The sequence below is a fragment of the Eschrichtius robustus genome, chromosome 14 (assembly GCF_028021215.1).
Source record: "Eschrichtius robustus isolate mEscRob2 chromosome 14, mEscRob2.pri, whole genome shotgun sequence".
Classification (NCBI taxonomy): domain Eukaryota; kingdom Metazoa; phylum Chordata; class Mammalia; order Artiodactyla; family Eschrichtiidae; genus Eschrichtius; species Eschrichtius robustus.
Window position 1 is genome coordinate 95623995 of NC_090837.1, and position 72089 is coordinate 95696083.

The window sequence follows — 72089 nt, forward strand, 5'->3', positions numbered from 1 at the left end:
CCCATTTCACTGTGACTCAGTCACATGACTGTATGTCAACCAGCAAACACACATTTGCCTTTGGTGCAGTTCCTGGAGTTCACTGTATCCCCTGAGAGGCTGGAAAGTGAAGTGAAGGGGTTAACTAAGGTCAGCAGTCCGGGCTGAGGCTGAGCCAGTTGAGGAAGACTCTAAAATCCCACCTTCCAAAAGCAAATCCCAATTTCTACACATTTCTCCGAGGATGCACTCATCCTGTGTGTCATTTTCAGGGACAAAGCGGCATTTTCCGCGCACTTGAAATGATACGTGTGCGAGCCCGAGTCACCGCCTCAGTGGCCGGCTTCTCTTGCTCTGCCGAAGGGCCCACCACTGTCTACAGCTGGCCTCTCAGCCCACTGTGGCCCCAGACCAGCCCTGCCTTTTCCCAGCCTCCCAGCAGTGGGAGATGCAGCACGGAGCCGCTCCTGGTCATGCCTTACTACGTCACTCCACAGCAGCCCCTCGTTCCTCTGGGCATCCCACCACCCACCCGCTCCACCCCGCCTCGTGCTGAGTCCCACCGTGCTGTGCTCAGTGAGCACGGCTTTCCGCCCCAGTGGCGTCTGCAGCCCAGGGCTTGCCTAGCGGGAGCTCACAGAGAATCCAGGTGTTATTCCTTGAAACCGCAGGAGACCACAAAAGACGCCCTGTGCTGAAGCTGGATGCCGTATTATTCCACGTACAAAATACACCCGGTGTGTAAGACCAACACTTCTGCATGCGGTTTTTTAAAGGCACATTTCTTTACACTACAAACACTGGAAAGACATTTTGCACAGAGAGACCTTCCTGTGTGAACATTTTCTTTCTGCAGCAGTTATATTCATTAGACTTATAAGGAGAAGTTAATAAAAATAATAGACAACTATCAAGTCACATATAAAAATCATCTTTGCAAAGGCCAGTCAGATCTTTGGTGTGATTTTAAATCAGACAAGATTTTACGTGTGGCGTATACTTCAAATAAAAGTATGTCTCTCTGACTGCACACTAGTGGTAGCTACGTTTCTCTGTGCGTAACTCACACTTGTTTCCTTTGCCAACTGCGTAAGGAAGGGTTTGCACCCGTTACTCTTCTTGAATTGACTCAACTCAATGAGCCCTGCCCCTCGATCCTTTGTATTTAAGATCTCCCAGCGTAAGTCCTCTCGCTTTGCAGACAAAAAGGCTTCCTGACTAAGGACTATGATTAGCAAACGCTTTTATTTCACGCCTGAAACCGTAATTTCAGTACATGTAACACTAAGATGGCCAGCCCCCAACAGGGCTAGCTTATTTATACTGAGCAGAATCTGTGGACATTCACGACGTGCAGAACTAACACGGTGTCAGTATGTTAATCCTTGAGAAATCCCACCTTCCCCCTTGTCCGTTCCTGCAGCAGGCGGGGTGCGGGACCCGCATGGCCCAGGCGGGGTGCAGAGGCTGCACACGCAGGAGCGGGGGCCCCCCGAGGCACGAGGCGCTGGGGCCCTGGCAGAACGAAGAGGGTTTCCTCAGGGCACAGCACCCCACCACAGCAAACGGGAAGTGGAGAGGAGGACGCGCGGGCCGACAGGAAACTGGGTTGGGATGTGGCCTTTCCGGGCCCCTCCACTGTGGACTCACTGTCCTCTCCGTTGTTAACAGTATGTATCTTGTGGCAAGATACTCTGAGACTACGTCAGTATCCTGTTTCCCATCACGCTTTCACCCACTGACTTAGCACTGATGATTCTTGCTGTAGTTTTGCCAAATGGTGAAGATGAAAACTTTTTTTGAAAACTAAAATTGATAACCCCAGAGACTGGTGTGCGGGGTTGCAAACTGCCGCCTGAAGGCCAAATTCAGCCTGCACCTGTTCTGGTGAATCAAGGTTTTGTGGAACGCGGGCCCTTCACTTGTGTACTGTCCGCAACTGATTTCATGCTCAACGGCACAGCGGGGTAGGTGCAACAGACACCGTACGTTCCACAAAAGCCGAAACGACCACTGGTCCCTTTACAGAGAAAGTCTGCCAACCCCTGCCTTAGAGAAAAGACTGCATGTATGAAGCAGGTACAGAATGTTTTATATGGAGCTAGAAAAAAATTCGTATAAAGTAAAAACCTGGTCATCAAAATGAAAAAGAAAATTAGCTAAAAGGGTTGAAAAACAAAACTGAGACACTATTACAGAAAGCACAACAAAGGACTAAGAGACAGAAGATGGAAAAAATAAGAGACTTCACAGGATCAACCCAGAAAATCCCAGCTGACTGGGATTACAGTTGATTAATAAAAGTTACAGAGAAAATACTGACAGATTTTTTTAACCCATAGCTGAAGTACACAAATTCTTAGATTAAAATGACCCATAACGAAGGATAAAGACCCACTCCAAGGTACCGAGCATAAATTCCAAAAGCTTCCAGAGAGAAGAGAAAAAGAACAGAGCACATGCAAAGGAAGACCAACCAAAATGGCGTTATATACGTCAAGGACAACCACAGGATAAATGCTCACGACAAAATGCCTTCCAGGTTCTAAGAGAAAATATTCTTCCTGCTACAATTTGTACCCAATGAAACTATCTAACAGACGTTCTCAGAAATTCATGGATCCCAAATGCATCTCTTGTGTCACTTTCTTAGAGACTTATAGGAGAACGCGTGCCACTGAAGAAAGGATATACAGCTGACCCCTGAACAACACTGTTTTGAACTGTGCGCATCCACTTATACTTGGATTTTTTTCAACAGGAAATACGACTGCACTACACAATCTGAGGTCGGTTGAACCAGCACATATTGAGGAAGCTCGGATATGGAGGGCTGACTTTATGTTATACTCAGATTTTCAACTATGTAGAGGGTCCACACAGGCATTGTTCAAGGGTCAACTTTAAATCAAGAGTGAAGACAAGATTCCATAAGGCAGGATTCACACAGGAAACTTCCCAGGATGTAGGCTGTCCAGTAGGGCTAGAGAGAAGTTTAGATGAAAGCAAACAGAGGCAGATCTCAGGGGATGAGCCTGGGGGGGAAGGAGTAGTAGAATTTAGAGATTATTTGATACGTTTAATAAGCATTTGGGGGGGAACACTGAAACACTGACCAACGTATGAAAGACTAGACAGATCTTTAAGGAAAATTTTAGGTACACTGAAAACCATGTAAGTAAAAAAAGAAGGCAATTACTAATCCAAGAAAAATAAAAAGTTGTAAAAGAGAGAAGCGTCACTGGGAACAATATTACAGTCATAGTAACAAACCACAACAACGTATTTTCAGCTGCAGGAATTATCTGGTATGATGCAAGAGGGGAAGTAGCTGGTGTAAAAGAGATATATTTTATGTACTGTAAGTCAACATATGCCAAAATTGACAAATCCAGAAACAGCCACAGATTATCATTTAGAAATAAGAAGACAAATAACAGCTTTACAAAGCTGAACATTATCCCAGACCCGTGAAAAGGGCAAGTGGAGGTGAGGCTGAGTCTTCAGCATCACTTGGTGACGTGTGGTGTGCGCGCACGGCTTTGGGGAGGCGCCATGACGGTGACTACCTCGTTCACCCCTCCCCCAACACCGCCCAGTAAACTTTCCTTCAGAAGTTAGCTCAGATGGGAAGGACTCCCACCCCCATCAATCCCTGCCTCCTGCATGCTCCCACAGCTGCTGATATATCCCTTACAGTAGTTTCCATGGATGTAACAAACAGCTACTGAGGATGGATTATGAGCCTGGCATCGCATGACCTGGACCAGCTGACTGGGACGCAGACAAGTGTGGTAACTGTGAGCCCCTGCCTACGAGTTTCCCCACGGTATTGCCAACATGAATTACCCGGCTCCCATTCCATCCAAATACCATTCAACCGGGGATAAAGAGAGCAGCACTCTTTCTCCAGGGCCGCCTCACTTCTACCACTATTTTCTAGGACATCTAGTTCCTCCACCATCTAACCCAGTGAGTTCAAGGAGTCACCCCACACTATTCTGTGGTTGTTTCCAGTTCAGTCCTGCTGGTGACGCATGGCTTCCGCCACCTGCCTCTTGGGGCATCTTGTCCTCTTCTACCTTCATCTTGAGCTCACGGCTCAAACCACTGCCTCTCCACCCCCCAAATGCCGCTCAGGTGGGGCAGGTGCTCCACATCCCCTCCTTGGCGAGACCACGAAGTAGGATCGCCCCGTGCTCTCAGTGTCTGACACGGATCTCATGTTTCTCCCTCCCCAACATCTGCAGCCCAAGACCTAGGAGGGCAGGAGGGTGAGGATGGCTTCAGAGCAGGGATCCTTTTTACTCTCACGTTTCTTTGGTCGAGAACCTTTTCTTTTATTGCTGTCTTCAAGCTCTTTATTCTACACACAAACAAACACCTCTCAAGAGGAAACTGATCAGATAATTCAATAAGAGAAAAAGAGAGACAGAGGGGGGAGGAGTTTAATCGTGTGTGCCCCTGTGGGAGCAACACGGCATTTCAATGATCACTTCTGAGAACAACTTTAAGTGGGAGATAAAAATATGATAGAAGAAGATAATCAATACAATCTCAAACAAATTTAGAACCAGGGGCTTCCCTGGTGGCGCAGTGGTGGAGAATCCGCCTGCCAATGCAGGGGACAGGGGTTCGAGCCCTGGTCTGGGAAGATCCCACATGCCGCGGAGCAACTGGGCCCGTGAGCCACAACTACTGAGCCTGCACGTCTGGAGCCTGTGCTCCGCAACAAGAGAGGCCGCGATAGTGAGAGGCCCGCGCACCGCGATGAAGAGTGGCCCCCGCTCGCCGCAACTAGAGAAAGCCCTCGCACAGAAACGAAGACCCAACACAGCCAAAAATAAATTAATTAATTAATTAATTAAAAAATAAAAATTTAGAACCAAATCCCTGAAAAACGTGATTAGATGAATGTTACCTCCATTTGAACCCCAGGCACCTGCGGATCCTCCTAAAGCATTTCTGCAGAGGGCGTGTCCTTCCCTCCCTGTCCCCCTGATGCAGAGCTGGGTGTCTGAACTGCACGTGCATCACGCTTCGCTCTTTTAAGGGATAACAACTTCCTCTGATGACTACAGATGCATCTTTCCTGGTGAAGCAGGTCATCTGTCTATTTTACTTTGCTTTATTGAACACTAATGTGGCTGCTAAATGCCATGAATGTAGCACTTTCTAATTTTAATGAATTCCATGAAGTTCATATTTAAATATATTTCTTTATTTGGGGTTCTCACCAATAAAGAAAAAATCCTACGTATACAACACACGCACGCACGCACACGCGCACACACACACCCTCAAGAGAAAACCGATCTGTTTTCAGTCTGATCCGTTTTCTTAAAGTGTAAGTGCAGAAGAGAAGCAAATACCTTTTTTCTTTTTATCTTACACGAATTTCCACTGTGATGTGCTATTTTCACGTTTTTAAAATTTAACTTAATCTTCTAACCTTAACTTTAAAATGACTCAGAAATCATGACTTCTAGTGTGAAATAAGAGGACATCGAACAGACTACTGCTTTATTTTAACTTCCAACAAACACCAAGAACAAACCCAGTTAGTCCAAAATAAACAAACAGCAACAGTAATTTGCCACCTACTGCTAATGCTCAGTATTTGGTCCCAAACCAGTGGTTTATCTTTGCCACCCGCAGGTAGAGCGCCAGGCTGACGATAAAGTACTCTCCCGTCTCCTCGATCCACACCAGCTCCAAGTGCACCCTTCCCTCCGCGTCTGCGTAGTCCACACGGTACGTCTCCCCCAAGAAAGTAGGGCCGTCAGAGGGCCCGGGAGAGGGTCTCATGCACACCGGGGAACTGAAACACCAGAAGGGTTTCCCATATTCTTCCAAAAGAGTTAAGTCCATTATAGAGCAACTCTACAAAATAAACACAGATGTTCGTAAGTGTGAGCATAAAACGGCCAATTAGACCTGACTTAGTAAACGTAGATGGAGCCTCGTCATGAAGGATTAAGTGAAAGAGGAGGGAGAAGAGGAAAGAAAACAAAATTACAGGAAGAGGGAACAGCATGTGACGAGCATGTGACAGTCCTCGGCACGGGGCAGGGGGTGGGGGGGATGCGGGGAGGTGGGGAGGGCGGCCAGGTCAGCTCCAGCCATCACTGAACTGCTGCGCCCGCGTGCAGCAACCGGTACCAGCAAACGCAGAGACTGCCTTTCTAATGGTCAGAGCTGGGATAAAGCTTTGTTTCCTGTACAATTACAACGCTTCCCTTCCCGCTCCCCAGTGGGAACTGAATATCTGCTTCTCGATTACCAAGGAACACAAAACAAATTATATTACTTTTACATTATGCTGACCCTTTAAGTCTGCCATGTTGATATTTTGCCTTTCTTGGTCCTCAAGGTCCATTGTAACTTCAACATTTTAGCACGTGTTTTTGTAAGACTCATCTAAATCCATTTTAAAAAGTCAGGTCTGTGCTCTTGAAGACATGAAATAATATTCCTTTGTGTGTGATAAATCTTTACCGAGGTTTAAACATCTGCTCACAAATAAACAGAATAAAACATCTCATTGTAACAAATAGCAAGTGGATCAAGAGAGAATCCTTAATGATACCGAAGTGCTGCTTTTCACGCTCAACAACAACGCTGCTCTTGGCCTCAGTCGTCACCCCTAGTCATTGTCACAAGGCATCCATGCTCGTAGGCAGAATTCAGCCAGCTTAACTGGGGCCCTCTGCATCCACAGCAGATCCATCCTGTGGAAATCCTGTTCATCCCACAACACACAGATGGAGAGGAGCGAGAACCAGGGCACCCACGGGCACAGGGATCACAGGAGAAGCGAGACTGGGTGAGAACCCCCCCTCCTCCCCCCCGCCAATCCTCCCTCCCCTCCGTGTGGCTGGTTTGTGATAGAGGTAAAAATTGATGTAACTGTTCAAGGAAAAATCTGTATGCTGGAACTTATAACTGCAATAAACTTTAAATTGGTGTCCTAAGAGGTAATTAAGAAGTGATTAAGATGTTTTTGAGTAAATGCTACTTGCCTGGTCCAACCTACGGCTCCACTCTTTCTCCACAAAACAAACAGCCAGAAGGACTTTGAGGGAACAGAGGGGTGCAATCAACACTGCTCAGCAACGTGCTGCGTGCCACCTACCCGCCAACTCCACCACGCTCAGTGGAAAACGAAAGGCACTCAATAGGCATTGGATAAATCAATCAACTGATTGCCACTGGCTAAGAGGACGTGCACAAATCTTCAGACACCAGAACAATAAATCTAGGACTTTCAAAGCAGCATCAAACATATACATCAATAGACACATTTGTTATACAGAAACCAGGTACTTTAAGAAAAAAACAAACAAACAAATTACCTTTATACAGCCATCAAAAGTATTAGTTTTCCAAGAAAGGCCAACTTTTCCAATAAGAGGTAGGTGTTCTGTGCTATTTTTAAAACTTATCACACTGAGCTTCATATATTCATTTTCAATGTATCCTGAAAAGATCAAAGATTTTTAAAATTACTATACGCCAACCAATGCAGGACAACAAGTCAAGACCCCTCAGATCTGCTGCTCTATAAAGGAAGCCTCGTGGAGCTAAGTGCTGGGTTCAGGGGTGGAAGGAGACCCTGACACAGCTGACGCAGGCGTCTGGCTGAGGCGAGGGCACTACTATATCCACCTGCATTCCTGAGACAGAGAAATGAGCTTGTCTCAATGGTGAGACGGGGAGAGGCCTGGGGTGCACAGGACAGCACCCTGTCACCGATGGGGAGACTGCTACGAGGCAAGGGTTCCACTGATTTGATTAAACAAACCGCTAGGAAAATGCGAAACCAGAGCTGTGAAACTTAAGAAAACAGAGGCCAGAAACTGCACAGAAAAAGGGCATTAGACGTGAGGGAGGGGAGCGACGTCCAGAGGAAGGAGGGGTGAGAGCCAGTGAAGGTGGAAAGCGGTCAGGGAAGGAGCCCAGCACACGTCTTCGCAGGAGCGTACGAACAAGCAGAAATCCCACCACGTGCTGACCAGGAGCTGAGACCAGAGCCCTGCCCTCCCTGGACCAACGCAGAGCTGCCCGGGAGCAGCCTCGCCACCCAGGGCTGTCACGGCCCAGGTGCACGCACGCCCGGGGGCCTGCAGGACGGCTGAGCCTCGTGCGCCCACTTTAACCCATCCTGCAAAGGGGAGCGTCACCCGTGACGATGTCACAGGCCTTCACTCGCACGCAAGCTTTCTTCAGAGGCGGCACCTGATCAAGGGTGAGATGTGCGTCACGGGCAGAGCAGAGAAAGGAGAGCAGAGAAAGGCACATGCTCTCTGACCCCATGGCTGCTTATCTCACGGGACAAAATAAAACCAAAACCAAGCTGCCCTGGGAGCCAGAGCCCCATTCTAGAAACTCTAGACAGTGTCCTCACGGAAGTGCAGCCAAAAGATCAGGACCAGGACATTAGCTCTGAGCGGGAGTCCCATTAGGCAGCGCAGCTCCAGCCCTGGAGGGCCTGTTAGCCTGTCTGGTCCAAGGACAGAGGCTGCCCAGGTTCCCTCCCCTGCTGCTGAGAGCTCAGCAAGAACCGTGCAGCTTGTCAAGCGAGGCCTCGGAGGAGGCGAAGCAATGACATCCCGAACAGCAGATGTGGCTCTGCTCTGCCCTTTGTCACCACACAGCCACGTGCAGGACTGCTGGCTTGTCCTCAAGACATGGCAGAAAGTGGAGCCCAAGGTACAACAGCCAATAACAGCCCAACGGCAATTGTCTGAGTTGATAAACATGAAATCTCTGTAGGAAGCGAGGACTCTTGCTACTCTGTTACCACCAGACAACCTCCCTGTAGGAAAGCTAGAACACTGTGGTATCTTAAAAGGTCAGAGCTCTTCCCACTGACCCTGTGTAACTGCTTGCTTTCTAAGACAGAACAAGGTGAAGCTCTCTGTACATGTAAGCAATCTGCACACAGAATGCATATGTGAAGGTGAATGCAAATAAAATAGGTCATGTTTTTGAGAATTTACTGTACACCAAGCATATGTTACATACTTTGTGTACAGCAGCTTAAAAGAATACCTTAGAATAGTACTATTAATTAGACACTGCAATTCCCTGAGCTCACAGGTGAGAAAGCTATGCGCCGAGAGGTGAGCAGTGCCTTGCCCAAGGCCACGCGGTGGTCAGCAGCAGAAACGTGACCCAGACCTGTTCTGCGTCTGGAGTCCATGTTACAACAGATTAAAACAGATATGAACGTGGGGACACACGATCACCTATTGGTTTCAATACTAGCTGAGAATGTATAACATAGATCTAGATTCTCATGGAGTTTTGTTTTCATTTTACTGCCAATAGAGAAAAATCTATAAATGCACAGACAGATGCGCTGGGGAACCGTTTATGGCTCCCAAAACTGTTGCTGATTTGTCCATGCTCACTACCTCCCATTCCCAGCCCTCCTGTAACCAGGTGGTGAGTGGCCTGGCTCCTTCTCTGAGACGCGCCCCTGCTCGCCTGGGTCAGAGTGAGCCGTGGGAGCAGGTAGAGAAGGGAAAACGCCTCTGACAGACGCAGGGGCAGAGGCCCAAGTCCTCACGGAGCGGGCACGGGCAGCACTCTGGGGTCGACTACTAGGTGTGACAGGGCGATGTTTTCACAAGAGAAGCCACAGTGCGTCACACGTATACAAACACAGAGTCTAGCGCTTCCAGAGAGACTATGAACTACCATATCCTTATACATTCCTGTGCTGCTTAAACCATTCAGAATAAATTCTGTTGTTGGAGACTCTAACTTTAACCTACCAATACGTAAGGCCATCCCCAAAACGCAGAGAAATACAATGCAAGGCTCACCACTATTGGCTTCCCGTGATATGCGCGCAGAAGCACGGATTTCAGAGTCGTAAGGAACTCGTTCCAAACCTGCCCAGGCATTTGCTAGAGGTATGACCATGGTCAAGGTCCAAGCCAAGCAAAATGAGACACAAATAGAGAGTACTTTATAAAGCTTTGTGATTAATGGAACAAGTAGTAAACATTAACATTACAGGGTGAATTGTTATAAATGCCAGACTAAGGCTGCTAAGCACTTTAACGTATTATCTCAACCATAATACTCCATTTAAAGAGCCAAGCCCACTGCCAAGCAGAAAGATGTACCATGTTCATGGAATGCAAGACTCAATACCGTTAAGACATCTGTTTACCCAAACTGATATACAGACTTAATACAATCCCAATCATAATCCCAGCAGGCATTTAATAAATAATTTACAAATAAATCATAAGATGTGAAAAGCTGATTCACATGGAAATGCTAAAGACCTAAAATAGCCACACAATCTTGAAAAAACGAAAAACAATTGACTTCAAGACTTACTATAGCGCTAAAGCAATCAAGACAGTGTGGTATTACTATAAAGATACACAAATAATAGATCAACAATATAGAACAGATAGGTCCAGAAACAGACCAACACTTTCTTACAAGCAACTGATTTTCGATGAAGACATCAAAATAATTCAATGAGAAAAGAAAGCCTTTTCACAAATGGTGCAATAACAACTTGCTATTCATATGGGAAAATAAAATGAACCTCAACCCTTACCTCATACTTCACACAAAAATTAATTAGGGATGGATCACAGACCTAAATGTAAAAGCTAAAACCATAATCCAGCTGGAAGAAAGAATATCTCCATAACCTGGAGTAGGAAAAGTTTTTAAGACAGAAAAAAGAAAATAATACCATAAAACAAGAAAATAATAAATCAGATATCATCAAAGTGAGAAACTTCTGATCACTAAAAGATACCACTAAGAAAATGAATAAGCAAGCCACAGACTGGGAAAAAATATTTTCAAAACGTGTATCTGACAAAGGACTGTTATCCAGAATATATAAAGAGCTTCTACGATTGAGAAATAAAGAAACAAATACTGATTTAAAAAAAAAAAAAAAAAACACCACAAAAGGATTAAAGACACTTCAAAAAAAGATATGCAAATGAATAATAAGTACGTGAAAAAGTGCTCAGCACTACTGGCCACTAGGGAGAAACTACTACTACCATACACCAGATGAGCTAAAATTTAAAAGACTAATAACATCAATGGTTGCCCAGGATACGGAGCAACCAGAACACTCATACACAAATTATCGATAGAGTGTAAAATGGTACAACAACTCTAAAAAAAGAAGTTTGGCAATTTCTAATACATAAAAATGTCTTATACATTAAAAAAAAAAAAAAAGACTAGCAACTTTTAATCCATAATTAAACCTGTCCTAATTCGACTTCCCAGTCCTAGGTATTTAGCCAAGAGAAATGAAAACATATGCTCACAAAAAAGACTTGTACAAGAAATCTATAGCAGCTTTATTCATAACAGCCCAAAACAAAAAACAACCCAAATTCCCTCTCTATCAACAGGAAAACTGGTGAGCAAATTCTGGTATACTCATTCAATGGAATACCGCTCATCAATAGCAGGAATGACTATCAACCTTGCATCAGTATAGATGCATCCCAAGTACATTATGCTGAATGAAAGAATCTGGACACAAAAGAGTACATACGGTATGATCCCATTTATATGAAGTCCTAGAACTAGCAAAACTAATCTAATGTGGAAAAAATAAGAAAAATGTGTATGGGAGTTTTTGGACTATTCTTGTAATTTTTTGTAAGTTGGAAAGTATATCAGAAAGTTACAGAAAAAGCAGCGCTCAATAAAGGTTAGTTGTTAGCTGTATCAACCTTCCTCCGAAGGCCCCTCTGCTTTTTTTGCACTGGCCCCTCTTTTCCTATCCAACCTATAACTCTGTGCATGGCCCACCTGCATCCTCAGATCTTCCTCATCCCCCATTGCTTTAGGGAGTTTATCAGTCACCCCTGTGGCTGACAGCACCTTTCTACCTACGTTAATCTCTTTCTTTCCTAAACCCCTGTACACTTTAACATTTAAATATATTGGACTGCTAGATCTGTTTCCTGAAATAATCTGCCATCTTTGGGAATAAAGGTCATGTCTTCTGTGGCATATTAATGGCACTACTAATAACATTTCTCATTTCTCAGCTTTGATTAGAGTTCATTTTTTGCATCATAAATAGAACACAGATAAAGTGGGAAGTAAAGAAAGTGGGGAGGAGAGATTGGTGATTGAATTTTCCTGAAGCAAAGAGAAAGAAGAGGGAAGGGGGTTCAGTTAGATTAGAACTGCCTGAGGCAAGGACAACAGAGCACAGGTTAACTAAACAGATAAGCTGAACGAGACAGAACCCTCGATCACCATCTGGAGACCAACTCAGGGACACAAATAAATGGAACGGTCGTCAGGAGGCAACTCTCAGGTGTCTCTAAGTCTTGGATAGAGAGGTAGGAAGACCCTATAAACCTAAAAATACTTGCCACAGAGCATTAACAATTTACAGCAGAGACCTGATGCTACAAAGTAATAATCAGTAACAAGATGGTATAATCATTAGACTCTAATGACCAAATAGAACTGGCACTAATTCTTAGGGAGAGAAAATCTTTAGTATCCCGCCATTCCCTGCTGGTTGTCTAATGTAAATCTGCCCTGGCATATACATGGCTTTTCTATTTCTCTCAGCTAATTATTTTCAGATACCTCTGTTATTTTCCGAACCCCTGATATACGTAAAATGTAAATAGTTAAATACAACCATAGATCAGGTCCCTGAACACGAGGAGGATCAGAGCTCCCTCTTCCACTTCCGTTTCGTATGTAGGCTGCAAAAGGGAAATGAACTGGAGCTGTACTGGTGGGAGACTGGAAAAACAGAACTTCCAAATCTTTAGGACAATTTCCGTCCTCAGTTCCGGCTTGGACCCAAACAATGTCTGTCTTGGAGGATGTGACGACATCAATAAAATCTCCAATAATCTTCTGAGAAGCGGGGGCAGTCGGGGGGGGGGGGGGTCTCTACATCTTTCATGTTAAGTAGGACTCCCACAGGCTACATTTTCTGGTGGTGTCGTTCCTGATATTGGTGACAATTAACTTGATTTTAAAGAGAATAAATTGTGTATTTAGACTCTTTAAAACTTCACTGTTCATTAATTCAATGGTGTTTGAAAATAGTTTTTTCTATTGCTGTATTCGAAGGTTCAGACTGGTATTTTCACAAGACTTGGTTCAATTTTCCTGCCTTTGGCTCAATTTTCTATCAGTCCAGTCCATCTGAGTATAATTATTTTTCCCTAGACTAGTCCTTCCAAAGACGTTTAAGGGGAAAGTATGCGGATGTTTGTTTTGGGCCCTCCGACGCCTGCTCTGCTTCTCTCACTAAGAACAGTCCGGTATCCTCTGAGGAACACAGCCAGGTCGGTGCCCATGCTTCAGATGCGAGAAACCAGGCTCGGTCATGGAGCCCCATCCATCTGGCCACTAACTGAGTCAGGGGTGGTTCATGACCCGACCAGAGCCAGGGAGATGCTCTGAGACTCTTGGGCAGGCTGTGGGCGGAGCTCGGCAGCAAGACCTCGGCCTTGGATGTGGGATCTAGAGCTCGTTAGAGCTGCCCTGGGAGGAGGAAGCCCAACTCAGAACCCAGCGAAGCAAGAGTCGTGGGAATGGGAGCGAGAAGGAGGGACAGAGGGACAGAAGGCTGCTGGACACATCCAGTCCCACTGACACGCAACAAGCCCACCCGGCAAACGGCACTGGGAAGGAGACCTACCCTTTTTCAACATGAATCCTTCTTGCTAAGCCAGCTTTAGGTTAGGTTTTCTAGGTAGAAAATTAGGTTCTAGGTAGCTTTCAAACAAAAAATAATTTTCCCATCTATACAGAAGTGGTTTTTTCTTTTAAAATAATTTTCGAATCAGAAAACATGAATACATTTATAAGTGGAAGAGGAGTTGATGGAAAACTGGTTTGAAATAATGAAGAGATAAGAGACCAAGGGCTAAATAAAGGTCCCAGAACAGGCAGGAGCAGATATAGTTAGGAATGGAAATCCTTTGGAAAGGAAATCTTTTGGAAAGAGAGTGAGACATCTTTTTCTCTGAAACAGGAAAAAAACAAGCCTACAGACTGTGGTACCGTGAAGATGTGCTGGCAGATGAGGGAGGAAGAGCAGGAAGCGCAGTCATTTTTCTTAGCACAGCGGGTAGCGAGCCTTGAGAACAAGGAAGATGAGTGCGACTGCATTTAAACAGCCTTTCTGTGAAATACAAGGCGGGACTAACAAGAGTTGATTAAAAGACTTCTGAGGAGCAACAAGGGATGAGTTGAAATCTGACAGCCCCAGCGGACATGCATTTGTGATTTCCTGCAAGGAACTGCCGGGCATTCATGAAGTTAGACTCTCAAACAGAGTCAAGAGTCCGGAAATGCAAAAGAAGAGGAAAAGGGCTCACATAAAGGCTCCTCCTCACAGGTCCTGTGTTACCGGCGGGGCTGGCTTCAGGGGCCACAACCTGTGTGGATACAAGGGACCCCTCCTGGTTTAATGTGCTGCTGTCAGCATTTTGAACTTAATAATTTTCTAACGAGGAGCCCCGCGGTTTCATTTTGCACTGGGTCCCACAAATCACATGGCCTCTTCTGCTTCAGGGCAAGGACCACTGACTCCCTGTGAGCACTGACATAAAACGTATGGAGATCAGTGTTCTCCTGCTCTGTGAACAGAATCTGTAATGCTGATTTTTCATAATGAGTCACCAAAAGTACAAAACGGGAAAAAATGTACTAACAACTGCTGATGAAGATGCTCTAAAGAATTATCTGTTCTAATTTTTCTAGATAATCACCACCTAGAAAGTACTGTACTATTTCTAATGCCTTCCTGTTATCATGAATGCTTAGAGAGGATAATCTGACCTAGAAACATAGAAAGTAATTAGTATCAAGGAAGAGAGGGAACAAAAAAGTATCTATTTTTGGAATCACAAAAATAAAAATGGGATAACATGCTATATATGAAAAGTATCTTAAACAAACACTAAAAACTTTAAAAGTAGAATTTCTTAAAGAGAAGTTATTTAGGCTAACCAGTGTCTGCTGCTCAGAAGTTGAACAATCCTACTTTTATCATAGAATAAAAATAAGTTTCTTAGGTGCATAACTTCTTTCAAACCCCTCAATATTTTCTATTGTATCTTACAGAGTAAGGCACTGAATATTTATCATTTAATCAGTACTTTAATGAAAAGCATATTGCAGAATCTCTATAGGAGATAGAACAAATCTAACAACAGATAATGGAAACATAATCTAAACATATTCCTTCACAATGGCAGCACAAAAATGAGTTGAGAAAGGTGAAGGACCTACATAAGAAAACATTTCTCCTAAGGGCAGAGAAGAAAACTTAAAGAAATGGAGAGATAGTCCAAAACCCTAAATAAAAACACATCAATTCCTTCCAAATTAATGTCCACATTCAATACAAATCTGATCAACATCCAAATAAGACATTTAACATCTGGCCAGGTGATTATTAATTATGTCTAAAAGAATAAATGGATGGAAATAACTGAGAAATGCTGGATGAAAGTTCACTAGTAAGAAATGTCACATCGGGGGAGGGACACATTTTCATAACACAGTTCACAAGTAAAGCTTGAACTGCCTTCCTGCCTGGTGGAGATACAGGGAGAAGGGGTGCCAATCCTCAGCAGAGAGAAAGAGCCCGAAGTGGGAAGGGCACGGGAACCTGCAGGCTGCGTGTAATCTTTATGTTAATCAAAAGGAAGTGTGGGTTTAAAAAATGAAGAGAAATAATGTAAAGGAAACAAAGGTGAATATTCGCCTGATCTTGGCAAGTGAGTACTTTCTACGTGAAAAAAATTTTGGAAGAAACAAGAAGGAAAGGACTGATTGCATACCATTAAAAACTTTGGAAGGATCCAAAACAACATATACCAAATTAAAAGGCAAAAGACAAAATGGAGAAAACACCTGCAGCAAATATAACTCATATAAACCTTGTAAACATTTAAAACAATGGAACCAACCAAACACAAACAGATGGAAATTCAATCAGGAGAGAAATGTAAAAACAAGACAACACTAGCACATGCCCACCTCCTGGAAGCACTCCTTACTTCCTCTTATTTCCTCACTTTAGTCCTCGGGGAACCTTACGAGGAAGGTTCTCATGCTACTGCACCATCACACACTTGTGACAGGTACTCCGGAATCTGGATCCTACGAAGACGCCCCTGAAATAGCCTACCGGATAGCTGCTACAGTAGCCATAAACCTCTGCTACAGTCAACAGGCTTTTTTAAATAGTCAACCTAACATTCAACATTTGCAAATTTAAAACAATCAGATGTCATTTGCACCTCTCAAATCATCAAATATTTTTCAAATTAATGCTCATGATAATAATGCTATAATCATGAAAATGGAGACCTAAATGCCCAACAGAAGGACAATGGGTCAATAAATCCTGATAAAACCAAACAACGGGTTGTCACACAACTTTTCAAAATCTAGTTTTTCCTAAGACTACTACTTAGTGACATGGGGGAAAAGCAAGCACTGTTCACACAATGTGGTCCACAAATATAAATATAGCTACAGATTTGAAAATGGACCAAAATATAAACAAGAGTTGTCCTTGGGTGACTTTTATTTGCTTCTTTAGAAGTGTTCATATATTCAGAATTTTCAAATCCCATAATAAGAAAAAGACATTAGCTTTTACATGCATTTTTATAACAACTCAAATAAATGACAGAAGCAGCATACTTTGTTATTTAAAAATTCTTTCCCTTTGCTTCTTTACCATCACTCTCCCTCTCAATACTGATAAAAAGACTACAATCTGCTGTACTATGCAAAACCTTTTTCCTTCAGCTTCTGAAAATTGGTAATAATTAGCCTGATACAAAGATCAAAAAATATGCATTCTTTCATACTTTGCACTGCCGATCATGCTCTTTTTCAAGCTCTATTCACACTTCAAAGACACAACTGGACTGCTTCCTGTCTGCTCTTCCACTGGACTGTACCCATTCTCATCCTGAGACCGTCTATTCTTAGAAAGGCCTGCCTGCCAGGCTGGCCCTTGGCTGGTGCCTGGGGATGGATTTCAGGAGTGTTCCCACCTCACCATCCCTCACTGACAAGAGTGGGTCACCTGCCTGAACAGTTTGTACCAACAATGTGGTTCCTGCTGAACATCTTTCCACCTGGGAGTCTGGAATTTGGGCGAGCCAGGCAGCAGGTGCCCACGTAACCAGCCCCAAAAAGAACCCTGGGTGCTGAGTCTCCAACACACTTCTCAGGTAGGCAGCATTTCGCAGGTGTCCTCACGACTCCTGTGTGACTGCACATCCTGGGAGGGGACCCTTGGATGCCTGCACCTCCTTCCCCTAGACTTCACCCCTTAAGGCTTTTCCCCTCCACTGACTCTGCTCTGTACCCTCTGGCTGTAATAAATCTTAGCCATTAATAAAACTATACCTTGAGACCTGTGAGTCCTCCCAGCGGATCACTGAACCTCCCTCCCAGCAGATCCACTGGGTCTTGGGGACCCAATGCCAACAGTCTACCCACATTTGCAAAAGAACAGAAATCATAATGGGCACAGGAAAACCCACACTGCACTTGAAGAAGCTTACTTCAAGTTTCCATTTACAAATTATTTCGCTTATAAATCCAATTCAGGTAACAAAATATGTCTTCACTTAAACTTCCTTTTAGCTTAATTTTAGTGGCAATACCCAAAGAAGCAGGTAGCAAACATGGACAGGCTCAGGAATCATGAATCTTCCTTTGAAAAAAAAGGTAACACTGTTCCTTTTAAGAAAATTCTTAATGCAGCCATGACTCGTCAAAGTGACAGAACACATGAAAATACAAAGAGAAAACATCCCAGGTCCTTGGGGGAGGAATATGACAAAGTCCCAAGGAGAAGCCGTCAAATAAACCTTTCAGGAAAGAAGGAAGGACCTGGATTCTCTGCATTCGCCATCAGCAGCGCTGAGAGGTAGGACACCGTCTCCCTGGACAGCGTCTGACTGAGGAGAATAATGTCTAGAGCTCGAGCTCTGCATTAGCAAACTGGAGGACCAGGCAGAGCCGCCAGCACGGAGCCTGCTCTGACCCGAAAGGCAGACAAGGTGAACAGTACAGCAGGGCACGGTGTCACCACGTGGGAGCTGAGCCCACCAGAGAAGTGTGGGAATTCACAGCCCAGAGGCGTTGGCTGTGGCCTCACAGCACTGGCCAAGTCAGGGTCCCAGGGTGCTCATCCCCCAAGGGTGAGCTCTGTGTCTCAGGGATCTCACTCCAGCTCCAAGAACTAACTAGGGTCTTCTGGTTTGATTTTGGTAACATGTATTGCAACTACAACAATAAAAATCCAAAGAACCTTGTAGCACAGTACATGAGACAGAGTTAATAAAATAGAACAGAGGGATATTTTATTCAGAGAAAATACTGTGACCAAGAGGTAGAGAGCATCAAATGGCCAGCACTCACTCTGAATGCTTCACTGGGGTTGCTCTGTATGAATATAAACATGGCGTGAATCCTTTGATTATCTGTATTCCCTGCATATGAACTGACTGCACAGTCATTTCTAGAGATCTTTTTAGCCCGTCGTAGGCAAATTATTCTACACAATGCATTCTATACTAAAACTCTAAAGAAATATATACATTTCCTCTAAAGGATGAAGATATGCTCAGATTTATAGACATATCATGGTACAACTAATTAAAATAGCTACTAATTGCTATAAGTCCAATATTTATCAGAATACCTGACAAGAGAACCTGGAACTGCAAAAGATGTGCACGGTATCTTGGGCAGCTGCTGCTTCAATGATCCCATGCTTTCTCAGTCACTGTAGTTTTACTGTGTGTTTAACATTGGGTAAGACCAGTAGCCCTCTTATTATTTTCAAAGTTTAATCAAGACCTGGATGGTGGTCACACAGTTGTTTGCTTTATGATAATTTGTTTTATGCGTTTCTCCTTGTGTCGTTTCACAATACAAAACAAGTTTAACCACACAGGTGGCTTCAGAGTTACGGGTAATGGTCTACTTCTTACACTGTGTGGCAGGTACATGGATTTTTTAACTGTTTAATTGTTTTTCTGTAGCCTAAACACAGAGAAAAGATGACACTACCTCACACTTAAACATTTAAAACAAAACTTTTATCAACCATTCCATATTCATGTGTATTTCTAAATGGATTTTAGAGTCAACTTGGCAAGTTTCATAATAAATTCCCTTTGGGATTTTTCAAAAGAACTGTAATGAATTTGTGGACTGAATTGGTACAGCCTCAAATGTTTTACTTAAAGATGGAATGCTGGAAGCGGTCCTACGAAATGACCAAACTCAGGCTCTGTTCATCAATTACATCATATTTAAAGCTGTACCTTTCCGCTCCTTCGAGACCCCCTCCTAACTGGGTCCGGCCTACTCCCCATTAACCCGTCTGAGCGCCACCACTAGTCGCTTTACGCCGGCCCCGGCCCCCCCTCGGCCTGCCCCTCCTCAGAGCCCTCCGGGAGCCCCTGGAGCCACCCTCCCCGGGGCCTGCGACCTGGCCCAGCAGGCTTCTCTGCACCCGTCACGGAGGGCAGGCGACGCGCGTGAGACGGGCGCATCCGCCGCCAGCACGCCCCCTGCATCCCGCCAGCACCTGTCAGTGCACGCACCAGACACACAGACGGGCCTGGTCCCCTCTCCTTCCTGCCACTCCCCGTAGGCTGCCCCTCAGAGCCAGGCGAGGACGCTCCCAGCTCTAGGGACGTGACGACAGAACACTTATCCTTGACGGGGCACAGTGCTGTCACCCCCTCCTGCAATGACATCGCTGGAATTTACTAAACATACCCCCTGGTACCACAAGAGAGTTTCTCAAAAACCGTAGCAGGCGTTTGAGCCTGTACTCCGGTGAAATGTGACAACTCTGATGGCAACGGCGCCCCCTGCTGACCCTCGTCGCAGAACTACACGCAGAGGAAGCACCTGAGTCTTGTGCGAAGTCTTAGGGTGAAAGCGTTCCTCACTGTGAAAACAACAGATGACGGTGAATTATTCCCATAGAAGTTTCCTATCCTCCTTCACTTTACCTGGCCTCCTGTGTGTCCTAACAACCATCTCAGCTTCTCAGGGGTGTGTCAGCACTCCAGCAGAGAAGGGCCCCGCCTGACACCCGTACGATGGCAACACCTTGAAAAGACAGAGCCACACACACAAGAAGATCCACTCTAGAAGCACATCACTGCAAAGTACAGTGGAGAGGAGGCAGCGGCCAGGCTCGGGGGCAGACGGAGCTCCGCCACGCACCAGCTGCTCGTGATTCAAGAACTGGCCTACGGTCCACCTCGGCCGCCCTGTTAACAACACGGGAGAGATCACAGTGCCCAGCCCACAGGCTTGCCGTGGAGGTTAATATAAATATGAAACATTCAGCAAGCACCTCTGATGAGTGCCCATCCGTGTTCTCTGTCACCATCGTCCCGTCCTCATCATTATCACGGGCACAGCTTAGGCGTTAGGGACACACACAAAGCTTCATCAACATGATGCTGTATTTGCTGAGAACGAGGAGAGGGGGAATCCTCTCCTCTGAAGTCCTAGCACCCGCCTAAGACAGACCTCGACCCAACCCCTCGAGAACAGAGATTGTGTCAGGTAGGAAATGACGGAAGTGAAGGGCCCCTGAGGACGCAGGGCTGGAGCCCTGGAGAGCGAGAGAACAAGTTCTCTGCCAACACCAGCCCCAAGCACACGAGTTTGTGCCCTGGGTATAGACAGGGGGCATGTCAGCAGTCCCCTCGACAGTGTATACCGGGAAAAGGGATAGATTTCATTCTCTATTTTAAATAACAGAATAAAGGTAAATGGGTTAAAGTACAAAGAAGATAATTTGGGCTCAGTGAAAGGCCGAATTTCCACACCTTCACAAAAGCGGGTGGGCTGTTTCCGGACAGAGCAAATTCAAGCCCAGGAGGGGGTCATTCTCTAGATCACCTCACCAGTCCTTCCTAACTCTGAGAGTCCAAGATTCTGGGCATAAAGACCACTGAAGAAAAACAAGAGAACCTGAAAATTAAACAATCTAAGCAGTCAACTCAAAAAAGCTAGAAAAAGATCAAAATAAACCTACAGAAAACAGATGATTTCTAGAAAATCATATAAATACTAAAACTGATTCAATTAAAAGTAGAAAACCTGATTATAACGGAATCAGAAATAGATTTAAAACATAAAAAATAAAGGAAAACTGTACCCTGAGTTTAAATGGAAAAACACTAAAAACCAAATAACTGAAACCAGTACCTTAAAAATAAGCATACAGGGCTTCTCTGGTGGCGCAGTGGTTGAGAACCTGCCTGCCAAGGCAGGGCACACGGGTTCGAGCCCTGGTCTGGGAAGATCCCACATGCCGCGGAGCAACTAGGCCCGTGAGCCACAATTACTGAGCCTGCGCGTCTGGAGCCTGTGCTCCGCAACAAGAGAGGCCGCGATAGTGAGAGGCCCGCGCACCGCGATGAAGAGTGTCCCCCGCTTGCCGCAACTAGAGAAAGCCTTTGCACAGAAACGAAGACCCAACACAGCCAAAAATAAATAAATTAAAAAAAAAATAATAAGCATACATATGACAAGAGAAGCTTATCTTAGGGATTCTAGGATGTTAACCAGTAGAAGATATATTAATGAAATTCACTCTAATAGTGTAAAGGAGAAAAAAAATCGTATCATCAATAGTTGCCCAAATGTATTTGATAACATTTAACAATTATTGCTGATTTTTTTCAAAAAATCCAACAAATCCAGAAATAGAAACTTCCTTAACTTGTAAGAACACATAACAAAAACCTAGAACAAACATACTTAGTGATAACGTATTTTATTAACTTAATTCCCCATTAAGTTGGTAATACCCTCGGTAAGAGGGGAATTTGTCAGTGTCCTTCAAAATTACATTTGCATTTACCCTTTGAACTAGCAACCCTATTTCTAAGCAAGTCTCCCAAAGACAAGCTGCCAAAACATGAAGCAATGTGTGAACAAGGCTATTCCTTTTATATTCGCTATTCCACTGTCTGTAACAGCAAAGACTGGAAACCACAGAAAAAGACATTAACAAACTACTTACCTATGGATGTTTTAAAGAGAATGAAAAAGATCTGTATCTCATTCTCAAGACTAATCTCCAGGGCTTCCCTGGTGGCACAGTGGTTAAGAATCCGTCTGCCAATGCAGGGGACACGGGTTCAAGCCCTGGTCCGGGAAGATCCCACGTGCCGCGGACCAGCTAAGCTCGTGCGCCACAACTACTGAGCCTGCGCTCTAGAGCCCGTGAGCCACAACTACTGAAGCCTGCATGCCACAACTACTGAAACCCACGTGCCTAGAGCCCATGCTCCGCAACAAGAGAAGCCACTGCAATGAGAAGCCCGCGCACCGCAACGAAGAGTAACCCCTGCTCGCCGCAACTAGAGAAAGCCCACGCACAGCAACGAAGACCCAACACAGCCAAAAATAAATAAATAAACAAACAAACAAACATGCCCATTAAAAAAATAAAGACTAATCTCCAGAATAAATTATTAATTGGGAAAAATGAAGGAACTTAAAAGGGAGTACAGTATGCCTCATTTAAAAAAAATGGGAGAAACATGAATATATTGATATATAGCATTATGTATTCAAAAAGAAACATTTAAAGAACAAACCTTAGGCTAATATAAAGGGTTAACTTTGAAGGGAGGAAAAGAAAAGAAGTGAAGGGACAAGGGTAGAAGTAAGTGTCTCTGAACTACATTGTTTTGTAACTTCAACTTTGGACCATATAAATGTTGTATGCAATTTTTAAATGTAAAAATAGAAGCAAAGCAATCCTGAAAAAATAAAAAATCAACTGAAACAAATCATTCTAATTGTATATCAAAGAGGTAGCATAACCACACACAGCAGAATTATTTTAGGTGACTTAACTTTTTCTAACATGACATATCTTAAACACATAAAGAACCACAAGGAAAATCTTAATTAAAATAACATTCAATAGGTTATTAATAATAATTTCAGTACTGTTTTTGAAATTATTATATATTTTGATGTTGTTCGGAACAAAGACTTTCAGCAAAAGAAAAGAAATATAAGTATATAATAAAAAAGGTTAATTAAAAACCCCAAGATCGGGCTTCCCTGGTGGCGCAGTGGTTGAGAATCTGCCTGCTAATGCAGGGGACACGGGTTAGAAGTCTGGTCTGGGAGGATCCCACACGCCGCCGAGCGACTGGGCCCGTGAGCCACAACTACTGAGCCTGCGCGTCTGGAGCCTGTGCTCCGCAACAAGAGAGGCCGCGACAGTGAGAGGCCCGCGCACCGCCATGAAGAGTGGCCCCCGCTTGCCGCAACTAGAGAAAGCCCTAGCACAGAAACGAAGACCCAACATAGCAATCAATCAATTAATCAATAAAATAAATCTTTAAAAAAAAAAAAAAGAATGCTAATAATAGATGTAGAAGGAATGACAGAATTAGGGGATCATCATTTTACAATCTCTAATAAAATAATGGATATAGGTACCCATCATCTGGTAAACATTCATGGAGAAATTTACAGTAGAAGACGCAGGCTGAAAAATCCCTGAACCCACTGATCAATCTTAACCTATTTAATATTTAGGCAAATTGCTTGAAAGACACAACATACCAAAGCTCACACAAGAAGAAATAGATAACCTAAATAGCCATATATCTGTAAAAGAAATTGAAACTGTAGTTAAAAACCTTCCCACGGACTCCCTCTTGCGAGAGCACCAGAATCACAACTGGCTGCTGGACAATCACTGACAGGAAGACCCTGGACTTCACCAAGGAGGATACCCCACGTCCAAGGACAGAGGAGAAGCCACAGTGAGACGGTAGGAGGGGCGCAATCAGAGTAAAATCTAATCCCATAACTGCTGGGTGGGTGACTCACAGACTGGCGAACACTTATACCACAGAAGTCCACCCACTGGAGTGAAGGTTCTGAGCCCCACGTCAGGCTTCCCAACCTGGGGGTCCGGCAACAGGAGGAGGAATTCCTAGAGAATCAGACTTTGAAGCCTAGTGGGAATTGACTGCAGGACTTCGACAGGACTGGGGGAAACTGAGACCCCGCTCTTGGAGGGCACGCACAAAGTAGTGTGCGCATCGGGACCCAGGGGAAGGAGCAGTGACCCTGGGGGAGACTGAACCAGACCTACCTGCTGGTGTTGGGGGGTCTCCTGCAGAGGCGGGGGGTGGCTCTGTTTCACTGTGGGGACAAGGACACTGGCAGCGGAGGTTCTGGGAAGTGCTCCTTGGCGTAAGCCCTCCCAGAGTCTGCCATTAACCCCACCAAAGAGCCCAGGTAGGCTCCAGTGTTGGGTTGCCTCAGGCCAAACAACCAACAGGGGAGGGAACCCAGCCCCACCCATCAACAGTCAAGTGGATTAAAGTTTTACTGAGCTCTGACCGCCACAGCAACAGTCAGCTCTACCCACCACCAGAGCCTCCCATCAAGCCTCTTAGATAGCCTCAACCACCAGAGGGCAGACAGCAGAAGCAAGAAAAACTACAATCCTGCAGCCTGTGGACCAAAAACCACAGTTACAGAAAGATAGAGAAGATGAAAAGGCAGAGGGCTATGTACCAGATGAAGGAACAAGAAAAAACCCCAGAAAAACAACTAAATGAAGTGGAGATAGGCAACCTTCCAGAAAAAGAATTCAGAATAATGATAGTGAAGACGATCCAGGACCTCGGAATAAGAATGGAGGCAAAGATTGAGAAGATGCAAGAAATGATTAACAAAGACCTAGAAGAATTAAAGAACAAACAAACAGAGATGACCAATACAATAACTGAAATGAAAACTACACTAGAAGGAATCAATAGCAGAATAACTGAGGCAGAAGAACGGATAAGTGACCTGGAAGACAGAATGGTGGAATTCACTGCTGCGGAACAGACTAAAGAAAAAAGAATGAAAAGAAATGAAGACAGCCTAAGAGACCTCTGGGACAACATTAAACGCAACAACATTCGCATTATAGGGGTCCCAGAAGGTGAAGAGAGAGAGAAAGGACCAGAGAAAATATTTGAAGAGATTATAGTCGAAAACTTCCCTAACATGGGAAAGGAAATAGCCACCCAAGTCCAGGAAGCGCAGAGAGTCCCATACAGGATAAACCCAAGGAGAAACACGCCGAGACACATAGTAATCAAAGTGGCAAAAATTAAAGACAAAGAAAAATTATTGAAAGCAGCAAGGGAAAAACGACAAATAACCTACAAGGGAACTCCCATAAGGTTAACAGCTGATTTCTCAGCAGAAACTCTGCAAGCCAGAAGGGAGTGAGTGGCATGATATACTTAAAATGATGAAAGGGAAGAACCTACAACCAAGATTACTCTACCCGGCAAGGATCTCATTTAGATTTGATGGAGAAATCAAAAGCTTTATAGACAAGCAAAAGCTAAGAGAATTCAGCACCACCAAACCAGCTCTACAACAAATGCTAAAGGAACTTCTCTAAGTGGGAAACACAAGAGAAGAAAAGGACCTACAAAAACAAACCCAAAACAATTAAGAAAATGGTCATAGGAACATACATATCGATAATTACCTTAAACGTGAATGGATTAAATGCCCCAACCAAAAGACATAGACTGGCTGAATGGATACAAAAACAAGACCCATATATATGCTGTCTACAAGAGACCCACTTTAGACCTAGGGACACATACAGACTGAAAGTGAGGGGATGGAAAAAGATATTCCATGCAAATGGAAATCAAAAGAAAGCTGGAGTAGCTATACTCATATCAGATAAAATAGACTTTAAAATAAAGAATGTTACAAGAGACAAGGAAGGACACTACATAATGATCCAGGGATCAATCCAAGAAGAAGATATAACAATTATAAATATATATGCACCCAACATAGGAGCACCTCAATACATAAGGCAACTGCTAACAGCTATAAAAGAGGAAATTGACAGTAACACAATCATAGTGGGGGACTTTAACACCTCACTTACACCAATGGACAGATCATCCAAAATGAAAATAAATAAGGAAACAGAAGCTTTAAATGACACAATAGACCAGATAGATTTAATTGATATTTATAGGACATTCCATCCAAAAACAGCAGATTACACGTTCTTCTCAAGTGCGCACGGAACATTCTCCAGGATAGATCACATCTTGGGTCACAAATCAAGCCTCAGTAAATTTAAGAAAATTGAAATCATATCAAGCATCTTTTCTGACCACAACGCTATGAGATTAGAAATGAATTACAGGGAAAAAAACGTAAAAAAGACAAACACGTGGAGGCTAAACAATACGTTACTAAATAACCAAGAGATCACTGAAGAAATCAAAGAGGAAATAAAAAAATACCTAGAGACAAATGACAATGAAAACACGACGACCCAAAACCTATGGGATGCAGCGAAAGCAGTTCTAAGAGGGAAGTTTATAGCTATACAAGCCTACCTAAAGAAACAAGAAAAATCTCAAGTAAACAATCTAACCTTACACCTAAAGAAACTAGAGAAAGAAGAACAAACAAAACCCAAAGTTAGCAGAAGGAAAGAAATCATAAAGATCAGAGCAGAAATAAATGAAATAGAAACAAAGAAAACAATAGCAAAGATCAATAAAACTAAAAGCTGGTTCTTTGAGAAGATAAACAAAATTGATAAGCCATTAGCCAGACTCATCAAGAAAAAGAGGGAGAGGACTCAAATCAATAAAATCAGAAATGAAAAAGGAGAAGTTACAACACACACTGCAGAAATACAAAGCATCCTAAGAGACTACTACAAGCAACTTTATGCCAATAAAATGGACAACCTGGAAGAAATGGACAAATTCTTAGAAAGGTATAACCTTCCAAGACTGAACCAGGAAGAAACAGAAAATATGAACAGACCAATCACAAGTAATGAAATTGAAACTGTGATTAAAAATCTTCCAACAAACAAAAGTCCAGGACCAGATGGCTTCCCAGGTGAATTCTATCAAACATTTAGAGAAGAGCTAACACCTATCCTTCTCAAACTCTTCCAAAAAATTGCAGAGGAAGGAACACTCCCAAACTCATTCTATGAGGCCACCATCACCCTGATACCAAAACCAGACAAAGACACTACAAAAAAAGAAAATTACAGACCAATATCACTGATGAATATAGATGCAAAAATCCTCAACAAAATACTAGCAAACAGAATCCAACAACACATTAAAAGGATCATACACCACGATCAAGTGGGATTTATCCCAGGGATGCAAGGATTCTTCAATATACGCAAATCAATCAATGTGATACACCATATTAACAAATTGAAGAATAAAAACCGTATGATCATCTCAATAGATGCAGAAAAAGCTTTTGACAAAATTCAACACCCATTTCTGATAAAAACTCTCCAGAAAGTGGGCGTAGAGGGAACCTACCTCAACGTAATAAAGGCCATATATGACAAACCCACAGCAAACATCATTCTCAATGGTGAAAAACTGAAAGCATTTCCTCTAAGATCAGGAACGAGACAAGGATGTCCACTCTCACCGCTATTATTCAACATAGTTCTGGAAGTCCTAGCCACAGCAATCAGAGAAGAAAAAGAAATAAAAGGAATACAAATTGGAAAAGAAGAAGTAAAACTGTCACTGTTTGCGGATGACATGATACTATACATAGAGAATCCTAAAACTGCCACCAGGAAACTGCTAGAGCTAATTAATGAATATGGTAAAGTATTTTGTTAAAATTTCATTAAATGTGTTAAATTATTCATAAAAAAAAAAAACAAAAAAAAAAAACCTTCCCACGAAGCAACCTCCAGGCCTTGACGGCTTCACAGGTGAATTCCACCAACCACTTAAGAAATACTGCCAATTGTATCCAAAATCCTCCGAAAAATTCAAGAGTTAGGAATGCTTCCCAACTCATTCTATCAGATCAGCAGTGGCCTGAGACCAAAACCACACAAAGACATTACAAAACAATTAGGAGATATAATATCAGAAATAACAAAGATGAAATACTTACTAAAAATCTTAAGAAATGTGCAAAATTAGTATGAAGAAAATTCTGATACACTCCTACAAGACATAAAAGTATTTCTGAACAAACTGAAAGACACTCCACATTTATGGGTAGGATAAATCAACGACGAAGATGTCAATCCACCCTAGGTTAATATACACATTTGTTGTAATTCTATCAGAAGTGCCATCAAGCACAGAAAAATCTAGAAATCTTCCCGAGACAAATGCAAAGACGGCTCAGAGAAGAAAGGAGGTTATGAAAAGGGCACAGAAGCCAGCCTGAAGTGGATCCCACTGACCAAACTGGGGATTTCACAAAGAACAAACTTAGCTTCACAAAGAATAATGTCTGTAATTGATTATAAATTACTGAGTAAATAAAAACCGAAGAGTCCAAAGTGACACTAAACAAGAAAGACAGAGAGGAGAGAGTGCACTCAAAACCGTTCCCCACCACAGGAGGCGACAATTACATAAATTTCCTAATCTGAAAATTGGTGGTTAAAAGAGAAAGGATGCAAGCATTTACCCTACCATTACAGGAATCCACCCAGTTGATGAAGGAAAGCTCTTTACAAAAGCTCAGCTAATAAATGTGGACACAATGACATAATTTTAAATTCACCATTTTCTAAACTCAAAAAAACTGATTTAGGCAAGGAGTATTAATGGATGTCAAATCCATTAACTAAAAGAATTTTGGGGAACAGGATATTCAGAAACGAAGTGCATAGTTTCGCCTATAAAATATTCTTACGACAAATGTTAAACTTCAGTCTCTGCAAGTCTCTATACCAAACGTCAAGGTCTTGGGACACAGAGCAAAGAGAGCAAGAGGAACCAGTCAGAGAAACCAGAGCAGGGCGCACTGCATTCCCTCTTTTCCTCCTCTTGACTGGTGTCCCTTCCCTCCTCTGTCCACCCCAGTCCGTGTCTCGGCTTCCGTGAGCCTGATAAACGCTGGTGCAGTACAGAGGGCTCGCTGCCTTTATGCTCATCCTGGACGGGCTCTACACTGGCCCTGCTGGCAAATCTACCAAATTCCTCTGAGAAAGAAGAGAAGAAGCTGGGGTGGGAGAGGGGGGATGTGGTAGGGCAAAGCAATAAGTGCCAGTAGAAAGGCTGAGCAGAGAATATTCCAGAAGGCAGAGCAGGGGTGATGGTGATGACGGAGACAGAGCCAGCATCTGAGGAACTGCACAAGTCCTAGTGATCAGGGTCTGGGAGGACGGAGGGCCAGGACACAGTTAAGGGGCCAGCCAGGGGGCAATTCTTAACTCAGATATACAACGTGGTCCCCTCGCCTCTCCAGCCTTGGAATTCCACTCTGAAACAAAAGACGCAGTGAGTTTCACCTTTGCTGGTGGAGAGGTTGCGAAACGTGCCACACAGGCAGAAAACTCCCCCGCTGTGCATATCAACATGGAGTTGGTAGTCACTCAGTCCACGCTCTGGGCTGTCATCCAAAAGGGGGGTATGAGGAGGCAGCTCGTAGGGGCTAAAAAGCAAAACAAAACGTATCTGTCAACACCAGAGCTAAAATGCTTGAACTGGAAATACTCTTTAAAAAATTAACACCCCTTCAAAGCACCAGCTCCCATCAACCCTCTATAGATTGCCAATCACGTTCAGTACCACAGACGCAGAAGAACGGCCCCACGTTCCTTCTACCAACTTCCATACAAACGGGCAGAAGCGCGTGTTCCCTGCGCATCCCCGGACCACCATGACTGAACATGGTTCTGAAATCCGCCCGGGGTAGCAGCTCCGCTCCGCAGTGGTCTCGGCATCCAGAGGGCTGAACGCGCAGCAGGAAAATGCACCCAACAACAGACCTACAGCTCAGGGACTCCCCCGGAAGAAGACCAAAAGCCACAATGAACGAGTTTTCATTCAGTAAGAAACGCGTTACTATATAAGGCAACAAACTCAGAAGCACTGGGGAGCAATTCACGTTAAAAAAAAAAGAAAAAAAAAAGAAAAAAGGCATATGGGAGTCTCAGCCCCAGGGGAAGGGTGAGAGGAGCTGGGAGCCGGAAAGCATGTCCCCCACCTGATGACCCGAATTTCATTAACAGACACACTGTCCCAACCAAGCAAAAACACATCTGCAGGTCAGGCCAAGTGGGCCACGGGTCTGCCTGCCTTTCAAGACATGAAAATGCGAACTACTGCAGAGAACTTGCAGCACCTCAGTGCACTAGCATCTTGTAGTAATGAAGCTTCCCTGCCCTATAAATCACACTCCACAAGGTGCGTCACCCTGAACCCGAACAAATAAAGCAAACAGCTACTGATGGATAATCCAATGTTTTTAGCAACAGCTACGTAATTTTGTCTGTTGGCTTCTGTCTACTGATTAAAGACAGAATGTCTTTGTAGCTATTCTCGGGATACTAAGATGGTATCAACTCCGAATCCTTTATGCTGACTGCACAAAATTTAATACACCACATACAGATACATACATAGCAGCCGAGCCTAACGTGCTCCGCTCCACAAGGTGATGGAAATGAAGATTTGCCATAACAAAAGCCAGTTCTTCCTCCCTCTGAAAAAGAATACATTTTTCAACTGAAATATTTTAATTTTTCATAAGGTCATTGTGAAGATCGCAGCACATTCATCTTACAGATAGATGTGGTCTCTTACAACCTAAGATTCCTGCAGTGCCAACGCATTATCACTGTCTAATATGACTTATCTGTCACATTCATAGCAGGACCACAATGCACCCAAACACGCAGAGCACGTGGTACCAAAAGGATTAACACCCTAGTATTTATGAAACATCAAAGTGCTGTCTGACACATGATGACTGTGGAAATATATTTTGTTAGCTCCAGGTTGTTTCAAAGTCTTTTCAAAGATAAAGAGAAGGCTGGTACGAACTTCACAAGGTTAATCCCACACACACTCAGCAGCCGTGGCAGGACCTGTTTGACTTGGCAAATCCGGTGGGAGGGATTAGACTCCAAGTCCACTCATCAGCAGGTCAGGCAGCAGGAGCCAGGACAGGACGGCACAGGAGCCGACACCCGTTTCTCCCCGGGCACAGCTGCCCTGCCGGGGGAAGGTGACCCAGACGGCAGCCTGAAGCTGCCCTTCTCCAGGGTCAACCAAAGTCCTGGCATCCGCTCGGCCAACCCAGATGGACCAACTCAAGAGCCCAGAGCGAGCCAAGTGCTGCCTGGCCCCCAGTCACCTTGTACAGAGGGAGTGAGCGAGAAAGACGACCCGATGGCCAGAGCGGGATGAGGGAAGAAAAGGTCCGGAGGCTGGCGTGGGGACCTGGGTTCTGCCTGGCCGCCGTGTACAGACGTGAGTGCTATTCCCACAGTCAACTTGGGAGCTGCCATCCTTACATGGCTCCAGGCGAGACGCGTCTGAGGGCCCCAGGTTAAACGCACAGGAGATGCTCTGGCAGAGGAAGGGCGTGAAAGGAGAAGGATGGAATGTGGACCGGCTGGAGGAGGAAGGGGAAAGTCCCAGGATGTTAACGGGGTAACGTGAACCAAAGCGCCCGGCGGGAAGGGCTGGTTCGTCACAGGCGAGGGTAGAACGGCAGACCTGCCGCGAAGGCGCGAGGGCCAGGCAGCGGGGAATGTGAGGTCCGTAGGAGGTCGCTGAACGTCTAAAGGACTTAACCCTTGACCCCATGCACGACGGGAGCAAACGTGGCAGGTACGGTCTGGGCTTACCTTCCAGAGCCCCACCACGAGGCCCGGGTGCAGGCAGAAGATCCGGATCAGCCTGTCACAGCCAAGCATGGTGGACTCGGTTAAGTGACTCAGGTTGTACTTTGCAATTAAAGAATGCCATCGGGGTCTTTGAACATCATGCCAAAGAAAGGAGAGAGAAAAATGAGCTCTGGCTTCCCCCGTGTTGTCGATTCTCTTTGGCACATCTAAAAAGACTATTAAGAACATGCTAATCGTGTACACATTGCTAATAAGGAGAAACAACTTGTATAAATAAAAGGCAAAATGGCAAGTCCAAATTTCTCACCATCTATCTTATTCTCCCCACCCCCGCTCTTACTGTCAACTCTACAGCCCCGCCAGCAGTGAGCCGAACAATCACACAGGTGAGAGAGAGGAAGAACCGTCTTCTATCCTCTTCCCCTCAAAACCCAGCACAACGCTACGATCAGCGGTAGATTCTCAATGTACGGGATGCATAAGCAAAGATGAAATCCCTTAAAGGACAAAAAAGTAGGGGGTCTAGCAGGCTGCCTGAAAGCAGGTTTACCTTTTAAAGTTATTATCAAGAATAGCTCAGAGATAGTGAAAACTGTAACGTCAGAAAATAAATTTAAACCAAAATCATGAGTGTTTTCATGAAGGAGATACAGCATGAACTCGATATTAGAATTAGTGTCTAAGAGCAAGTAACTCAAATGTGTAAGAAAACACAACTCAACTCTACTGTTCATCATGACACATAAACAGAATGAAACATTCTATTCGCTCTATCATGATAGGCGGAGATGTCTGTCATTCCCAGAGGCAATTCAGGACACCCTGAGGGAGAGGCAATCTCAGTGGTCAGTTAACACAGCTCAGCACCAGAGGAAAGTCTCCAAGGAGCTGGGGCCAAGGGTGCGCCTCCAGCACCTAAGACACACGCCAGCAGGTGACAGGTATTCAACTGTTCATTAAGCAGAAGTTAAAAGCCAAGGCATTCGGCCGTGCACTGTTTCCAAGCAGAGGGGGCCGTAAGCGTGGAAACCAGATGCCTGGCTGCCAGACTACCCTGGCCCCTCACTCAGAGAGCTTCCTGCGCTGAGAGCTACACCGGTCAGGGAGAGGCGGTCGGTGACCGTGCACGTGAGCGAGAACCTAAAAATACGCTCAGCGCGGGAGAGCAGACTCGGGGGAAGCTGAACGCCAGGCTGGGAACCGGAGCTGAAACCTTAGCTCCAGCCCTACAGACTGTCTCAGCGTGACCTTCATCTGTGTCCGGGGAGATGGCCCCACCTTCGAGGGAGGGAAATGAAATAAGAGAACCTCCCCAGAGCGCTCGCAGCAGCCACTGCTGTGACATCATCAGTGTGGCCACGAGGCGGCGGGGCTGGGAGAACACCCCTCAATGTGCCCGAAGCCCGCACCCTCAGACGCAAGGCTCCAGACCAGCTGCACGGACTCCACAGAGAACAGGCTGGTCCCCCTTTGCCTCGGCCTCACGGGTTCGTCCCCGTTCGTCTGCACGGGGCGCAGAAACTAAGGTTGACATCTACCCCCCGTTTCTCAGAAGTTCGGGACGTAGGGCGTCACCTGCAGAATGGAAAACGCTGGCCACAGTGACAGCGCAAAGTGTCCGACCAGGAAGGCACATATGACAGGGACACGCAAACTGCAAATTACATAGATAAGGCTTTCACTGTTTTAAAAAAAAAGTCTCACGGAGGAAACAAGAAAGACCCAAATCAGAATCACCGAGTCTCTCCTCTGCTGTCACACAGACGCACACAAGGATTTGTTTCCGCACGATGAAAGCATCTGCTCACAAACTTGCGATAAAAGTGCCGATCAAAAGAGATTCCTGAAAAACACTTTCAGTGTTTGTTCACCACTGTTTATCAAGTGCTGTCTGAAGTCCATTGAGTTTTAATGTAAATAAATTACATTAAATGAATTTTCCCAATGAATTTTGGCATTTCTGTCACTGTGCAGTATCTAGTATTCCTGACCTGGATGACAATTTCAGGAACATAGTATCTTTAACTGAGCTTTACAATTCAACACTATCCATTTATGAACTTTCATGATCATTTAATTGATGTTAACAATTCTGTCCTAATCCCTGTAAACAATATCTCATGATATCAAATAACATAGTGTTCAAACTAGTACCGAGGTTGCAGACTCATTCTCCAAATATAATTTCATGGCGCATAAAACCTAAAGATCGCATTAGAAAAATCTGGGGTCCGTCATGATACCATATAGAATTTCAGAGATTTATGCAAATAAAGGTACCACTCAAAAAAATTACTGGTTCCAAAATATCTTCAGTTAACATAATCAAGGAAAATAATCCCCGCGTTTTTCTTCACGGCAGTAAGGCTATTTTCGGAATGCAGCAAGACCTGGATTTACTAGCACTAGGAATACAATGCCTCCACGTTCACGGCACAACAACCAGACCAGCAATCACAGAAACAGTCCTCAAAGAGCCAGCACCAGAGGGAGGGACCACAAACAAAGTCCTCAGGGACAAGTCGCGGAAATGTGTCTGTACGCAGGGGAACCAGCAAAGGAGGTGGTTCTTCTGTGGAGATGCAGACCCTAAAGTGAGATCTCAACACCTTCCGTGGCAAGGGCTGGGAGAGAAGCCCGCGGTGGGGTTGCAGCTCACAAGGCGTAAGAACAACGTCCGCAGATGCCCTGCAAGGTCACAGGGGCCTGAAAGCGGGAAGGAGGAGGCCGGGGACAGGAAACCAACACTGGAGAAGGAGAAGGCAGCTACCTTCGCGTTTCCATACATTTTATGTCAGGAAGTCAGGGTGCTATGTGTGCCACAGTCCAGCTTTTGGAAGAAAACGACTAGTGGTGAGAAAAGTGAGCATGAGAGAGTTCTTGGGAAAAGCAAAAGCCTGATAATGAGTATGAATCCAGGGCAAAGCCACCTCGTGACAGAGTAATAATAAGTACTCAGTAAGCATCAGAATACGACACACACGCATCTGATTTATGCATTTGATGATGAAATGTTTCGCTCTTCTTCACAGCAGCCTACATCACGACTGTCATCACCCCATTTTACAGATGAGAAAACAAAGGCACAGAAAAGTCACCTGCACAAGACTGCATATCTAGCCAAGTTCAACACAGAAGCACATAAAAAAAAATAAATGACTTTATGATCTACTGTCTAAACTATGATTACTGTATCCCTTACTAAAGAAGGAAAATATAATAGTTTTATATATCTTTGTGTTAAAATGGTTAAAACTAAAAACTTCAAAAGGCCGGCCATCTATCATCCAGGAAATTATTATGAGAATATCATTCCCTAAGTTATAGATAACCAAGGTATGAGGAGCCTAAGCTCAGGCTTAGTCATCAGTGTGATAAGCCCCTGCTTTTCCTATATGATAGTGATCCAGAATGAAAGAGAAGGCTTTAAGATGCAATCAAATTAAAATACACCACTGGGTTTTTTTAATGACAAAAGGAAGGCCAACTGGCACTTACATATAAGATGTCCTCACCCAGAAGTTCTGCTGATTAGTACTTACCCGTTTTTGATGGGGGTTTGAGACCGGTTCATAAACACTGGCGTCACCCCACACAAATCTAAGGTTGACAGTGTGACGAGACGTGGCCAGTCTTTGCCGTACCACACAGCCGTGACTGATGAATCGTTGATGGAAAGATCAACGTGTTCCAGGATGTGTTCTTTTCCACTATTTTCTTTCAATATTATTACCCAACCTAAACCAGATATTCTGAAGAAAGAAAAGCAAGCAAAAATGGTTGCCTACTGGAAAAAAAAAACAAAAAACCAAAAAACTGCAGTCTATCACATGTCATCTCTAAAGCACCTGGTACCCTAAAAGCCAAAGCCAAAGTTCCTAGAACACGCCCGACGTAAATTTTCAAGTCACAACAGTTCTCTCTTAGGACTTGTCTCCTCACCTAACAAACACTCACAGAACAGCTGCTTTGTTCCAGGAACTGGCAATACACAGATAAAGAACACAAAGGGCTCTGCCCATGGAGGGATGCCTTGAATGAATCTCCTGCTTTACTACAGCTGACGACCAGGCTGCTTCGGCTTTTCATAAAACCTTTGAACCAAATATATGGAATAGGAAAATACTATATATTTTATAGATACACAAAAGCACAAAATATCCAACAGTCCCTCACAATACAAACCACACATCGGTTCCATACACACAATACTCGGAACTTACACCACCCTTCTTCTTTAAGGTGATGGTGTATCTCAGTGTTTAATGGCCCTCTCATGACCACCACGCCCACCTCAAGAAGCCACGCCTGCCTACCTGAGGGCCTCTTTGGTCTTAACTGGGAGGCCTGTGTAAGGGTGGAGAGGTTTGAGAACCCGAGCTACAGCTGCTTTTACAGACGCTATTTGTTTTGTAATATATTCTTTCTTCCAATATCCAGCTTCTTTATCCCCAACTGACAGTGAGTTCATAGACACGGCTGTCTTCTCTACTGAATTAACTTTCCAATTAGATCTTTTAGGTGAAAAGGCAGTTGAGTAGATTCTGATCCAAATAAAACTGGGGGAAGAGAGGAAATATGTTAACTGTCTAAGAGACACTGTAATGCACCTGTAATAGGAATATATTAAATTAGAGATATGCAATCATTTTTAAATAGTCTATTTCCATGAACAAGTCAAGCTGAACACTTACAGTTGTTCATATGTTAAACTGAACTGTAGTGTGAGGTAAGCGTTTTAGATTCACCAACCCACAGGAAAAGCTTGCTTCCCGGGGCTGAGTTAAAGTGAGTGATCTCATATTATTTGGTACCATCCCTAATAAGAACTGCCGTCTTACACCAATAATTGAATAGAAGATCTACTATAGAAAAAAGCAGGAAGTGCATACAATATGATTCCCTATCTTAAATGCATACATGTTTTTGAAAAGAGCAGAAAGGAGTTTTATATAGATAGATAGATAGATAGATACAGATATATACACACACAGAGAAATGCCAACAGTAAGTGACATGTATGGAATTGTATGTTCTTTTTCCTTTCTGTATTTTAATTTTTCAACAATGAACATGGACTGCTTGCTCAAAGAGGAAAAAAATAAAGATGATTAATGACAACTAACAGTGACAGTTAACATTTTTGAGCACCAGGTGTGAGCGCTGCTTCAGCACTTCGTATGCATTAACTCACTTCATCCCCCCCAGCAAACCCATGAGGCAGCAACTGCTACTGTCCCCGCTGAACCGATGATGTGACTGAGGCCCAGATGCAAAGTGCCCTGGCCCAGATCTGTACGTAAGTGACAGAACTGCCACTGAATCCACGCAGCCTCAACCCCTGCATGTCACTGCCGCTTCAACAGCACAAAGAAATGGGTCCAGACAACTGTATCCACATTCAGAGAGCCAATCAGCCACCACGCTGGAATTCGACTCCACACCCTCGGTTGGTTACGGTAACCATCCTAACACTCCTGTGATGAACCAATCTCACACACGTTATCTCACGTAATTCAAGGTCAGTGGAGCCTCAGGAGAATGAAAACGTCTTACGGAATTAAAATATTACATCTATTGTTCCCCTTGATTATTTATAAAACACAAAGTTCAAGTTTAGGATGCTTTTGACAGTCGCCAAACCCAAATACATTCATTTCTTGATCACAAAATGCTCCACCTTGTTAAAAAGCTAAAGCAGATTTAAGGACAAGAGCATATTTGTCTAATCTGACTATCAGTCAAGCACAGGAAAACTTCAGTCAGGTTGTTCAGGACATAGGGCCAATTTAATGTCTTGATAAAGTGTTTCCCAGAGGGCTGGAAAATAACCCCCCCGTGATGATCCAGATCCAGCCCGATGCAGGCCTCCCTGTTACCCCACGCAGAGACTGGTGCTCAGGCCAAGGGCTGCCCTACGCAGGGCAGGGAGGCAGCGCCACCGGAACAGCAGGGCGCCAGGGAGACCCCACCCTTGCAGCGTGTCTCCCGAAAGTCAGCAGTGTAATTGGCTACAGCAGGGCTCCTGCCCTCTCCTCAGACAATGCTTAGAAAGTACCATTAACTTTTTAGAAACATTCATCGTTTACCTATCCAGTTGTTAATACAACCTTTTATGAAGTCTGGCTATGAAAGCACACTCTTAAAAATACAATTCAGGGACTTCCCTGGTAGGGCAGTGGTTAAGAATCTGCTTGCCAATGCAGGGGACACGGGTTTGAGCCCTGGTCTGGGAAGATCCCACATGCCGCAGAGCAAGTAAACCCGTGTGCCACACTACTGAAGCCCACGTGCTATAGAGCCCGTGCTCTGCAACAGGAGAAGCCACAGCAATGAGAAGCCCACGCACAGCAACGAAGAGTAGCCCCGGCTCTCCGCAACTAGAGGAAGCCCACGCGCAGCAATGAAGACTGAACGCAGCCAAAAATAAATAAAATAAATAAATTTTTTAAAAAAATACAATTCAACTGACACAATTAAGATTCTCCTCCAAAAAAGGAAACAAACTTTATTAAGGGTAACTTCCTAAGAAGCTCAGCTTTTTAGAGGACAGCTACTTCCAAGAAAGTGGGATGGGCAAGTATGCAAAGACTCTCACTAGAGCTGAGCCCACAAATGCACTGAGAGGCCCGGTGCCTGCCCCGTGTGGGTCTTGGATAGAGGCGATATAGAGACTAAGAAACTTATAATTTATTAGTGTATCTAAATAGTCTGAGTTCTATCCTTGAGTAAGGTAAGAACCTGCAAAAAAGCTACAGTTTTCAACATTTAGTTGACCCCTTCCTTGAAAAATGCCTCACTGCACTTTGCTTTAGTGAATGTCTTCATCTCTTACTAAGGGTCTTTAAGGAAGAGACACACAAAACGTGCCCTACATTCATTCTAGAACTATTTCAGGAATTGACACTATGCACGTATACTGACACAGACGTGTATTCTCTAATACAGGAAATATCTTTTTAAATTAAGAGATAAGAAAACCGCCCTGCCCAACCAGAGAATAATACACGTCCCCTTCTCATTATGAGAACTTGGCTGCTCATTATACGACCTGGAGAAATTTTTAACACAGATTCTAGACCATAGAGTTAAAATCTGCAGAAATCTACACATCAGGGATCCAAATATTTATTTGAACTCTCCCAGCTTTTCTAATGCAGCCATTCCATGGACCGGCATCTGAGAACCACTGTACAGACGTTTCCTGCTCACTGCGTTCCAAGATTCAACAATATCACAGCCCTCCATCTGTTACTCTCCGTTTCCTCACCCTATGAAACCCCCAGTGAAATCCGCATTCCCCCTTATCTTGCTCTTTTCCCTGGTTGATACGGGGGTTCCGTGTGGGATCAGTATCTGTCTGATCTTTCGATGTTCAAGGACAGAGGGACCTCAAAGCCAAGACACCACAAACCTCACCAGAAGTTTGCAGGATTCCACTGTCTCACCCCCAAGATAAACTTCTGAGCTGCAGACAAAGATCAAAGCGACAAAACAAAAGAAGGGGTTTCATCCCTCTTTTCATAGATCTCCGCTAGCCCAGGGGCGCCCCACTGGCCTCCTGCTTCCAGGGCAAAGGCTCCCTGAGCGCATGTTCTCTCCTATCCCACCCGCTTTACACTTCCCCACCAAGCAAGTTCCACGGCTGGCAAGTTTCGGTTCTCCCCACACACACCTAAGGGAGCCCCTGCCTTGTCTTTCTTTAGGGTCTGCTCTGCAAGGCCCGGGCTGGGGTTAGTCAGGGGCAGGCTCCACAGTGCCGCTGCAGACTTTGTGGGTAAGTCTGCCTGCCTCGGGGACAGCAAGCCCTCCCGGACAATAGACCAAAAGCCACTTTCTCCAACAGTTACACCAGCAACAAGCTTCATCTTCTTCAGTTCACGCAAAGAGATGCAGAGAAATGCAAACCTTTGAAAAATTCACACATTAGACACATTCCTACTCATGTATAAAACTACTCTTGAAATTCTTTTAAATTCTAAAAAATGGTTAAAAAGCTCCTACTAGTTTTCACGACTTCCATCAAAACACCATCAAACACGACAGAGAGATTTGGTTTTCTCCTTACTTGTCATTGGCCAGGTGATAAAAGCGCCTGTTCACACATCCGGCGCACAGCAGGGCCACCGCATCCAAGTAGGACAAGATCTTCAGCAGGATTTCTGAAGGCAAACTGAGAGAGGGAGGAATCAGAGAAACATCCAGAAAACAACTGGCCGTGCATCTCCAAATGGAAGGCAACAAACAGACGCTTCGTGTACAAGAGGCACACTGCACCCTCATCTTCAATCATTTCTCGATTGATACGCTCTGCTTATTACAATTCTCATGACTTAAACCAATGCAGAGACCCAAAGGTACAAATAGCTAATTTCCTTGGTATTTTTAATCAGGTTTTCACACTGAAAATGGAAATGAAAGACAGAGGATGCATTCTTGGCTATAGGCAGACCTCAGATATTACTGCAGGTGGGTTTGGTTCTAGACCCACCACAATAGAGCGAGTCACAGGAATTTTTTGATTTCCTGGTGCATATAAAAGTTATGCCTACACCATACTGTAGTCTATTAAGTGTGCACAGCATTATGCCTAAGAAAACAATGTACATACTTTAATTAGAAAAATACTTTATTGCTAAAAAAATGCTAACCATCATCTGAGCTTTCAGTGAATCGTGGCAGTAACATCAAACATCACTGATCACAGATTGCCGTAATATAGTGATAATAAAAAAAGTTGGAAATATTGTGAGAATTACCAAAATGTGACACAGAGACAAGAGGTGAGCACATGCTGTCAGGAACTGGCGCTGACAGACGTGCTGACACAGGGAGGCCACAAACCAGCTGGTAAAAAACGCAGTATCTGCAGAGCACGATCAAGTGAAGCGCAGTGAAACGGGGTCTGCCGGATTAATGAGAAAAACACAACCACCCCCGCTTCCAAAACATACAGAATAGGATATGTCAACTTGTTCTCCCCCAGCCCAGGCGACGCCCCTGCACCCTCCTCGCGCAAGACTTCACGCCTGTGATGCTTCCTCTGGGGCTTCAAGGAGACGCCAGGCCCCAGAAAGTTCTCTGAAGTGTCCTTTTCATTTCATTCATCTGCCTAAATAAATACGATGTTGAGATGCATCCTTAATCTCCCATCTATTTCTATGATCTTAGAATTTTACAAAACACTGTAAGAATCTGAAATGCCTAGAAAGCATGACTGGTGTTAGGAAGTCAGGAATGGGCACTTTTGAACCTCAGGCGAAAGGAAAAATGAAAAAGCAGCTACAGGAGATTGTACTTGGTGGCGGGTCGGGGGTGGGGGGAGGGCGTGTCTAGGGATACAGGATAGGGAGTGTAAAACCCTTCGACCAGTTTATTTATTTATTTTTTTTCCATCGACCAATTTAAAACAGTTTGCCCAGTCTCTCCACCTGTGATTTTAACTGTTTTAAATTTTTTAATTATGATGAAAACCAGGTTAACAAACATTTCATAGGGAAACAGTCAGTCCTAAAATTCTGATAATACTGAGACAGAATGAAGTGGATCCTGGAAGAAAAGACGATTAAAACAAGACATACTTGATACAACGTGTTACTGTGCAAGTGCCACCCCTGCTCGAAACTTTCTGAGATATTTAAGCAGAGGCTTTCTGAGAGCTTAAACATGTAGCCATGCTTAGATATTAGTTAAATCCCTACCCTCCAATGAAATTCTGTATATTCAGAGTCAGTAAATTAGATGCTTTTCGTGAGAAAAGGTCTCTAATGCTAGAGATAGCAAAGGTGCAAGAAAACACATTTCGTGACCATTTAAATTATCCAGTGCATATAGTTTTCATATTTTGATTTCACAAAAATTCAGTTATTATTTTTTAAATCAGTTTAAGTTTTTTCTAAAACACAGAATTGGGCTTCAAGAAAACATCTCAGAAAGGTATCCAGCAACTGTAAGAATTATTTAATTGGACTAAAATCCCATTCAAGATGGGCATTAGACAGCCTTTACTCTCCCGTCCACCAGACTAACATAATAAGGGATGGGAGGGTCCTGTCTAGGTACTTCCGGCAAACGAAGAAAACCTCCATTTCATGTTAAAACAGTCGAGATCAAAGATGTTCTCAACCATTGTTCATAAGGTTTCCTCAAAGCTGGTGCAATCCAAGTTCACACCCATCCTGCGTTACCTTCTGTTGGATTCTAGTTATTTCACATCACACCGGCTAGGGCAGGGGACGGGGGAGAGAAAGGGACAGAGGAAGGTGAGGCGCAGGACAGTCCAAGAAAACCTCCCCGAGAAAATTTAACCTGTGCGCGCTCGTTCGCAGTGTGTGGGAATTCACGGTCCACAGCGAGGAGCCTCTGCAATCCCCACTCACGCTGTTCTTGCTCTCTGTCCCCGCAGAGAAAGCCCAAGCCCTGCAGAGCCGCATGCGGACCCACGCTCAGGTGCCCAGGCCCGTGTGTGTCCAGGGACCCAGCCCTTCCAGCCCTGCCTCCCCTCCGGCCGCTGCTCTTCCCCATCAGCCACATCAGCCTCCGAAGACCCTGCACCCTGAGACAGTGCTCTCCTCGTCCCCCATCTCCTCTCACTGCCAAGCTTCTGGACACACCTGCAGCCTCCACTACCCTGCCTCCCACTTCCTTTTGGCTTTCTACATTTGGTGTGAAATATGCAAACACCACACGTGAAATGAAGTCCAGCCCATGGCCCGCCACTGGCCTGGAGCAGCTGCAGACGCTGCCCTGCCACGCGGCCTCCCGCCGCGGCCCCGCGCCCAGCCCCGCTGAACCAGCCACCCCTGTTCTCGCAGCCAGCTCCTCTCCCGGGTCACACGCCACCCCCCTCCCTTTCTGGGACCTCGCTGGTCTTTCCTGCGCCCTGGTGGTTCGAAACGTCCTGGGCCCTCTGAGCTCAGCCCTGAGGCCCTTCCACTGCCGCCTCCACACTCTCCCCGGCGCCACCAGCATCCTCACTGCCTGTGTCCAGCGCCCGGCTGTCACTCTGCCTCCCACCCCCAGCACTTTCCAACCCCACAGGCAGCACCTCCACGGACACACGGACACACCGCTCAAGCCAACAGTCTGGGATTCCCGCTTCACGTCTGTTTCCCCGAACACCCACGTCTGGTTCATAAACGAGTCATGTCACTTATGCCCCAGATGTACCTCAACTTGGCCAGTGTCTCTCCATCTCCCCTCCTCCTAGACAAGGGAGACAGGTAAACAAGTAAACAAGGTAATGTGAGAAATCAAATGGCATCACACCTCCATGCTTAAAATCCCACATCGTGGACTTCCCTGGTGGCGCAGTGGTTAAGAACCCACCTGCCAGTGCAGGGGACACGGGATCGAGCCCTGGTCTGGGAAGATCCCGGATCCCACATGCCGTGGAGCAACTAAGCCCGTGAGCCATGACTACTGAGCCTGTGCCCTAGAGCCCTCGAGCCGCAACTACTGAGCCCGAGCGCCACAACTACTGAGCCCATGTGCCTAGAGCCTGTGCTCTGCAACAAGAGAAGCCACCGCAATGAGAAGCCCGTGCACCTCAACAAAGAGTAGCCCCTGCTCGTCGCAACTAGAGCAAGCCCAGGCACAGCAACGAAGACCCAACGCAGCCAAAAATAAAATGAATAAAAGAATAAATTTATTAAAAAAAAAAAAATCCCACACTGTGAATAAGGTCCAGACTCCTCCCCAGGGCCTCCGGGCCCCTCCCCCTTGCCCACCGCCCCTGCTCCTGCAGCAGGTCCAGGCCCCCTCTCTGCCCACCTGGCTTCCCCTCTGGATGCTCTTCTCCAAGCCCTTTCACCTGTTTTCAGTTCTCAGCTTAAATGTCAGCTCCTCAGCAAAGTCTTTCCTGACGATCCTAGCCCACTAATCTGGATTGTGGAGTCCATTTGTTTTCTTGATAGCACGTACCCCAATGTATAATCCATTCCTTGTTTTAACCTGTGTCCCCCCCACAAGACCGTAAGCCTCACGAGGACACGTGTGAGCGGCGCGCCACCTGCATCCTCCTGCAAGCGCAGCACCTGGTACAGAGATGGTCCTCGGATACGGATTGGAGGGATGAGCTGGAGGCGTATTTGCCCTGCTTCTCCTCTCAGGTTATCCTACGACGGAGTCTATTCCCAGAGTACACAACGTTTCAATCAGTGTCCTTAAGTACATCTTTCTTTTTTGTCTTTTTCTTTCTTTTCAAAATCATAGGGAAAGTATGTACACTGTTACCTGAGCTAGTTATGACATGGTGTTAAAAGCCCAAAACTTGAAGTCGGGCAATTTACGTTGGAAATGTGCAGACCAGGTGCACCCCCCCGCCCTCCACTGTAAGACGCTACAGCAGCGCCAAGCTTCCAGGACTCCTCACGACACTGAGCATACAGCTGGTGCTCCAGAAACATCAGTACGGTGCGAATCCACAAGCATTTCAGCATCAATCTCAAATAATAAATTTTTTTAAAAAGTTTCTACAGATCTTGCTGCTGAGGGTCACAGTACAGAACCTGCCGCAGCAAAAGGGGCTCCCCAAATCCTGAAAGCTAAAAAAGTCAGAGATCTCGTAAGCTTTCAGAAGAACACACTTTCATCTTCTTTCTCCTTTTTCAAGGGTCTTTATCAAATGGGAAGTGAATAATTCTGAAGAACCTTTTTTAAAAAGGACAATTAAATTTACTTGTCACTTTTAGAAGTTTAGCTTCATGAAACTAGTCTAATAATGACAGGCTGATGACTCATAATCATACTCTCCGTGTTGTGCATTCTTCCGACACAGTTCTATTCTCAGAGAGCTCAAAAGAGCAACCCGGTATATCCAGCCCCGCGGAGTGGCAGAGCACCTCTGCTCCTTACCCGTCCAGAGACACAGTGCGGCCGGTGCAGGATTTCCCGCAGAGCTCATCCAGGCGGCCACAGTGACTCAGAGCAGCACAGCCCGCGACCAGCCTGACACCTCGCCCGGATCTGAAAACAAACATGGAAAATACAAATTACAAAGGCACATGTCCGTTCCCCTCTACAAAACATACAGGATTCATAAACTCCAAAGACCACTCACTATGAAACTTCATCTACAGCGAGGGAGGGAGGGAGGGAGCGAGGGGAGGAGGGAGGATGGTGAGACGTTCAGGGTCCTGAGTAAGCCTGAAAACTGGACTTACTCTGACTGACGTGTTTTTATTATAGGCTGTCAGCATATCAAAGAGCTGCTATAAAGTGTACTGAATGGAAATAAAAAGGGAAAAGACAAAATGCATCCGCTGTCCAGTGCCAATAACACAACAGAAGCCTAATAAAGATAACATCCACAGAGTAAAAAAATGTAAATTTGTGAACCAGAGCTGCCACCACAGTCTCCGAGTTTGCCGATCTTTGAGGAATAACGGCTGGTTCCAGCTCTGGCAGTCACAGCCACAGGAGGACCAAACGCTCATCCTCAAACTCGCTTACCCTTTGCATCTCACATTCCATGGAACACGTTTTAATTGGCATTCTTTTTATTTTAGCGGTAAATAATAAACGTAAAATAATAGTGAATCTTACAGTCAATGGCTTTTAAGACTTAATGAGATCTAACATTTTATGCAGTTAGTCCTTTTCAGAAGCTCCTAAAATAAATTTTTATTAAAATCAGTCCCCAAGACCAGCAGTACTCAACAGCAGCTGGGCAGGGATCTGAAATGCCCAGAAAGTCACCAAGCTCAGTTTCCCACTTCTAGGCAGCAGTCCACAGAGAGCGCTCCTGGTGGACACACGACTTCTCCTGGGAAGATCTGGAAGCTGCCTCTTTACCCCCTCCCCAATACACACACCAGTAACTGACCCACCTCCCGGCCAGCATGCTATTTCAGAAATGACTAAAATCTAGAGTGCGTGTATTCTGTATGCTTAGTTCACCAGCACTACGGCTCTGAGGATGTCCTTTGTTCACCAAGGGTTTAACCACTCCCCCACCCCATTTTTCCCACCAAGATGACTTCCTGGATATATTTAGACTATCACTCAAAAAGGATATGGGCAATGACTGGGGGCAAATGGAGGGGGGCCTAAGAACTTGGAAGTAAGGGCAGCAGTCTCTCTGGAAGTGGAAGAACGAAATCCACACGGACAGATCTGAACAGAGGGTGGCCCTCGACCCCAAGCATAACCTGCTCTTAGGAGGCACGGGGAGTGTATCACCCATGGATTCGGAGTAGCCCGGTGCCTGCCACGGGGGTGGACACGCCAAGACGTACGCGTCAGCAAGCGCTCAAGTCGCCTGACGATTCCCCAGGTGATTCTGAGCAGCCAGAAAATGAGCTTCTCTTCCCTTAACAGATTTTTCTCTTCAGAAACAAGCATAATGGCTGGCACACAGTAAGCCCTCAATAAACATGAGATATCCTCTGCACGCTGGCACCTCAACCCAGGAGAGGCTGAATACAGTAAACCATTCCAGATCCTGCTGCTACCCACGCCTCTCCATCCCAGCTTCAGCAAAAGGCACTCACTCAAGATGCTCTTCATCTTATCTGACTTCCTAGCCAAATGCAGAGCAGTAGGGAAAGGGCAAGGAGAAATGCTAATTTGGAGAGCTTTGCAATGCCCTCTCCCCCTTTGACCAGAGAATTCCACCTGCGCTGTAATTTTATACTTCTGTTGTTTGAGCAAAGATTTCCACAGGAGAAAAGCTTTAAGTCCATTGACCTGGCTCTAACAGTAATCAGAGGTAAAATACAATTTCCTAATTGCATTAATTTCCTAGGGCTGCCTTAACAAAGTACCTTAAACTAGGTGGCTTACTGTCTCACAGACCTAGGGGCCAAATGCCCAAAATCAAGGTGCTGGGAGGGCCATGCTCCCTCCCAAGACTATAGGACAGAATCCTTCCTTGCCTCTTCCAGCTTCCGACGGCTGCTGACAATCCTCGGTGTTTCTTAGCTCGTGGCAGCTAAGCTAACTAACTCCAATCTCTGCTCCCTCCTTACAAGGCCGTCTTCCCTCTGTGCGTGTGTGTCTGGGTGTCTTCCTGTAGAACAGCAGTCACATTCAATTTAGGACCCACCCTAATCCAGCAGGACCTCATCTTAACTAATTACATCTGCAGAGACCCTATTTCCAAATAAAGTCACATCCTGAGGTTCTGTGTGGACACGACTTTGCGGGGGGAGATGGGGGCACTATTCAACATGATACACAGTTTTTTTAAGTATTTTAAAATGATTTAAAAGCATTCCTTATTTTAAGTGGTTAACTAATCCTGCAAACTCTATATGACCTGTGTTACAGATTCAACGAAAATATCTGCAGGAGACAAAGGTTTCTGACACTTAAGCTTTAAATAAAAGGAATTTCTTTTACCCCTCCATCAAATAGTAACGATAGCTACCCAGAGTTCCCAGGTGGTGACCCTTAGACCCCTTCAAGTGTGAAGGCTCGTGCCGAGAAGTCTAAGAGTCTAGACACACACTGATGAAGACTGAGGAACGACTCTCCCTGATAACACTATTTTTTAACTTAAATGAACACTGCTGTGGTTGATCAAATATAAATTTGTCTAGAAGCATTAGTAAATTGATAACAGCTTTTTGCCATTATGTATTTCCTCAATCAAAAGATGCAAAAAAAAAAAAAATCAAAACTATTACCCTAAACCTTTCCAAGGGAACTGAAGAAAAGCAAATCAGTATCGATCAGTTTCAGTCTAGCAAGTTGGCAAAGACCAAATAAATGATAAGGACAAGGGCAGCTCTGCTGCAGACAAACAGGCATTCTCCTTCACTGATGGGACCACAAATTGGTGGAGACACTATGGAGAGCCAAGTCCTTAAAAGGCACATGTTTTTTTAAGCCAAGAATCTCACGTCTAGAAATATAACCCAAGGCAAAAAAATGAGCCCAAAGACTTCACTCAGGAATGTCCATCTCAAAGCTGTCTGCACTGGGAAAAGTACTAGAAACAGCATAGACATCGGTTAAACCCCATGACCTCCGTAAAGTGAGCCACGTTCAGCCAATAAAAAGGGACAGTTTCAATACAGGTGGAAGTGTTTGCACAAAAACAAGTTCGTGGCATCTCCCAGATGTCTGCACGGCCAGTTCCCTCACCTCCTGGATACAGGCCGCCATTCAAATGTCACCGTCTCCCTGAGATCTTCTAGCCACGCTCTCTAAAAACTCCCAATCTATATCGCGCGCGCGTGCACACACAAGCGCGCGCGCGCACACACACACACACACACACACACACGATGCCCCCCAGCACCTACTGCCATCCGACACCACACATTTTGCTTGTCTACCTTGTTTGCTGTCATTGGGGTGTAAGCACCATGCTGGCAGGTCTTTTGCACGAGTTTTGTTCCCTGCTGATTCCTCGGCACCCACAACATGCCCAGCATGCAGAAGGCATTCAATAAATATCTGCTAAATTAATAATATCAACTGAAAAAGGTTATATCAGTATATACTACATAATCTTATTTTTGTATTTCTCTCTTAAGGGAAAATGTAAACACATACATACAAAGAAAAGCGATCTTCGAGGAAAGATAACAAGGTATTAACCGGTAATACATCTGATTCACAAGATTATGGAATTACAGGTGGTAGTTTTTAAATGGGGGCTAGAAGGTTGAAGGGACAGAACACCATGTACTTTCTAATGTTTCTTAATATACTGAAAATGTAATGAATTGTGGGGTTTTTGTTGCTTTAAAACTGAGAGCCCACACAAGAAGGTTTGGGAGCACGGTTTCACAGCACCATCCTTTAGGCTGGAGCCGTGGTTTTCAAAGGCCTCCACAGCATTCTGGGTACCAGGCCCCCCGAAATCTTGGAGCACAGCCTGCCGAAAGCATAAAACTTCTTTGAAGTCTCTTATTTAATACTAAAAATTAATGCAAATATTGCATTCTACTGGATAACATCAGTGTTTGTCTCATCATAAAAATGTATTACATGACTCACCAGTTATTTCACATTTTCCCCCAAAGCTGTTCCATTAATTTTCCACGTCAGGAAGGTGCCCCCTGCCCACTGGCTCCTATCTGTTTGAGAAGTACAGCCTACTTGTTGCTGTTTTGCTTTTCCATAATTAAAATAGATCTCCTGAGTCCCTCATTTCCAGAGCAGAAGACTTAAGTCTCTAACGAGGCAGCCAACAGTGGTTTCTTCAAGGTCCCAAGCTAGAGGTCAAGAGCCCCAGGACCCTCCCCTCCTGACTGTCCTCCAGAGCTCCTTCCACCGTGTTACTACAGTTACTCTACACCTTATCAGGTTGGATTTCGGTACCATTGAAAGCACGTCTCCATTTCTCCATAAAATAAACTAACTGCACATTTTTAAGGGCCACACAATTAACAATCAGTAAGTTCCAAGCATGTGCTCATGGAGCTTGATCCCAAGCAGGGCCCTGTGGGGCTCCTGGACACAAAGCCTTTCTGTGCCCCCCATTTCTTTGATTACAGGAAATAGCCTTCATCCAGCCTCCATTACTTCCCCTGAGTTCCACCCGGCAGATTCAAACCGCTGTTAATTAGGGAAGGGAGGGGATACAAGACAAGGGAGAAAAAGTCAAGAAAAACAATAGTTCAGCCTTGGGGCAAGGTCCTGGTGCCCCATCAATGGATACACACATCTTTGAGCTGTTCTGCAGATGCTAAAACGTCCTCCAGGTGGGAGAAGTTAACCATTAACGAAGGCATGCTGCCCACAAGCACCCACCGAGACACCAGACCAGCTGGAACCAGGTTGATGATGCCAACTCCCACTTACCTCACCACCAACCAGTCAGAACAACGTCCAAGAGCTGATCACGCCCTCTTTAAACCATTACTATAAAACTTCTCACTACCCTCCGCAAGGGGGGGTCACAGTTTTCGGAGGCACTAGCCCCCTGTGTTCCCTCTTTGCCTGGCAGAGAAATAAAGCCACTTTTTTTCTTTCCTCTCTGTATTTCTTTCCTTTCTGTCTCTGTATTTCTATTCAGCACCGGTGTATAGAAGCCAAGATTTCGGCAACAAGCTCTGTACGTCTACAAAGTTAAGTACACATTTAGCTGATATAATTAGTAAGATGACATTTAGTTTAAAACCGCCTTTTTTCAAGTGACAAACTTTACCTGATTGCTTTGAATTAAGTTTGGTATTTTAAAAACCTACTCTCTGGGCCTGATTTTTAATATCTGATAAATCAAAGAAATTAGACCAAGTAGAAATTAAGCCAACTTGATATGCTTTCTGCTATATTTCTTACAGTTTAAGGTATTTATTTATACAAATTCACATTTTGTGTTAAAAAGGTTTACACATATTACACATTTTGTGTGATTCCTTGTTAAAAACTAATTCTTCTGCACTGAGACATTAAAAATAACCACCTATGTAGACCATAATCATTCTTAGGAGCTGACTTTTCTTTACCAAAAAGAACTTACATCTCACCAAATCACAGGTTGAGGTGCAGACTCCCATGCCAGGCATCATTACAGGCATTCTAATTACATCATTTCAACAAAAAGTTCACTCAACTTTCAAAGTAATAAAAGATTCATCATATAACAATCATTCCGCTTCCACTAAAAGAGCATTATATATAAAGACTACTTTTAGTAATAGTGGCAAATTAATGTAAAGTTCAAGCTTCCTATTTTAAATTCCTGTCTTTCTCTCCTACATAATAGAAATTTTGCAGGCATTGTCACCATTTTGTCACGAGGCTTGTGATATGTCTAGCATTACAGCCATTTTCAAGAACCAACTATTACCGTAATACCAAGGGAGGGGGCCCTGCTTCTGAAACCAGGGTAAGTAGGGTTAGCGGACCCCAGGATGGACAGAGGACATAGTCCTGGAGATTCAGGGGAAAAAATATACCTTAATTAGTTGAGCTGGTAAGTAACAGAATCCTTTTCTATGCTTAAACACAGACATCTGGTTTGCTAGAAGGCATATTATGCCTGACTTTTTATATCTATAAATGGAGAATACCTACAAGGAAAAAGACAGTCCTCAAGAATGCAAACGGTCCTTAGCATTATCCCTCCACCTGGTAATCTAACTGGGACGATGGGTGCAGAGCTGGGACCAGCTCACGATAAAAGAAAGAGGGATTTAACAAGGCATCACGACAGCACGTGGATATTTCTGACAAACTGGATCACTCGCTTTGTGAAGTGAGCCCTTATCCTTGGAGTTAAGCTGAAGTTCCTTTCGGAAAGCAGCTGCCGGCTCCCACTACCCGCTCCTTCCCCAGCTCACTCCTCGAAGTTGCCTTCTCTCACTGTGGAAGAGGACCAGCCTTCAGGCCCACGGTACCCCAAGAGAAATGGAACGGAGACACGAGCCTCCAGACACCAGAACAAAGACCACCACACGCCCCCGCGCTTGGACATGAAGACGGCAGAAGAGGATTAGAGGCTGAGCACCAAGGGGTGACTGTCTAGAAGGCATCCCTCCAGGGTTTGCTTAGAAACTCAGACCTGGCCTTGACGTCGGAGCTGCAGCTCCCCGACCAACCTGCCTAACAGAGTTACCTGGTTAGGGGTTGAGGCCTCCATTCATGAACTGGTAGCGGGAGAGAAAACCGATAACGTTTGATAAGCAGAATCTACTTCTCTAAGTTACAAAGTCATAAAAAAGACAAAAGGTGACTCCCGGTCCCCGAATTAGGAAGCAACTTTGGGAACGCGTTCTGGAGGGGACCCTGCCAGCGAGCCGCGGGCGGAGCGCGGAGCTGCGCAACTGCCCCCGCAGGTGAGCGCGTCCACGCGGCGGTTCTCCGCGAGGGCTGCTCAGGGTCGCGGGCCTCGCACGCCGCCGTTCCCCGCAGGGCCCACTAATTGAACGAACTGAGGAAAGAATATTCCCGGGAAGCTCCTCTACTTGTATCATGACTTGGGGTAACCCCACGCTTCCAAGTTTTAGAGACTTCCTCCCGCCGTCCTTCCAGACCTTTCCCGCGCTAAAGGAGCGGCGAGCGACCCGCCACGGCGGAACCAACGAAAATAAAGGGACAGGGAGGCGGTGGAGTGAAGGGCTTTCCTCGCAGGGGCTCCCCGGGCGCGCGCCCCCCGAGAGTCACCTGAACCCCGCGCCCCCGGCTGCCTTCCCCGCTCTCCCGCGGGCCGAGCCGTCGGCGCCGGGCGGCGGGAACCGCGCCATGAGGCCGCGCCAGGGCGGCTGCAGTAGCCGGCCGCGTCCGGTCGCCATGGAGACCCAGCGCATACGCTGCTCGGCGCGCTCCTCCTTCCTGCCGTAGCACCGCCCCGGGCCACGCCCACCCGACGCCAGCGCGCGCCCCCATGCGCGTGCGCAGAAGCGGGGCGGGGGCCGAGGACACAACCGCTTTTTCACGGGCTCCAGGGGCGGTTCTAGAAACTTCCGGGGCCCGGCTTCTACGCACGCCCGACGTGCTGACGCCGAGGACGCCTGGCGGCCAGAGGCCAAGTCGACTTTATGGCACTGCGTGGGCTTTGTAGTGGCTTTGTACCTTCCCACCTGCTGGCTCTGGGGTAGTTTGCGCGGTTTCCTGTCTGGTTTCCTTAGGAAGAACAAACGCAAAGGCTACATCATCTGCCCATAAGGAACATGATAGCGACAATCAAACCGAGAATTTATGTTTATAGGGGGCTTTCTAGGGGTCGCAGGAACAAGCAGTTTATAATTGCTAACTTGACTTCTGCAAGTTCTCTCTGAATTACACAGCGCCAGGGGCACAAACCCCGCCCACCGCCAACCCGGCCCCGCCTTCTCGTCGCGCCAGGTACTGCGGCGCGTGCGCAGGGGCCCGCGCAAGGGAGTCTGGGAGGCGGCGAGGGGTCAGCGCGCGCTCTGGCCGCCTTGCACTGTGGGAGATGTAGTCCTTATGCCTTCCCCGCTGCGGCAACTCTGGGAGAAGAGACGCCCTCAAACTACTATTCCCAGGACTCCTAGGGGTGTCCCCGGTTGCTTTGCAAAGGCCTGGCGGGGACGGGGTGAATGTCTGCGTAGAAAGTAATCAAACGACTTTAATTCCAGTAAAAAGAGGGCCGAAGAGAAGGGAAGGAGGACATCAACTCTTTTCGGGAGACTTTCTGTCTTGATTTACGCTGCTGGAGCCAGCGTTTTTTCCGAACACGCCCTGCAGAATTACCGGTGTGAACGCGAGGACTGGAGTCCGTGTTCGGCTGGGTGTGTGGTGGGTAGTGAAGGTTTGCTCGTCACAGTTGGCATCTTCCATAAGCGGAGCGGCTTTCCGGGAACATGATTTGTACTTTCCTACGAGCTGTACGGTGTACGGAGAAGCTGCACAGGTCCTCGGGGAAGCGGTTGTTTCTGGCACACTTTGTACTTAACAAAGCTTGCTTGAAGACTGAGCCCAATTGGAGATGGGGGCCGCAAGAGCAGAAGAGAACGGTGCGACCTAGGTGTATTTTGGGAGTCACCCAGAAAACCGTCTGGACGCAAGGACAGAGCCTGCAGAGAGCGAAGGAGGACGGCAGCAAACAAGTGTCTGCGCACAGAAGTCAGAGCGGGGAAACCGCCATCTCAACGTCACAGAAAGGTAAAAGGGAAGTCCCTGTAACGATCAGTCTTTCAGCAAACGTGACCAGAGCTGCCAGTGCCCTTTTACACAAGTTCAGTGCTAAGAATAAACAGTTGACACAAATTAAAAGGTAGAACCGTTAAACACAGTTTAGAACCAGAGAATACAGGCCCACAATTTTCTTCACAGATCTGAACTCAGATTTGAAAGTTGGTTTTGATATAACTTTGCTGAATTATGTCTATAAAATTTTTCTCAACTTTTCTTAGTTTGGTGACAGCTATATAAAACTTAACCATTGTTTAGTACTTTATAATAAACAAGTAGATTTCCCAGATGCTCGTTCATCTCATTTGAGCCTCAAATTTACTGTGTGAGACAGACATTAGTACTCATTAGTATGTGTAAGGCATATTTCCCCAACTTCACACAACTACAAATTGAATGCAGATTTTCCCAGTCTCAGTTTTCTGATATCCAGGACAACCAGTCCTGTATCTTTAGTCTTTCAGAATAGCACTGTCTCTGGCATTCCCCCTTAGATGTGATACTGCTTTTCATTTACTATTTTGGTCAGTAGGAGGCAGTTTCACAGGCTTCCATTGGACTTTACCCATTATGGTAGCTTTTAACCTGCCTCAAGGGAACTAAAGTAGGGACTGTTGTTGGCAATTACTGAGTATGTCCATTCCAGTTATATGTTGGGAATCAGGGAAATGACTGCCAGGTAAGTCCATGGACCCAGCTGTGAACCTCTTACAAGCCAGGCTTTTTATTACAGAGCCACCGTATGTACATAACAGAGGGACCATAATGATTCCTTGGGGTATTGATGTCAGCTCAGACTCTGTCCAGCAGACCTTGACGTGTTTGGGTGTCCCCCTTTTCCAGCATACAGTCACCAAGTGAATGGCCGTAGGGCTCTGGTGAAGGACCAGGGGAATCACATATACTTGCTCAGTATAGAGGCCGGCCTTCCTTCGGTAAATGGATTCCAGGTCTGAAGGCTGATTCATGTCCAGAAATTGAGCCATTCATTATCATGGTTGCTCCCACCTGGCTTCAGTGCCACTGCTGTCCCCATGGCTGTCAGGGCGCTTTGTTCTGTAACGATGTGAAGTGTTTTCCAGGCCCTCCTACAGGACAGCCGGCTGGTGGATTTTGCCACTCTAGCATGCCCACAGTTTTCCATGGCAGTTCTTTTCGTTTTTACTTCACTTAAGGTGGACCACGCTCTTTCCGTCTTTCCAAGAGCGAACCTAGCCATGCACCAGCTCCCAGGCTGCTTGTCAAACTTGAGTTTTTGATCAGAGGAGAGTACTGCCCTGTCGATCAGCTCTCACTTGTCCGGTTCTGTATTCTGTGACCCTTCACGCTGCCCTTAGGATACAGCCGGCTCTGCTGGTGGGGCTTCCAGCCCCTTTGGGGATGGCCCGTTTCCTCTTTCCTCCCAGTTATGTTGTAACCTGGCCAGAGCACATGTCTCGCTAGATGGAAGCTCCCGCCAGGTCTTCAAGGAGGAAGAAGAGCTAGCCTTTCACTGGGAGGCATGAGCTGCTGCTTCACGCCGGAGGGTTCAGGAGAACCTGCGGACTCAAGATTCTGGAGTGCGTCAGCCTTGATACCCCTCTGCCAAGCTGCAGGCTCCCTCTCCTCCCAAGTCACGACCTTGGCCTTGGCACAAGAGACCTGGTGGGGTGAGAGTCCAGCCTCCCTGCTACTCTTTTGCCCTGGGCCTGGCCCTCAGCTTTTTCTGCCCTCTGGGTGCAACAAAGGAGTCTCCTGTTTTGCTGTCGAGGAGGCGTCTGACTTTCACACTTGACCTTCATTGGTGATCAGTCACCTCGTCCTCTCACTGCCTTTCTCCAGTGCATTGGCAGCCCCCTACCACAGCCATCAGTCCGAGTCCTTACAATTGCTTATTCCCTCTAAATTCCCAAAACACGACACCCATCAGTGCATTCCGTCCCACCAGTGCTCCAGGCCACCATCGGTGAGAGCCGCGACAGTCGTGCGACCACTCCCTGCCGGGCCTCTCAGCTCCTGCTGCCACCAGGGACGAGTGCTCGAGGCCAGCCGGTGGCCAGTGACCCAGCTCCAAAATCCCAGTTTGGAGCTGCTTCCTGGGACCACTCCGGTAGCCCCGTCGTAGGGCGAGTTCCAGGGAAGCAGACTCAGTGGGGTCTGCGGGCAGGAGGTTTGGGGGCCTCCCGTGGGGAGGAGGGAGGCTGGGCTGGGCAGAGGGAGAAGCTGAAGTGCGGGGCGTTTGCGATAGGGCCTCTGCCGGTCCTGCAGGAGCTCGGGGGCTGGGTTGGCCCTTGCAGTCCTCTCATCTCAAGGTGTGGGGCTTGGGCACCATCCAGGCACTGGGTGTGGGGAGGGCCAGGGCCTTGGATGCAGGGATTCCTCCAGCCAGCAGACACGTCAGCTCCCCACACCGGGGGAACAGGAGCCCTGGTCCTGCGGGGAGCACGTGGGTGGTCACCACAGCACCCCTCATTGCAGAGACAGATGGCAGGAGGGGTTTTGTGTGAAAGTATACGGTCTGAAAGGGTCAAGAAGTGGAAGGTAGACGATGAGCAGCTTCTACTGAAGACAGCTATAACATGACGCTTAAACAAACTTCGAGAATGCGTGGGCTATGAGTGATACTCGGCGCGGGCTTTGCATGTAGCACATACAGTCGGTGTTTGTGGTTGAATAAGCGGGGAAGATCCTTCCCGAGAGCCTAAGCGAAGCAGCGGTGAGTGTGCCGGGCGGGAATCGGGAGCAAAGATGTTGGGGCAAAGGCCTGATTTCGGTCACGGGGAACATCGTGGCTCCTGACCACCGCGCTCGGTGTCGTGTTCTCAGCGTGCCGCCGGGCTCACAGCTGGCAGTTAATGCTTATTAAGTGTGTTTTGTGACCTTGGTAGAGAATAGAATGAGATGGGTTTTTTGAAAAAAAAAAAAAGTGCAGTATCTGTGCAGGTTCTGTGCAGGTTCTTCATTTTCTAAAGCAGTTCGATTCACAAATCTGCCTGGCCAAGCAAAGTCCTGTTTCGTTGTTTCACAGGCAGCAGGGTGGCAGGCTGGGAAGGTCACTGACTGTTGAGGGCCGAGGCCCGTTTTGATCCCTTTGACTGCAGCTGACAAAGCCAAGACGTCTCTTAATGTGTGAACAGCAGACCGTATCCAGTGGTGCCTAATCAAGGACTGTTGTTTCCACTTAGAGGGACTGGATCACTCGTTCAAAGGGTTTCCTCATCTTAGACAATAAGGAGGCATTAAAATCATAATGCTACCTAAAGTAAAGAATCAATTCCTAAGCCCTGCTCCCAGAATCCTGCTGCGGTTCTTTCAGAAAGTTTCTTCAGGTGGTCCTGATTCACAGAGAGATTTGACAACAGCTGCTCCAGAACATGTACCGACCCCTCATTAGGTCCTGAGCCCACGTCTCACCTGCTAGAGATCCTGAAGCTAGAAGCATCCCGGCTCACGTCCGGCACACGTGTAACCAGTGGTGTTTTCTCTTTACAGTGAAAGAAGCTGGAAGAGATTTTACCTATTTAATAGTGGTGCTTATTGGAATCACCATTACAGGTTGAAAACACAGCAAGTATAAAACCCCTGAATATCTTTTTCACTTTCCGTTTGTCTCGCTCTTGCTCTGCTTGAGCTTTTTCTTTGATTTTCAGGTGGCTTGTTTTACACGATCTTCAGAGAACTTTTTTCTTCATCCAGTCCTAATAAGATATATGGGAAAGCCCTAGAAAAATGCAGATTACATCCCGAGGTTAGTCCTCAAGATTGAGTTACACAGACTCTGATAACAGGGAGAAGAATGTTGTGGTGGGGAGGGGCAGGCAGAAGTCATGTGCTAGTTCTGAGACTAATGAATTCATATAATAATAAAATCGTAATGGTTGGATTGTGATTATGTTATTAGCTCTTTGTACTTGAAATGCTTTCATTACGAGTAGCACCCAAAGGTCCATGGGGGGGTGTTTCCATCCTAACGGTACAAGAGAGTCGTTTTACTAGTTGTCATCAATAATAAATGCTTAGAATATACCAGAGTATTAAACTCACTAGTCTTTTTAAAACCCTGATTCATAATCTTGTGATCATAATAGTAACTGTTGATGCTTATTGAGAGCATATTATGCACCAAGCGCTCTGAGCTGCTCAGTGTTTGAGCACATCGTCTTTATTCAGTCTCAAAAGAACCACTTGTGTTGGGTGCTACTATTATCCTGTTTGCAGAAGGAAACTGACATTTAAAGAGATTAAGTAACTCAACTAAGATGACTGAACCGGTGAGAGGGAGAGCCAGAACCTCAATCCCAGTTTGGGTGATTCCACATCTTAGGCTCTTAAGCACAGCCTGCCTGAGCCACGCCCTGGAAGATGCAGATGTGGAAAAGCCGCCTCGATTCTTTTAAGGATCCCGTCCAGAGGAAGCTTTTCATAAGGCTTTCCAGTCACAGACAGAAAGCCAGTGTAGCCCGTGCGGTGCCAGATTTTACTCCTGGGTGGAAAACTTTGGCACTGAAACATCTTACTCATTGACATCTTAATTCTTGTACTTTGAAAGAAAATGGCAGGTAGCATCATAAATATCAGGGCTGTTTCTCACACAGACCCAGGAGGAATGTCAGAGAAACAGAACGTGAGGTCCCTGGGGAGGGGAAGCTTTCGAACCCGCAGATCCTCTCAGCGTCCATGCCCTGCCCTGGGTTTCCCTGGGGCACCACCTCCAAATGCTCCATGAGTGTCTCTAATCATGTCAGGGCGGAAACGGCAGGAGCTAACGGCCTCTGGCATCTTTTTACTGGACTCGGGGCAGTCTGAGAACTACGGAGGAGAAGGCAGAGGGGGAGGTGTCCCTCTGAGTTGAAACTCAGCAGGGAGTAAAGGAGGTTCCCATTAGAGTTACTGGGAGTCCTAATTATACCTAACAAGAAACCCTTTACAGGGTACAAAACTAAACATGAGCAGTTGCATAATTAAATGTTAGGGCGCATCTCTAAGAAGAGATGAAGAGTTGCTGTGTTATTCCCAAACTCGGCCTTTCATAGATCTTCAGCCTTTTGAACAAAACAACTTCACAGAATAAACACAAAGAGCGAGATATTATTAAGGTCATAACTTAATTTGCCGCCTAAAAGAGCTCTACGAAGAATAATTAAACTTCAACAATTCGATTTTGTCAGCATTTATTAGGGGCCTATTGTTTGCCGGGCACTTTGCTTGGTTGAAAAATAGAAAATACTTATGTTTTGATACAGACATGTTTAATCTATTAAGTTGTTTGAACAATCATTTCAGCTACACAGTTCTTAAATATGTCTCATCTTACAAATTAGTCTGTATATGTGCCTGAAAGTTTTGATACTGAAGATGCCCAACAGACCAAATAAGAAAAATTTTCAGAGTTGAAGCAATATTTTTTTAGTTTGATACCAAATTTCTATTTTTTTGAAAAGGTTCCAAAGTATTTGCATTTTAAATTCAGTAAAAATTACATTTCCACTTCATTGTGAGTTTTCCCATTAGGAATAATGGATTCCTACCTCTAGATCCGGTTTGTTTTAAATAAATCATTACTTGTTTTTATTTGTGTATTTAATGACCAAAAAATTATTTTGATCTCATAGCTTTTAGTATTAGACCCCATTGGGTAAATTTCACTAAAACTATTCAGACATTTAAATATTTGAACACTTTGTTACATCGTGTTTCTTTTTGTAAAAGGGGAGTGGAAACAGCTCCACTTCAGCCTAACTGTTCTGAAACTACAAGTAACACCATAAAGTTACCTATTTCACTCTCTGTGCATGAAAAGTTTGAGTGTTAATTATGGGATGATTTTTGCATAATAACTCTTTTCCCACTTTTCTTATCATTGGAGATATCATTTTGAAAGAGTCCCAGGCTTATTTTTTTTTCTAAAATAAATCACTCAGTTTGTCAGAAAATAGTTCCCTAGGAAGCTTAAAAAAAATAGCCCTGACTGAGGAAGCATCACCTTACTCTGCAGGTCCTAAGTGTCTTCGGCGAGCCCGTTAAAGGCTACGGGGAGATGACGAGACGTGGCAGAAGGCAGCACGTCAGGTACTGCAGGCGGCTTGGATTCGAGAGCTTGGGGTGATGTTTAAGTGGGAGGAATTCAGGCTTGTGCGTTTTCATTGTCTTGACAGTTTTATTGAATACGTAAAAGATGGGCTGAAACACATGCGTGTGAAATTCTACATCCAGGGCTCCGAGCCCGGGAAGCAAGGAACCGTGCATCTTGAAGTGAAAGAGGTGAGATCGTGTGGGGATGGGGTTTCTTGAACGCAGACTCAACGTAAAGCGCCAAAGAGCAGGGCAACACCTTGACACTCATTTTTTTTTTCCAGAACCCGGAAAGTGGCGAATATGAATTTCAATATATATTTGTAGAACTTGAACCGTATTCTAGAAGAACTATTGTCATTGAAGATAATCGATCTTAAGACAATTAAAAGAACAAGCAACCACGTGTTTCCTGGCGGACATGGAAAAATGCACATGAACGCTCTGATCTTCACAGCCCTCTTCCAGAGTCTATTTCGAATAAAATAGGAAGGAGTGTAGCTCATAAAAGTGAAGGCAACTGGGTAGTTGTTGCATTTAGACAAACTTGAATTAGAGATTTTCTTGTACGGTGAAAAATCATGAAATAGAGCACACCTTATGTTAAATCATTGAATTGCTGATCATGAGCAGTGTTTCTGCTGTACTTAACGTCATCTTTTATGATAAGAAACTTTTGTTATTAAAAATTTTACACCATGTAAATAAGAAAATAGAGGTATTTAATGCTTTTTCATGTTGTATAACTAAAAAGTCTGTGAAATAAAATTGAAACTAACAGGAAGATGTCAGAAGCAGCTTCCTTCCACGTATTTTGGAATATGACTTGAGAAACACTTGAAAATATTTGAGAACTATAGGGAACCAAGTGATACACTCTTCAAAATTATCATAGATAGGTGTATGCGTTGCATGGTTTTTAGTAATCTAGTTTGTCTCATGTTTCCCCCTCTGTGAGTTGGGGGCCTCGTGCACAGTAGGACACGTGCACGCTCTAAAGTTGGGTGGACCTGGGCTCTCACCAGGTGTGTGGGCCTCTGCAGGTACCTTAGCGTTATCAGACCTCGCTCTGTCCCATGTACCCGGAGCCAAGTACAGGATACGTAAGAGCAGAAACCTGGCAAGTTTGGGTGGAAGGATGATTTTTAAGATACTGTGGTATGCAATCTCAGTTACGGTCTTAATGGTTGTGTCCCTGCAAAATTCATATGTTGAAATTCTAAGCCCCAAGGTGATGGTGTTGGGGGGGCGGGGGGGTTTGGGAGGTGATTAGGTCATGAGGGTGGAGACCTTGTGAATGGGATTGGTGTCCTATAAAAGGGACCCCACATCTTCTAATAAAACTTTTTTTGTTATGACAAAAAAAAAGGGACCCCACAGAGCTCCTTCACCCCTCTCCCAAGTGAGGACACAGCAGGATGTCTGCAGCCTGGAAGAGGGCCTGAGTGTGTCCTTAACCTAGTCTCAGCCTTAGATTTTATCTACCTTATTACCCTAAATCCTCAAGTCTCCCCAGACTTTATGCATTAGTATACAGATATGTCAAAACCTTGTTTTCTGGTCTTCTCCACTATAATAACATTGTGTTGTTCTTTCAGTAGCCTAACTTGTATCTAATTTTACCATTTCGGCTATGCCTTTTTTCTCCTTCCTTCCTGCATTCATTAGTTTTAATCCACCCCCTGCTCCCTGTTCCCACCGCCCCTGTGTGCTGGGTGCTCCCAGAGGCCTTCGGCCAGGAAGTTAGAATCGGCTTCCACACCAGTCTCTGCCCCTTGTCTCTCCCCAACTAATCTCCCTCCTCATGGCACAAGAGCCGCTTTCTAAACTCTGGTCTGGTTGCGCCCTGTCCCCACTCACATCCTTCAGTGATTCCCAGATGCCCTGAAAACGGTAAATCCCGTCAGGTCCCAGTACTCTGCCTCAGTCCCCTCCCCCTGACCCACCCTCCCCCAGGCCTAGTCCAGCCACCTGCACCAGCTCAGACTCCACGGGGCCACTCCTTCAGACCCTTAAGTTCCAAAGTTCTGCTGGTAGGCTGTTTTAAGAAGGTTATGTGTGTTTTGCTACTAAACATTCTCAGGCACTTGGAATTTTCTTAATGCTTAATCAGGCCAACCTTTGGCGGGGTAGGATTTCTCCTCCCCTCAGTGGCATTTTCAAAAGCCTTCTACTGCATTCCATAAAACTCTTTGGGGTCACAAGGCATTGTTTCTGCCCCATAATTATTGACAGTGCATTTACAGCACACAAAGGAGTAGACTGCCAAATCTCCCACAGTCCCGGCCGTATGTTTGCGTAGCCAGAAGCACCTCTTGCCAAACATTCTCTCGTTAGGTCCTCACAGCTATAGGGGGCTGACTAGGGGCTCTAGTTTTACTGATGGGGAACATGGGGCTTTATTATTTGTTGGGAACCAGAAACAGGATTTCTCACTCATCCATTCAACCTTTTAGCATCTTTTAACACCTGCTGGGTCTACCTGATGTGTAACAAGAGTGAGGGGTCGCTACCCGCTAGGGGATTGGGACCAACCTCTTCTGATTCCCATTTTGTTTCACCTTCCTTTGCACCTCCCAGACGCTCATAGTATCTCAGAAAGGACATATACACTATATGCCAACCAAAGCAGGAGACGGTGACAACAGAGGGAGCACCGCTAGGGAAATGGTCCAGGCGAAGGTCATGGGGCTGGTGGACACTGGCCCCATCACACGAGAAAAGTCAGGACGAAACCTCCAGGAGCAGGAAGCCTGGGGCCAAATCACGCTCCACCCACTGAACAGCATAATCCGGGATGAACTCATCCCCTCAAGATCCCCAGCTTATTCACATCTTTGGCCTTATAAGGTAATATTCACAATGTGGACTTACCTTTTGGGGCCCAGCATTCAGGAGCAACCAAGAGCATCTGCTACAGCAGCAAGGGGCTCAAACTCATCCACTCTGTGTGACCTCGGAACCTGGGATATGAACGGGTTGGTCTGACTCACGTCCTAAGTGTTTAACCTGATGTTGCCTTTCCCATTTCTTTACCTCTTTGCAATTCAGTTTCCTCGTCTCTCAAATGAGGACAGTAATACCACCTTGTAAGGTTTTTATAAGGATTCCATGTGCTGGTGCAGAGGCATTTCCTCAACAGCTGGCAGCTGGTTAGATTGCAGCTATTGGAGGATCTCGTCTTCCCTTTAGGTTTAGATGGTAGACAGAGGAGTTACCATTTTCATTTTTGTACCATCAGTTCTTAGCGTATTTGGACGATAGTACGTTTTCAAAAGTTCTGTTAAACCTAAGCCTTAGAAGCATCTATAGATACTTCTAAAACATAGGCAGCACAATTCTCAGAAGGTGACTTTAAAAGCTGCTGAAGTCCTAGTATGCCAGCTCTAAGAAACAGAAGACTGCAAAAATTATGGCTGCAGCCTTGTCACAGTCAAAAGCATTCCTGCACCAGTGAAACAAAATAACAACCAAAATAACAGAAATCTAATGCCTTTAAAAGGTTGAAATTCCTCTAGGAGCAGGGTTGGAAAAAGGAAAACATACATTCCTCTTCAGAACACACACACACACACACACACAGCAGCAAAAGATGGTTCATGGAACAACCAACTTGTAAAACCACTTCATAATATGATAAAACAAAAATGCAAAGAAAAGAAAGTAATATTTTGATCAAATAGTTAGTAGAACCACGGTAAATGCTTTGATTCATGTCTATTGATTTGACTCTAAAGTGTTTTGTGCACTTTTAGAAAAGAATGTTTTTGTGGTAAAACATTTCTTTGCAGTGAAAATTGTGTAACTATTTACTCAAAAACTCCAACATAAGCAGCTCAGAATAACCATTGGCATTAACCAGACTCGTTGGATATTCTGCAATTATCCACGGACTGTGCAAGGTGGCATCCCGGCGCCACCCCTCTTCTCACCACGAGGCATGTGATGCTGCCAGCAGTCAGTGATTTACACAGAGCTTGTAAGGAAGGTGCCCCCCATCTCCCCTGACACCCAGATGACTTGCGGAGGTACTCTGTCCCTCTTCCACCAACATCCCATTTCCAAATCCCCCACCCAACCTAGAAAAAATTAGTCAGTGCTTCTGGTTTACAACCATCATACTAAGATCTCTGGTAAATTATAAAATGCCTCTCCTCCTCTTTCTGTCCTCTCCCCTTCTTCATGGAATTAATGGCAAACTTTTGTTAAAAACAGTTAACAGGGGACTTCCCTGGTGGCGCAGGGGTTAAGAATCCTGCCAATGCAGGGGACACGAGTTCGAGCCCTGGTCTGGGAAGATCCCACATGCTGCGGAGCAACTAAGCCCGTGCGCCACAACTACTGAGTCTGTGCGCTAGAGCCCGCGAGCCACAACTACTGAAGCCCGCGCGCCTAGAGCCCGTGCTCCGCAACAAGAGAAGCCACCGCAATGAGAAGCCCGCGCACTGCAACGAAGAGTAGCCCCCGCTCTCCATAACTGGAGAAAGCCCGCGCGCGGAGATGAAGATCCAACGCAGCTAAAATAAATTAATTAAGTTAATTAATTTATTTTTTTTTAAAAACAGTTAACAGCAATGCAAAGACCTCATGAGATATTTAACATGTGTCAGTTCCATTGATTAAGATCTGAGCCATTTAAAAAATAATAATAAAAGGAAGCATGCCGAAACGAAAAGTTAGTTGAAAAGGTCAAATTCATCAGCTGGAGAATCCTGACTTTACTGCAGGCAATCGGTATCAATCGGGACATGTATTGCTCACGTTGTATTTGATAGGTGTTGTAGCATCGAATTACGGGAAGGAAGCAGCACAACAATGAAGAGAAGAATCAAATGACTTGTCAGTAATGATGCTTCAGTCCAGGGGAGCCTCGTTTATGAGAACCCACTGTTCACATTCACGTACTGTTCCTGCCACGTGGGAACGTGGCAATGGGAATGTTCATTTATTTAAGCAAAACTGTCAGCACTGTTTCAGAGAGAAGTAAACAGTATAAAACAAATGCGTGCTGAGCAAGGCACATGGCTTTCTGCCTACAGAGGAGACACTAAAGGACTATGTACTGACTTCACAAGGACCCAAACAGGCACAGACGATGAAAACCAGCTATTATGTTTTCCCAGGAAGCCACCGTGTGTGATGGGCTGCCAGTAAATGCTGCCAATTTTGTTTAGGAACAATTCAGATAAAAACCATAAACCTATTAAGCTAAATGTCACAGTCATTGGTATCAATTGTATTTAACCTACACTTATACAAAATGGACATAATACATAAAAATAATATGTCATTTCAAGTAGTTTCAAATAATCGGATTGTAATAGGTTTATTGTTTTTCATATCAGAGTTATAAAAATGTTAATTTTTGTCTTTATCGAGCATGACGGCATCGTTTGTGTTATTATTAATACTGATGTATTTTATTTCTGATTTATGTAACTGGGGCGTGCCAATGCGTGTGCCCAGCTTCTCATTAGTGATGCCACCTGGCAGCTACCACTCTTGCAGGGCTCGCCTTATGCTCTAACAGTGGGGGACAGGAGTGCAGCCCGTGGCTTGATTGCTTCCGGTCTTTGAAGCGTTCTTGATTTGGTTCCTGTGGTTGCAGCCCCGAGGACATGTTTTAAGTGGGCTGCTGACACTCCTTCTATACAAAGGGCACCTGCAGACTTCTAGAGGCTGGACTAGATTCGGGATTCCAGGGAGGGAAGCACACAGAGGCCACACACTCCAATACCCAGGCAACTTCGCACAGAAGCTCATGCCCTGGGGAAATGGCAGGATGCAGTCTCTAACTCTCGTCTAAAACCCATCAAGCCTCAGTTTCCCCCACATTCTTCCTCAGTGTGTCCCCTTCTTTCTATCACTCTCCGACTCTCTGTCTCTGTTCTCTCCAGCCTCCCTCCTCCCTCCTCCATTTCTCCATCTATCTTCTCCCTATTTGCTCCTTAACAGACTGTAATAAAGACTTACAAACATCCACGTTCCTTCTTCCTGATTTAAATTGGGCAAGATAGATCTTGTGGCTGTTACTGGATCGGGAGAGGTGAAGATGAGTCTCACCAATTGGAAGAAGCGTAGAATTAGAAACGTGTCATTTCATTAAGTCAGTTAAGTGACACCGAGAATCCCACCGATCTTGCTAACGATCTTGCACCAGGATCCCATTTTATTCTCAAAGCAGCTGCTCAAAATTTTGTTTTCTTATTTGCAGTGAATAGGTCCAAGGACTCAATCTACTTTTCTTAAAAACCTATTCAGTTTTATGATCAAGCATTTGGGCTCAGGACTCAGAAAATCTTAACTGAGTTAAAGTCCCAATTTTGCCCACCATTGTGTGATAGGTAATTTACTTCTCTGTAAAATGGAATAATAATAGTGCCTATCTCACAATTTCTTTTGATAATTATGTGTAAAGTGCTTAGAAAACACCTAGGAAGAAACATATCAAGAAGCACACAAGAACTTCATAAAGAACAATTTAACATTCTACTGAGGGAGATTAAAAAAAAAAAAAGACTTGAATAAAGGAAAAGGCATCCTCTATTTTGAGGACAACATATGAATTCATTAGTGTAGATCATCTCACTGTGCCTGCACATACTAAACACTCAGTAAGTGAAAGAAACATTGAGATCAAGAGTGACAAATCCCCACAGTCCCAACTAGCCCTGCAGCAAGCTCCAGCATGTAGAAACAAAAATATAAACAAAGTACTGAAAAATAAAGCAGACAGATGGCAAATAAGCATATGAAAAGATGCTCCACATCATATGTCATCAGAAAAATTCAAATTAAAACAATGAGACACCACTTCACACCTAACAGAATAGCCAAAATCCAGAACACTGACAACACCAAATGCTGGCGAGGATGTGGAGCAACAGGAACGCTCATTCATTGCTGGTGGGAACACACAAGGGTGCAGCCACTTTGGAAGACAGTTTGGCAGTTTCTTACAAAACTAACCTCTTACAAAACATATTCTAACCACACAATCCAGCCATCACGTTTGGCATTTACCCAAAGGAGTTGAAAATTTATGTCCACACAAAAACTTGCCCACAGATGTTTACAGCAGCTTTATTCATAATTGCCAAAACGTGGGCATCCTTGTCTTGTTCCTGATCTTAGAAGAAATGCTTTAAGCTTTTCACCATTGAGTATGATGTTAGCTATGGGTTTGTCAAATATGGCCTTTATTATGTTGAGGTAGGTTCCCTCTATGCCCACTTTCTGGAGAGTTTTTATCATAAATGGATGTTGAATTTTATCAAAAGCTTTTTCTGCATCTATTGAGATGATCATATGGTTTTTATTCTTCAATCTGTTAACATGGTGTATCACAATGATTTGCGTTTACTGAAAAATCCTTGCATCCCTAGGGTAAATCCCACTTGATCATGGTGTATGATCCTTTAATGTATTGTTGGATTCTGTTTGCTAGTATTTTGTTGAGGATTTTTGCATCCATGTTCATCAGTGATACTGGCCTGTAATTTTCCTTTCTGTGTGGTATCTTTGTCTGGTTTTGGTATCAGGGTAATGGTGGCCTCATAGAATGAGTTCAGAAGTGTTCTTTCCTCTGCAATTTTTTGGAAGCAACCAAGACGTCCTTTAGTAGGTGAATGGATAAGTAAACTGCGGCACATCCAGACAATGGATTATCAGTCAGCATTAAAACGAAATGAGCTATCCAGCCATGAAAAGATATGGAGGAACCTTAAATGTGTCTTACGAGGTGAAAGAAGACAATCTGAAAAGACTCCATACTTTATGATCTCAACTGTATAATATTCTGGAAAAGGCAAAACTATAGAGACAATAAAAAGAGTGGTTGCCAGGGGTTGAGGGGGAGAGTTGGGGGGGTGGTTTGCGGGCAGGCACGGGGGATGAACAGGTGCAGCACGGGATTTTTAGGGCAGTGAAAATACCCCATAGGGTACTGTGATGGATACATGTCATCATAGATTTCTCCAAACCTACAGAATCTACTCCAAATAAACACTAATGAGAACTACAGTCTGTGGGAGATAAGGATGTCACTGTGGGTCCATCAGTTGTGACAAATGTACCATCTGCTCGGGGTGTCGATAACAGCGGAGGCTGTACCCTGCGTGGGGACAGGGGTTTGTGGAATATCTCTGTACCTTCCCCTCTACTTTACTGTGAACTTAAAACTGCTCTAAAAAAGTAAAGAGTTGATGTTTAAAATAAAGCAGAAAAATGTCAAAAATAGAGAAGTCAAATTCTGAGGAACTAAAGAAGGAGGAGCATCTATTAGGCGGTGGCATTGCAATCCACACCTTTTCCATGAGCCGGGCCCAGCGGGGCAGGAAGTGACCAGGGGCTCTCGGCCATCGGAGGGCTGAACCGTAAAGTCCCTGGAGGGAAGCCGCCGAAGGTGGGGTAGGAATGTCCGCGTGGCCCCCCCTTAGCTGAGGGTCAGGTCTGCATGAAGGATGCACAGTGGCGAAGCTCTCATTCTCCCTGCCGCCTCCTCTCGGCCCTGCCACGCCCCCCAAGCTCCCCTTTTCTTCCCTCCGCTGCACCCCCTCTCCCGTTTCCTTCTGCCCCGGAACCTCTCTTTGGTTCTCAGCTCGGCCACTGCTCTGCCTTCTCCTCACAGCCCAGCGCTGTAGTCCCAAGGTTGGTCTCCCAGGTACCACCGTGCCCCGTGTCGCCCTGCCCGAGCCTTGCCCCACCTCCAAGCCTGTTGTCCTGTTTCTTTTGCCTCCCAGAAGCCTCCCAGGGCCTCACAGCAATGCTGGGAGAGAGCCTGGCTACGAGGAGAAAGGGCTGGTCAGGAAAATGTTCGCTCCTTTGCTGAGGAGATTTCACCTCCTCCTCCAAGGGAAGGGTACCATTGAGAGGTCTTAAGAAAGAAGGTGACTTGTGTTGAAGATACTCTGGCAGCAAAGTGAAGATTGGATTAACGAGACGAGACATTAAAAAGAGGGAGGCTCGCTCAGAGTCTGTGCAGAGGTCGCAGGAGGTGACGGAGGCCTAACGGAAGGGCGATGGACACGGGGATACCGAGGCAGAAGGAGACCAGGGAGATGTTAGGAAGGAGGACTGACGAGGAATGGAAACGTACACAGGAGAGACGGAGACCAGAAACCCGAGGACCAGCTGTGGGCAGGGCCACGCCCCTCGGGGGCTCCAGAGGGAAAACAGCATCTTGCTTGCCTCTGTGCACCTCTGGTGCTCTGGCTGTTCCTTGGCTTGTGCTGCGTCATTCCCATGGCCGCCTCCCTCATCGCATGGCCTCCTTCTCTCTGCGTGTCTCTGCCCCGCCGCTTCCCTCAAAAAGACACTTGTGGGCTTCCCTGGTGGCGCAGTGGTTGAGAATCTGCCTGCCAATGCAGGGGACACGGGTTCGAGCCCTGGTCTGGGAGGATCCCACGTGACGCGGAGCAACTGGGCCTGTGAGCCGCAACTACTGAGCCTGCGCGTCTGGAGCCTGTGCTCCGCAACAAGAGAGGCCACGACAGTGAGAGGCCCGCGCACCGCGATGAAGGGTGGTCCCCGCTTGCCGCAACTGGAGAAGGCCCTCGCACAGAAACGAAGACCCAACACAGCCGTAGAAAGAAAGAAAAGGAAAGAAAGGAAAGAAAGAAAGAACGAAAAGAAAGAAAGAAAGAAAGAAAGAAAGAAAGAAAGAAAGAAAGAAAGAAAGAAAGAAAGAAAGAAAGAAAGAAAGAAAGAAAGAAAGAAAGAAAGAAAGAAAGAAAGAAATATAATACCAGCTAGACATGTAATTGAAAAATTCAAAAAAAAAAGAAAAAAGACACTTGTCATTGGGTGTAGAGCCCACCCGTACGGGATGGTCTCATCTCAAGATCCTTGATTACGTCTGCAAGAGACTCTAGATTATCCACAAGGACCTACTGTACAGCACAGGGAACTCTGCTCAATATTCTGTAATGACCTACATGGGAAAAGAATCTGAAAAAGAGTGGATACATGTATATGTATAACTGAATCACTTTGCTGTACACCTGCAACTAACACAGCATTGCAAATCAACTATACTCCAATATAAAAGAAAAAGTTTAAACAAAAGAGAGACTCTTTCCAATAAGGTCACAATCACAGGGTCCAGATATTCCAACAGGGACATATCTTTTTCCAGGGGAGGCAACTTTTAATCCATGACAGGGCCCAAGAATCTGTCATTTTTAATGGATTCATATCCAAGTAACACGGACCAGTTGGGAACAGCCGGCCAAGGGAACGCCCACCGTCGGCTCTACCTGCTGTAGCAAGCTGTCACTCTCTGACTTTCCTGTTCATGCTGGTGTCTCTCTAAGGAGGCCATCCTCTTACTGCGGACGAGAGCCTTAGCAGGGGTTCGGTAAACACACAGTCCTGGACATCCCTGGGTTGTACTCGCACAGCTATTTCTCCTGAACTCAAATGTCACGTCCTTGTCCCTCCACAGCCATGCTTCCCAGGGCTCCGCTCCCATCTGCTAACAGGACATCTGCGGTCATTTAATAGACACTGGCACACAGACGGTAGCTCAGTTTGGGAAAGGCAATTAACCTGCCACAGAAGTAAATTATTTGACTATTCCTGGTGAGAGCAAAGGTTGCCTTGAATGCAGCTTCTGTCCGGCTCCCCGTGTGCCCGAAGGGAAGCAGCAAACAAAGCCTTTTCCTCCAGCCGAGATTTCCCTGTGCTCCAAGCAGTGGAAGAGCCATTTAGAGCCAAGTGTCGAAAAGGAACAGAGAGCAGACTGTAACTGACAAAGTGCCACCACAATCCTGACTCTAGTAGAGCTGTCTCTTTCTTCCCCTGAAAACCCTAAAACCACAGATGATGTTATTCCACAATTCTGCTGCCCTATAATTCAGCTGATCGGATGTTAGGAGCCCTGGTTAGAAATAACTGAAGGGATTTAACGGTAGATTATGGACACAGCCACTCATCTGCTCAAGGTTAAAACTGCAGTGAATTTCTTGAGTTCAAAAAAATAATTCACGTCTTTGTCCACCTTAATGCCTTTTACAGATGTTACCATGAAGTCCCCTAACAGGATTGCCAGAGGGAAATCCCACATGTGATTTTTCTGCTTACCTGCAATGGACTTCAGAAATATCCTTTGGCTCTTTATGGAAATTGTGACATTATGAAGTAGTATTCAAAGAAACCAACAGTACATTACACTCTGTAGGAGACCAGCCTTCAGATTTGAGCATATTTGCAGAATGAGAAGGAAGATAGAACTGTTTAATGTGCTTAAAGGGTTTAGCTTAATTAAATTCTGTCTCTTGGTCAAAATAACTTACATATCAAAAAAGAAATAAATCCGGGGCTTCCCTGGTGGCGCAGCGGTTGAGAATCTGCCTGCCAATGCAGGGGACACGGGTTCGAGCCCTGGTCTGGGAAGATCCCACATGCCGCGGAGCAACTGGGCCCGTGAGCCGCAACTACTGAGCCTGCGCGTCTGGAGCCTGTGCTCCGCAACAAGAGAGGCCGCGATGGTGAGAGGCCCGCGCACCGCGATGAAGAGTGGCCCCCGCTTGCCGCAACTGGAGAAAGCCCTCGCACAGAAACGAAGGCCTAACACAGCAATCAATCAATCAATCAATCAATCAATAAAATTAAAAAAAAAAAAAAGAAATAAATCCTTAGCTCTGAAGCATTTTTAATATGCCATTCAAATACCTTGGTCAAAATTACATTGAGCAGAACTATTTGGAGAAGAATTAAAGCTGTTTTGTGTGTCTGTTTTAAAACCTTGTCACTGAGTCCAACTATATTTTAAACTTAGGGTCTGAATTTATCCCTGAAAAGGCGAAATGGTTTCTTTGTGCTATGAAGTCCTTCCTCTGCATACTGCATAGAACATCTTCTTTTATCATTATGACTATCTCCTCCCACTGCCCTTGTTTGTTATTATGACTTTACTTGTGGGAGTCTGGTTTTGTCCTGCCCTGGGATTGTTTTCACATGTGAGGGGGCATCAGCTATACAGTCCCAGAAGCACGAGGAGTTGGGGAGACGGGTCCCCGATCTCACACTCCCACTCAGCGTGCTGGACCAGGCGCGCTGAGCCACTGGCTGGCAGGAGAAAGAAAGATGCTCCTCCTTGTTGCTTTTGGCTGCAAGATAGTGTTAAACTATGATTTGAAAATCAGTAAATGTTTGTTTTTAATCTTTTAAAGTTTTTTTTTGACATATACTTGATTTACAATATTGTGTTAGTTTTAGGTGTACAACAAAGTGATACAGTTATATATTTTTTTCAGATTATTTTCCATTATAGGTTATTATAAGATATTGAATATAGTTCCCTGTGCTGTAGAGTAAATCCTTGTTGCTTATCTATTTTATGTACAGTAGTTTGTATCTGTTAATCCCATACTCCTAATTTAGCCCCCTCCTTTCTCCTTCAGTAACTATAAGTTTGTTTTCCATGTCTGTGAGTTCGTTTCTGTATATAGATTCATTTGTATTAATTTTTAGATTCCACATATAAGTGATATCACATGATATTTGTCTTTCTCTGCCTAACTTACTTCACTTAGTATGATATTCTCTGGGTCCATCCATGTTGCTGCAAATGGCAATATTTCATTCTTTTTTATGGCTGAGTAATAGTCCCTTATATATATTCCATTATATATATGATCTCACTTTGTTTTTGACTTTTTGAATTTTATTTAATTTAGTTATATTTTTATACAGCAGGTTCTTATTAGTTATCCACTTTATACATATTAGTGTATATCTGTCAATCCCAATCTCCCAATTC

At 45.2% G+C, this 72089-nt stretch overlaps 2 protein-coding genes across 5 annotated transcripts; one reads left to right on the forward strand and one right to left on the reverse strand.

Annotated features, from left to right (window-relative positions):
* Positions 1–5501: 5501 nt before the first annotated feature.
* Positions 5502–51901, reverse strand: FBXO15 (F-box protein 15). 3 transcript variants are annotated; one of them, XM_068563103.1, is made up of 10 exons: positions 51785–51901; positions 44576–44686; positions 39789–39893; positions 36037–36279; positions 35263–35472; positions 31721–31847; positions 30488–30570; positions 29375–29517; positions 7335–7459; positions 5502–5862 (listed from the first exon to the last, which is right to left on the reverse strand). In XM_068563103.1, exons 1-10 carry the CDS (start codon positions 51862–51864, stop codon positions 5593–5595), a joined length of 1497 nt encoding a protein of 498 aa, XP_068419204.1. In that variant the 5' UTR covers positions 51865–51901; the 3' UTR covers positions 5502–5592. The 3 variants fall into 3 exon arrangements, with proteins under 3 accessions (XP_068419204.1, XP_068419205.1, XP_068419206.1); XM_068563104.1 differs by lacking the exon at positions 36037–36279; XM_068563105.1 differs by lacking the exon at positions 7335–7459.
* Positions 51902–52581: 680 nt separating this feature from the next.
* TIMM21 (translocase of inner mitochondrial membrane 21) lies at positions 52582–60123 on the forward strand. 2 transcript variants are annotated; one of them, XM_068563257.1, is made up of 6 exons: positions 52586–53245; positions 56747–56809; positions 56905–57002; positions 59250–59323; positions 59410–59515; positions 59611–60123. In XM_068563257.1, exons 1-6 carry the CDS (start codon positions 52945–52947, stop codon positions 59704–59706), a joined length of 738 nt encoding a protein of 245 aa, XP_068419358.1. In that variant the 5' UTR covers positions 52586–52944; the 3' UTR covers positions 59707–60123. The 2 variants fall into 2 exon arrangements, with proteins under 2 accessions (XP_068419359.1, XP_068419358.1); XM_068563258.1 differs by lacking the exon at positions 56747–56809 and having other exon boundaries at positions 52582–53245.
* Positions 60124–72089: the final 11966 nt, after the last annotated feature.

Coding starts and splice junctions, on each gene's coding strand:
- FBXO15 (XM_068563103.1), bottom strand. CDS start 51,864: ATGGCGCGGTTCCCGCCGCCCGGCGCCGACGGCTCGGCCCGCGGGAGA. Junction 35,473..36,036: donor AAGACCAAAGAGGCCCTCAG/GTAGGCAGGCGT, acceptor TTCTTTCTTCAG/AATATCTGGTTTAGGTTGGG. Junction 31,848..35,262: donor CAAACCCCCATCAAAAACGG/GTAAGTACTAAT, acceptor TGATGTTCAAAG/ACCCCGATGGCATTCTTTAA.
- TIMM21 (XM_068563257.1), top strand. CDS start 52,945: ATGATTTGTACTTTCCTACGAGCTGTACGGTGTACGGAGAAGCTGCAC. Junction 56,810..56,904: donor TATTGGAATCACCATTACAG/GTTGAAAACACA, acceptor TTTGATTTTCAG/GTGGCTTGTTTTACACGATC. Junction 59,516..59,610: donor TGCATCTTGAAGTGAAAGAG/GTGAGATCGTGT, acceptor TTTTTTTTCCAG/AACCCGGAAAGTGGCGAATA.